Consider the following 61,998-nt stretch of genomic DNA (forward strand, 5'->3'; position numbering starts at 1 on the left):
TCTAGCAGTACGGGAGGCGATTAAAACTGACCTTGTCAATTACTTTAGGGAAAACAGCCCCACAGATACCTCCTCACTTTCGGTGTGGGCAGCTCATAAATGCGTTATCAGAGGCTCATTTATTAAACACGGAGCCAGATTAAAAAAGGAACGGGCTTTGGAGTTTGCCAAACTCATAGCCCTGGTTGAGTCTTTGGAGAGGGCACATAAAAAATCCCATGACCCCGTGGCGCTGGCGGACCTCATCGTGGCTAGAAAGAAACTTAAAGACAAGCAAAAATTATTAAGTTAATTTGTTTTCCCTGAGACCCATTGGCATCACAACAGATGGGGGTTAACTCGCCCCTGCGAGCCCATGGGACGAAGGAATCTTTAATGAACATAATTAGCCTAAGCTTTTAATCCCCTCCTACGGAAGTATAAGTAGGCCCCGCCTCCCCAGTCTCATCAGTCTAATGACAAGAACCCTAAAAAAAGGGAGGGAGCCTTGTGATGCCAATGGGTCTCAGGGAAAACAAATTAACTTAATAATTTTTGCTTCCCTATCGTCCCATTGGCATCACAACAGATGGGGAACTAGCAAGATATCCCCAGGGTGGGTTACTCCAGAGCAGCGGCACTGAGCACAGATCTGGCGAAGGCTGTTCTGGCTTCAAACCTTGTATTCAACCTATAATGCTTGACAAATGTAGATAGAGCCGACCAGGAGGCGGCTTGGCAGATGCTTTCCAAGGGTACGGATGATCTTTCAGCCCAGCTGGAAGCAACCGCTCTTGTGGAATGCGCTCTTGTGAACTCAGGAGGAGTCTGGTCTGCCGACAAATAGCATAATCCAATAACATCGCAAATCCAGCGAGATATGGAGGGCTTTGAGGCTTTCTTCCCCTTGTTTCTACCAGCAAACAAGACTAGCAAATTTTCATCCTTACGGAAATCTGCAACTCTAGACAGATAAATTCTAATTGCTCTAGAGACATCCAGTAGAGATAGATCCACCTCATCTTGAGAATGACTTGTGGGAGAAAAAACTGGAAGGACCACTGGTTCATTCAGGTTCACAAATGATGGTACCTTAGGTAGAAATCCTGGTAAAAATCTGAGGGTTACCTTGTCTTCCGCGAAAATAATGTAAGGAGGGGCTGAGCCAAGGGCTTGAAGCTCCCCTACCCGCTTGGCTGAAGTTACAGCCAACAGCAGAGTAACCTTGAAAGAAAGAAATTTCAAGTCTACCTCCTCTAACGGTTCAAATGGCTGAAGACAAAGGCGCCTCAACACAAATGAGAGGTCCCAAGAATCCACTTGTCTGGTTATTCTTGGCCTTAATCTAGTAACTGCTTTCACGAAGTTCTTTACTTCCGGAAGCTGAAACAGTCTAGAATTTAAGTGCGCTGATAAAGCCGCGATTTGGACCTTGATGGAGCTCGGCGTCAAGCCTCTGTCAAATCCTTGTTGAAAAAACTCTAACAGGTGTCCAGTAGAAGGCTTCAGAGTATCAATCTGCCTTGCAGAACCCCATGCTTGGAAAATATTCCATATACGATTATAGGATTTGTTAGTAGCAGTACTTCTGGCGTGAGATAGTGTACGTAATACACTAGCAGAAAATTGCTCTGATCCTAATACGGTCCCCTCAGCCTCCATGCTGTGAGACTGAGACTGGCTAGGTCCTGGCAAAGGTGATGTCCCTGCGAAATTAGGTCTGGATTCAAAGGAAGTTTCCAGAATTCCCCCCTGCTCATATTCATGAGGAGAGTGAACCAGGCTCTCTTCGGCCAGAAAGGTGTGATGATGATCACCGATGCCTGGTCCAACCTGATCTTCATGAGAACCCTCGGAATCATGGAGATTGGGGGAAAGATGTATGCTAGTCTGAAATTCCATTGAATTGACATTGCATCCACGATTGACGGTCTGTCTGCTGTGTACAGGGAACAAAAATTCCTCAGTTTGGCATTCTCTGCTGATGCCATAAGATCTATCTGAGGAAGTCCCCATCTCCGGGTTAACTGAATGAATACTGTTCTCGACAGAGACCATTCTCCCGGAACCGTCAATCCTCGACTCAGCCGATCTGCCAGAGTGTTGTGAATGCCCCTGATGTGCATGGCAGTTAATTTGGACACTCTGGGCTCTGCCCATCTGAAGATACCTTCCACTTCTCTGAGAAGTAGAGATGATCTGGTACCTCCCTGCTTGTTGATGTAAGCTACACAAGCAGTGTTGTCCGTCTTGACTCTTACCACTTTCTGGAATAGTATTGGAGAAAAATGTAGAAGAGCTAGATAGATAGCTCTGAGCTCCCGGGCGTTCGACGGGAGCGTCGACTCCTGCAAGCTCCATGTTCCCGAGATCGTCCTCTCCTCCAAAAGAGCACCCCAACCTGTGCCTGAAGCGTCGGTTGTGACAGTAATCCACTGAGGCTCGATTATAGAGACACCATGTCTGACCTGTCTCCACCAGGTTAGAGACTGCCTTGTTTCCGTGGACAGTACATGGAGGGCATCTAGATCTTCCAAACTGCGATTCCACTTGTTTAGAACTTCTTGCTGCAGGTATCTCATATGCCATAGGGCCCATGGCACCGCATCTGCAGCTGAGGAGAGAAGACCCAGGAACCTCATGAGTGTCCGGAGAGACACCTGGCGAGGTGGAATGAGAAATTGGGCCCCTCTCTGTATGCGAATTACCCTTGGCGTTGACAAGAATATCTTCATCTGGATGGAGTCTATGACGAATCCCAGGAAGGTTTTCGTTGTGGACGGAACGAGATCTGATTTTTCCTGGTTGATTAGCCATCCCAATTGATGAAGAATGTCCAGGACATAATTCAATTGAGACATCAGAAGAGTCTGAGTCTGGGCCATAATCAACCAGTCGTCTAGGTAGGGAACAACTTTTATTCCCTGCAACCTGAAGAGTACCATGACGGCTGAGATTATCTTTGTAAATACAAAGGGGGCTGAAGTTATTCCAAAGGGAAGGACCTTGAACTGAAGGTGCCTTACCACCCCCTGTAACTGAGTAGCTATGCGTAGATACCTTCTGTGAGCTGGCAGGATAGGAACATGGAGATACGCATCTTGAAGATCTATAGTTACCATAAAGTCCCCCTCCTGAAGGAGGGTCTTTACCGACTTTATGTTCTCCATGCGAAATTTTTTCTTTGTCATAAACTGATTTAGATATCTTAGATCTAAGATAAGCCTCCACTTTCCGGATGGCTTCGGAACTAGAAAAATTGGAGAATAGACTCCTAGACCGATCTCCGACCGAGGTACTTCTTCCAGAGCTTCTATGGATATTAGATGCAGGATCTCTTCTTCCAGTACAGGATGTTTTACCTGACCTAGGTACCGAGATACCAGAAACCTGGGTGGAGGAAGAGGAGATAAAGGAAGCACGTAACCCGAGCGGATAATGCTTACTATCCAGACGTCTTTTATTAATCTTTCCCAATTTTGGAGAAAGTAACACAGTCGACCCCCCACAGGTATACCTCTGGCGTCAAAAATCAGGCTTCTTGGCTGAATCCTTGTTCTGCCTTCCTCCTCCTCTCTTGTTGTAGTATCTTCCTTTATTTCTGACCTGGTATCTGCTTTTTCCTCTCTGAGGGGATCTTCCCCTACGAAAGGAATTCCGGGGTCTATACGATCCACTACTGGAGGTTAATGGAAGGGATTTTCCCTTCTTATCTGACATTTCTTCCATTAACTTGTCAAGTTCTGAACCGAAGAGCCTACCAGGTTGATACTCCAAATTACATAACTGAAATTTGGAGTTGGAGTCACCCACCCAAGGTTTCAACCAAAGGGCTCGGCGACCCGCTGTAGATAGAGCCATAGTCTTTGAGGCAAGCCTAGTCCCTTGTGATGCAGCATCACAGAGAAAATCAATTGCCATATTCACCTTTTTAAAAGAACGTAGGACCTTGTCCCTGTTCACACCAAATTCTAGGTCCTCCTGGACCTTGGCCAGCCATCTCCTAAGGCTTCTGGACACCTCGAAGGAGGAAACAGCAACTGCCCCTTGGGCTGCTGCAGCAGTGTATGACCTTTTAAAAGCCACCTCCACCCTTCTGTCCATAGGATCTTTAAGATTAGATCCATCCTCGGCAGGTAAAACTGTATTCTTGGACAGTTTAGCTATGGCTGTATCAACCTTAGGAGGTTCGTACCAATCCTTAGTTTGATCCTCCTTGAGGACGTATAAGGTTTTAAACTTTTTGCTTAGAACCGGAGCTTTCTCCGTTTTTTTCCATTCAGCTTTTATCATGGACATCGATGTTTCCCCTACAGAGAAAGCCCTCGGCTTTTTTGCAGGAGAAGCACCCTCTGATTCTTCAGGGTGAATTTCTGCCTGGACGGCCCTACGCAATTTGTAGATGCTGTCCATAGGGAAATAGCTTCTAAACGAATCCTTCTCGTCTTCAGAAGGAGAAGATGACTCCGAAGAGGAGGAGGACTTGACCTCATCAATAACCGTAAATGCTGACCCCTAAGGCAGAAAAAATCCTTAGCTCAAAGCAATTATAACCCAGCCCCATATTAATCATAATACTCACAGGCTGGGAAACAGAAGGAGAAATACTACGCTTGGATTTCTTTTTCTGGTGAGAATCTCTATTAGCGAAAGCTTTTTCAACATAATCCTTTACCCAGACTACAACGTCCTGAACATCAGGCTCCTCAGTATTAGGTTTTGGGCGACATGAAGCACAATGAACTGCAACATATGAAATCTATATAAGCACATTATATAGAAAAAAGAACCTTATCTTGCTAGTAGGATCAGGCGTACGGTATTCATATCCATCGGGTAAAGGTGTTTCGCATTCAGCGCAAGTGAAATGCTTGCGTTTAGTTGGTCTTTTCCCAGACGGACTGGTCTCCATAGCTGACATCTATATAAATATGTGTATATAAGTCTCACTTATAATAATAAGAGCACAATGCAGGCATAATCACAGCAGCAACAGGCCTAGCCTGTATCATCAAGTGTAATACACCCAAAAAACCACAAGATGTCAGCAGAGCACAGTATAAAGACACACTTACAATGCAATTGAAGAGCCTGGCAAGCTGTATACGAGCGTTAGGAACTGTGAGCTTCAAAGCAGCCGCGAACAGTGGGCAATCCTGAACTCCAAAGGAGATCCACATACCTGATCCGGACGCCAGAAATACTCGAGCGCGGTCCGAGTCGCCGGCAGGTGACGTCATCACGCGGCGCCGCTAGCGTGATGGCGCGATGACGCAATGACGCTAGAGCGTGATGACGCGAATCCCGGATTCCCGGAAGTCGTCCGGTCCAGCGGCATGCAAGGCCTAAGCCCCGCACGTCGCTAAAGAAAGACACCGGCGCCGAAAACATCCGGCGCCACTATAATAATGCAAAGACTGGAGCGCGATGCTCCTATAACCTAAGAAGAAGGGAGATAAGGTAGGAGGGGGCAACGTCCCCTAGGGCTTAGAGAGCGAAGCAAAAAAAGACTGATGAGACTGGGGAGGCGGGGCCTACTTATACTTCCGTAGGAGGGGATTAAAAGCTTAGGCTAATTATGTTCATTAAAGATTCCTTCGTCCCATGGGCTCGCAGGGGCGAGTTAACCCCCATCTGTTGTGATGCCAATGGGACGATAGGGAAACTGAACTTTAAAACTAAATTTCTCCTTCTTAAAGGACGACGTCACTTCTACGAATTTGGCAATAAAAGCAGTAGGTGCTTGGCGAGATCGCTGAGGGAGCAGAAACTGAGAGCCTTTGTCCCGGTCGTAGCCAACGGTAACGGCTCTAAGACCACTGACCCCATTGGTATAGCCGCTGAATTCGCGACTTTCAACCGAAAATTTTACAACCTCCCTAAGTCCTCAACGGACTTATCCTCGGCGATCCGCCAATACATCACTGAATCGGGACTGCCTAGCTTGACAACAGATGTTATTGAGGCCTTGGATGATCCCATCACGAAGGAGGAATTAGCCCTGGCCCTACAAACGATGCAATCCTCCAAGGCCCCAGGTCCGGATGGGTTTCCGGCCTCATATTACAAAAAATTCGCTGACCAGCTCCTTGACCCCTTAGTGTCGGCACTTAATTCGGTCTCTTCGGGAGATCTGCTACCTTCAGACATGTCCTTTGCCCATATAGCGGTAATACATAAGGAAGGGAAGGACCCGGCGATATGTTCTAGCTACCGCCCGATCTCTCTACTAAACGTAGATTTAAAATTGTTTGCAAAGGTCCGAGCCTCCAGACTGGCCCCCTCCCTCCCAGACATAATACAGGATGATCAAGTTGGTTTTATTCAGGCCCGTGAAGCCAGGGATAACACCACTAAGGTTATCAATGCTATCCACTTCGCACAATCTAATAGCGTCCATCTGTGCCTGCTTTCTACAGACGCAGAGAAGGCGTTTGATAGAATCAACTGGCAGTTCCTATTTTCAGTTCTAAAACATATAGGTCTGGGGCCTTCTATGCTTGCTTGGATCACCTCCCTGTACTCTGCTCCCACGGCGATGACAAGGGTCAATGGGGTGTTCTCGCAACCTTTTTCGATTAATAATGGCACGCGTCAAGGCTGTCCTCTGTCCCCATTGATCTTTGTCCTTACCCTGGAGCCGTTGCTGAGGAGGATCAGAGCCAATCCGGACATAAAGGGCCTCTCTATGGGACCTCACTCGGTGAAACTGGCCGCGTATGCGGACGTTCTCCTGTTCTTCATAACCTCCCCCCTGACTTCTTTTCCCAACCTACTGGAGGAATTGGGGTTGTTCTCCAGCCTCGCTAATTTCAAGATTAATTACCAGAAGTCATTGGCTCTTAATGTTTCCCTCCCATCCTCCTTACAATCGTCCCTGGCGGACTCCTTCTCTTTCCGATGGTCCTCCTCCTCTATTAGATATCTGGGTGTGTGGATCACCAGGAACCTATCTGATTTGTATACCCGTAACTTCCTTCCCTTATACAAGACACTCCATGATGACTTGACCAGGTGGTCCAAAGGTCTATACACCTGGTTTGGTAGATGTTCCATATATAAAATGAACGTACTGCCCAGACTCCTATACCTCTTGCAGACCCTCCCGATTAAAATCCCTAACCAATTTTTCCGCCTTCTTTCCAAGGACTTAACCAGGTTTATTATGGCAGGGAGGTTGCCTAGAATCTCCCGTACGCTCCTGTTCGTACCGAAACACAGGGGGGGCATTGGTCTGCCGAATATCAGAGCTTATTATGAGGCCTCTGTGTTGCAAAGAGTCCTAGACTGGCACAGACATGCTGACCTCAAACAATGGGTCAGATTGGAACAAACCTTTACCTCAGTGCCTCTAACGTCTCTTCCCTGGATCCACCCTGCGCACCTGGGGAACCTATCTCGCCATCCCTCTATAGGCCCGACGCTGGTCACCTGTCAAAGTGTGCTCCCTAGAGAAGACGTTTCCCCTAAACCTTCCCCGCTCTTTCCAGTTCTGGGGAACCCGCAGTTTGACCCTGGTCTCTCCGGACCATTTAGGTCATGGCGGACGGCAGGGAAATACAGAGCGCAGGATTTTCTTTACAATGGCAGGTGGCTTACCGCCCAGGAACTGTTGGAGGTGAAGGAACCGGTTGGTCTTGGTTTCTGGCGAGTGAGACAATTATCACACTTCCTGAGGTCTCTCCCAACTCCATCTGGGTTTGCTCGTTCTCTTACATCTTTTGAAACAATATGCATGGGGTCTGACCCACTGCGACACTCCCTCTCTGTATTCTACTCTCTCCTTGTCTCGCCTCCTGACGACTTTCGCCCTCCCTTTGTGGCTCAATGGGAAGAGGATCTAAATATTTCAATTACGGACAAACAGTTGGACAGGGTGTTGCAATTTACGCATAAATCCTCGATTGCAAGCAAATTTCAGGAGGCGGGTTATAAACTGTTAGCTAGGTGGTACTACGTCCCTGTGAGACTGCATAGGATCTTCCCGAGGGTACCCCCGGTTTGCTGGCGATGTGAAGTGGGGAAGGGTACGTTGCTTCATGTATTCTGGTCCTGCCCGGTACTAAGGCCCTTCTGGGAGGGGGTTCATAATATCATTAGCAACACCTTACATTATGAAATTCCTAACACTCCCGCTTTCTTTCTACTGCACCTGTCAGACATCCCCATTAAACGATACAAAAAATCCATCCTTAAATTCCTGGTTAATGCTGCTAGAGCCTGCGTTCCAGCTCATTGGAAGTCAACTGTCCCGCCTACTGTGGGTCATTGGATTCGCAAGGTGGAGGACATACAGAGACTGGAGGAATTGACGGCCTCTTTACAGGAGCGTTCTGAGAAATTTGCTTCATCGTGGATGACCTGGACCATCTTTGAGGGGTCCCCCGAGTATAAGCAGTGCCTAACAATCTAAGGATGATGGTGGCTGGTCCGGGTGTCCTGACCCCTCCCTTCCCCTCCCCTACCCCTTCCCGCCCTTCTCCCCTCCCCCCCCTCCCCTTTTTTTTTTTTTTTTTTTTTTTTATGTTTTATTGGTTCTTGTCCCTCTTCCCCCCCTCTTTTCTTTATCTTTAAAAAGTTTGAAGGCTACAAGGGTTTCGTGGCCTTTTCTATTCAAATGTTGGTGCCCATTGACTGTGGGCGGTTATTGTACCTATGTGTTACGCTGTTCTCCAAGTGTCGATCTTTCTGATAGTCTGTAACCACCCTTATTTTCTTTATGATAAACTCTGATAAATAAAGAATTAAAAAAAAAAACAATGCATAGTGCTATGTAGCGTTACTTGTATGAAAGTGGTTAGAGGTGCACTGTCTTGTGTCCTTCCCATACGGGGTTCTGACGAAGACTGATTTAAAGTACGAGGACCTGTCAGAGGGCCAGGGCCCAGATAGGACTACTGTGGAGAGCTATCTGGCTTGTGTCCTTCCTCCACAGTGTCCAACACGAAAGACATTTGCTCCCCCTCCACCCATGTGACTTACTTCCACAGTGTGACTAGCGTGAAAAGTGCAACAGAAATAATAAGGAGAGAAGTGATAGGAGAGAAGGAAACAAGACTCCTACTGGTCTACATATTCTGGTGACACATAGAGAAATAATAACCCTCTACATCCTTAACCCCTTAAGGACAAAGCCTGAAATGGCCTTAAGGACAGAGACAAATTTTATGAATATGACCAGTGTCACTTTATTCATTAATAACTTCGGGATGCTTTTACCTATCCGGCTGATTCTGAGACTGTTTTCTCGTGACATATTGTACTTAACATTTCTGGTAAAATGGAGTCGATACTCATAACGAATCTTTATGAAAAACACCAAAATAACGTGAAAAATTGTGAAAAATGCATTTTTCAAACTTTGAAACCTTTCTGCTTATACAGAAAATGGTTATGCCACATAAATTATATATTAAATAGCATTAGCAACATGTCTACTTTATGTTGGTGGCATTTATTAAACTATATCTCATTTTTTTTTGACAATAGGAAGCTTAAAACATTAGCAGCAATTTTCCAAATTTTCTGTAAAATTTCAAAATCAGATATTTTTAGGGACCTGTTCAGGTTCAAAGTGTATTTGAGGGGCCTGTATGTTAGAAAGCCCCACAAAGCACCCCATTTCAGAAACTGCACCCCCCAAACTCTGCAAAAGCACATCCAGAAAGTTTTTTAACCCTTTAGGGGAGTCACAGAAATAAAAGCGAAGTGTGTAAGAAATTTGAAAATTTTTATTTTCTGTGCAGAGATTTTATTGTAATCCAATATCTTTCATAATGATAAACCTATTAGCAGAGAAATGCACCCCAATATTGATTGTCCCGTTTCTGCAGTTTATAGAAATACCCCATATGTGGCCCTATTGCGCTATTTGACGCAACCACAAGCCTCAGATATAAGGGAGCGCCTAGTGATTTTCAACGCCTCCGTTATATTTGGTCATTTTTGACTGTACCACTTCAGGTTGGTAGAGGCTCTGGGGTGCCAAAACCTGAAAAAACACCCCTAAAGGGACACCATTTAGAAAATTACATTCCTCAAGGAATGTAACAAGGAGTGCGGTGAGCATCTGGACCCCACAGGTGCTTCACAGATTTTCAGAACAATGTGATGTAAAAAAGGAAAAATTCTATTTTTTACACTAAAATGTTGTTCTAGCCTTCATTTTTCATTTTTACAAGGGGATAAAAGGAAAAAAAAACACCAAACATGTAGCGCAGTTTCTCCCGAGTACGGAAATACCCCACATGTGGACACAAAGTGCCAAGCGGGCGCAGGACGAGCCTCCAAAGGGAAGGAGCGCCAATTGGCCTTTGCAAGCTGGATTTTACTGGAATGGATTTCAAGGGCCACGTCGCATTCACAGAGCCCTCGTGCTGCCAAAACACTGGAAACCCCCCACAAGTGACCCCATTCTGGAAACTACACCCCTTAAGGAATCTAACAAGGGGCACAGTGAGCATATGGACCCCACTGGTAACGGGCACAAATGTGGAACAATGTGACGTGAAAGGGAAAAATTCATTGTTTCACTTTCACGGCACAAATGTGGGCGTCATCAAGGGGTCCATATCCTCGTTGCACCCCTTGTTAGATTCCTTGAGGGGTGTAGTTTCCAGAATGGGGTCACTTTTGGGGGGTTTCCAGTGTCTTGGCAGCACGAGGGCTCTGTAAATGCGTCATGGCGTTCATCATCCATTCTGGCCAAATCCAGCCTTCAAAATCCAAATGGCGCTCCTTCCCTTCGGAGGCTTGCCCTGCGCCCACATGGCGCTTTATGTCCACATGTGGGGTATTTACGGACTCAGGGGGAATTGCTCTACACATTTTGTGTGTTTTTTTCTCTTTTAACCCCTTGTGAAAATGAAAAAATCAAGACAAGATCAATGATTTAGTGTAAAAATTAAACATTTTTTACACTAAATGTTGGTCTAGCCTTGATTTTTTCCTTTTCCACAAGGGGTTAAAAAAGAAAGTGAACACAAAACGTGTAGGGTAATTTCCCCTGAGTACGAAAATACCCCACATGTGGACATAATGTGCCATATGGGCAGAGGGCAAGCCACCAAAGGGACAGAGCGCCATTTAGAGGCTTAAATGGAGGATGGAGGCCATGTCGCAATTAAAAAGCTCCTGTGCTGCCAGGACAGTAGAAACCCCCCACAAGTGACCCCATTCTGGAAACTACACCCAATAAGGAATCCAACAAGGGGTACAGTGAGCATATTGACCCCAGTGGTGACGGGCACATAAGTGGAACATGTGCCATGAAAATAAAAAATACAATTTTTTCATTTTCACGACCCAAATGTGCCCGTCACCAGGGGGCCATATCCCCACTACCCCCCTTGTTAGATTCCTTATGGGGTGTAGTTTCCAGAATGGGGTCACTTGTGGGGGGTTTCTACTGCCCTGGCATCACAGAGGGTTTATAATTGCATCATGGCATCCTCTAATGGGAATGGTGGCCGTATCTATTTAGCTGGGGAAAAGGGACCATTCTAATTTATTTGGGGGTATTAGGCCAATTATTAGTTTATAAGGTTGGAAATGACAGGTGTCCATCAAACTCAACCTGTGTTGATCCAGGGGAAGGCAAAAAAAAACCCCTCATAAGGCAGACGACAGTAGCCTCATCACAGGGGAAAAATTCCTTCCCGACTCCATAATGGCGATCAGAATAATCCCTGGATCAACGTGACCCCTGAAATAGATATAAGGGACAGAATTTAGAAAATGTAGAACCCCAATGACGTGTGGTACGCCTTGAAGCGATCCAGTATGCAGAGGCCAGGGTGATCAGGACAGGTGTCACACTGGAAAATGGCGTCCTTCCTGATCCCCCTGTTACGCCACACTCTGCACTTCTTCTGGGGTCTCCTGTTTTCCAGTGTGGGGGACGTCACCTGGAAAATGTTGTCCTGGTGCGATACGGGGTCCTTCATATCCAGAAGCGCTGGGTCCGCTCCATGGCTGCTAAATATTAGGGCTCTATTACTGCTTCTGATATTTACGGATCGTGCCGCAAGCTATAGTAGCTCGGGCAGCGAGGGACCGGAAGAGGGGGTGCTGGTATAAGAGTTATCCCCGTACAGGTGGTGACCTTTATCCAGCAGTGGGAAGATCAGTTCCCGGACAATCTCCGTACTAACTCGGAGGATGGGGGGGGGCATCTGGGGGCTGGATTTGGGTGTCCCTTCCTTCATACACTCTAAAGGTACGTGCACACTGCGGAATGGCGAAGGATAACCCTTTGTGCATTCCGCAGCTGGCACCTGCCGGCGGACTGATGGAGGCACGCGTCTCCGCTCGTGTCACACTCCATTATATGCACGGGCGGATTCTGCCCTGTGTCCAATGTGTTCATTCTTTGGACGGACGACGGAATCCGCCCATGCATAGAATGGAGTCTATGACACGGGTGGAGACGCTCGCCTCCATCAGTCCGCCGGCGGGTGCCAGCTGCGGAATGCACAAAGGGTTATCCTTCGCCATTCCGCAGTGTGCACGTACCCTGGATCTGTAAGTGTACCTTGAGGTACGCTCACAGAGTTTGTAGAATTTCACCCCATACCGTGATCTCTTATTGGGACGGTACTGGCGGAAAAGACGTGTCTGGGGGGCAGCGTACGCTACGCTACCCCCAGACACGTCACTGGATGATGAGGATGATGAGGATGAATGGAGGAAAGAAGGATCCCCCCATTCATCCTCACTGGCTGTTTCGGTGTTGGAGGCAATAATAATGTATACATCCAACACCGAAAACACCTTGGGGGCCATCTTTATACGGGGATTGGTATATGGGGTATGTAAATGTGTAGTGGTGTAGTGTAAAACTTTATTCCATGTAGTGTGGTGTAGTGTAGTGTTTTTTACGTGTTTTTTTGACAGTAAGAAAAAATATCCCTACGCCAAGAAAGAAGCTGCTGATAAATGCCGCACTTATGTGCAGCACTTATCAGCAGACAGTGGCGGTAGGATATAGGGGGAAAAAACGCCCCTACGCCAAAAAGGAGGAGTTGCTGATCAGCGGCGCACTTACGGGCGATGCTGATCAGCACTCAGCGGCGTTAGGGCGCAAAAAAAGAAAAAAAAATGGGAAAAAAATAAAATAAAATCTTTTTAACCCAAAGCAACTGATCAGTGAATGATATTCACTGATCAGCCGCTAGGGAGCGGTAGAGCGACGCTGCCGGAGATTACTGAGGCCCGCCAAACACGAGGACCCGAGCGATTACGAAGATTTCCGACGCTGGACGACCAAACCCGGAAGTGACCCGAAGAAGACGCGAGGACGGCGCGGACCGCAGATCGTCGCTCCGGACGCCCAGATCAGGTGAGTATGGTACACCTGCACCACACACACCTGTTCTGCACCCCTCAGCTACCTAGCTGAGGGGTGCAGAACGCGACAAAACTGTTTTTTTACAGTTTGATCGCCATGGTGGGCCGGCCGGCCGGCCTATCACGGCCATCGTGGGGGTGGCATCGGCGCCATCTTTGGTGGGGACACTAATGGCGATTAGTGCTGTCTCGGACAGCACCATTCGCCATTGCTTTCCGGGTCACCGGGTCACCGATGACCCGGAAAGCTGTTTTCAGCTGCTATATGCTGATCTGTATAGATCAGCATATAGCAGCGATCGTCGGCACGGGAGGGGTTAATCACCCCCCGTGCCGACGAGCAGAGATGGCCTGATATACATTATAGCAGGCCATCTTCCCCGACCGCTGTGTGTGAACACACAGCGATCGGGGAAACATCGGGCGTAAGTATACGCCCGTTTGCGTTAAAGCCCACCCTGCGGGGGCGTATACTTACGACCGATGTCGTTAAGGGGTTAAGCTGTGCGGTTTCCAAATACATATACATAACACAGTGACATCTAGTGGCGAACTTTAGTACTACCTTCATCACCACACAAGTACAATAAGTATGGACTTTTGGGAAGGGTGTATACAACTGCAACACCCGTGGTAGGACACCACAATGGAAGTTGTAGTTTTGCTGAAGCTGGATAACACTGCAGTATGCTGCTGTTCATCAATGTTATATTGATATAGTAATAAACTGGACAGAAGTGAATTCTAAAGCAATTTATACATAAAAACCTTCAATCTTCACACATCAAACTAGAAAGGAACTTGGATGATGGATAGAACGATATAACAATCTCATGTGAGTGTCCAGAGAAAACGATATTCACCCTGAGAGACTGATGGGTAATTCTGCCTGAAGACAGATGTATCATGGGGACAAGAAGAGAAGGAATAGAAGCTTTATGTGTTTAGATCCACACATTTCATGATGTATCTTTATAAGGGCCAGTGTTCTGGTCTTCTGATACAGAGTAGAGATAGTGAAATATTCGACTTTCGAGAATTCGAATTGAGTAGGCACTGAGATTCGACTATTCGAACGAATACTCGATCCCATTATAGTCTATGGGAAAAAAATGCTCGCCACTTGGAAATCCAAATTCGACCACTTGGAGGTCACCAAGTCCCCCATGAAACCTCCCTAAATGATGCCAACACCTCCGGAATGACACTGTGACATAGGGGAGCATGCCTGGGTGCACCCAACACCCCAAAATCGCAGTATAATGCCACTCTCTGCAGTTGCGAAGGAAAAATATTTGCAAACGCTTTACGAACATTTATGGCAATGTTCACACATTTCCTTCGTATTTCTTGCGCAGCGTCACATACATGATTCCAATGTGCGTCCGTAGAGTGTCATGTGATTCACGCGTATCACGCATTACGCTGTAAGAACGCTAGGCCACAGCAGAGCAGAGATTGGCACACTGGGTATCATGTGCCTTTTACTGGGCAACTGGCACACTGGGTATCACGTGCCTTTTACTGGGTAACTAGCACACTGGGTATCACATGCTTTTTACTGGGCAACTGGCACACTGGGTATCATGTGCCTTTTACTGGGTAACTGGCACACTAGGTATCACGTGCCTTTAACTGGGCAACTGGCACATTGAGTATCACGTGCCTTTTACTGGGTAACTGGCACACTAGTGGGTATCACATGCCTTTTACTGGGTAACTGGCACACTAGGTATCACATGCCTTTTACTGGGTAACTGGCACACTAGTGGGTATCACATGCCTTTTACTGGGTAACTGGCACACTAGTGGGTATCACATGCCTTTTACTGGGTAATTGGCACACTAGGTATCACATGCCTTTTACTGGGTAACTGGCACACTGGGTATCACGTGCCTTTTACTGGGTAACTGGCACACTGGGTATCACGTGCCTTTTACTGGGTAACTGGCACACTAGGTATCACGTGCCTTTTACTGGGTAACTGGCACACTGGGTATCACATGCCTTTTACTGGGTAACTGGCACACTAGTGGGTATCACATGCCTTTTACTGGGTAATTTGCACACTAGGTATCACATGCCTTTTACTGGGTAACTGGCACACTGGGTATCACGTGCCTTTTACTGGGTAACTGGCACACTAGGTATCACGTGCCTTTAACTGGGTAACTGGCACAATAGGTATAACTTTAACGTGCCCTTAGTGGGCTAAACCAGGGACACTATAAGTCAATTGTACAAACAGGATACTGGAATGAATACAGCTGCTGCTGATGCTGCTGCTGCTGCAATCTATGTCCTAACACTGAGAAGTGCTTTGGATGCAGAGATGACTTTTTCGCTGCGTGCGTTTTCGCGCTGTGTGCGTTCTCCCAGGGTCCCTCACAGCCTCCCTGCATGGTGATTGGATTAAAAAAAGCAGCAAGTGCGATGGGAGGGCTTTCGAATGTTTGCCGCGTATTCTACACACTACTCGATTGTATTCGAATCTTTTGAATACCGCAATATTCGATCAAATGCCTACTCGATCGAATCGTATTCGCTCAAGGTTCTCTTCCCCTGATCTATTGTGTATGGAGGAGTCTTTATTCCCCATTGACAGATCATATTGGGGGAAAGAATGGATGAGCATCAAGAATTTCAGCACACCCAATCACTTTGTTCTCAGGGAGATAAACAGAGTCTGGCAGCATATTTCTCCCTTCTCTTCTCTTTCAGAGTACAATGCATGCTCGGCCTGGCTGGGACTGCATATGTATGGATCAGGGGCGTAACTAGAAATGGCTGGGCCCCATAGCAAACTTTTAATTGCCCCCCCTCCCCCCCCCCCTCAACCGACCACTACGCCGTCAACATACCCAGCTCTACACAGGGTCTGTACTACATATAAATTACAGTGCAAATATATTTAGTGACTCACAGGGGACTTCTCCTCTGATCGGAGTTCTTCCCTTTTCATCTTCTCCATCTGCCCTGGGCCATTATGAGAACTTCTCTGAGCGACGAATCCACAGAATCTGCCAGACAGACATATTAGGCTCCTCACACTGGCACCATCCTCATCTCTATACACACTGCACATCTGTTTTGGCCCCTTTAAGCCCTCTTTCAGTGGGTAGCCCTGGCTCCTTATAGATAATCCCTTGTTCAGTCTTCCACATAGATGGCCCTGTGTGCATCTAATATAGTAGAGAGCCCCTCTGTGTTTATAGTAGATGACAACCTCTGTGCATCCCCTATACCAGGGGTAGGGAACCTCGGCTCTCCAGCTGTTGCAAAACTACAAGTCCCATCATGTGTAGACAGTCAAAGCTAAAGCTGTAGTTTTTAAACAGCTGGAGAGCCAAGGTTCCCTATCCCTGCCCTGCAGTATATGGCCCCCTCTGTGTAGTCCCCTTATAGATGACCCCTCTGTTTAGTCCACTAAAATAAATACCCCCCCCTCTGCGCATGCCCTATTATATACATCCCGTAGTGTAGTTACCCTTATAGATGCCTCCTCTGTGATGTCCTCCTTATAGATTGCCCCTGTGTTGTTCCCCTTACAAATGGCCCCCAGTGTTGTCCCTCACCATATATATAGCCCCCAGTGTTTTCCCTCCTCCATATATATAGCCCCAAGTGTTGTCCCTCCCCCATATATATATAGCCCCAAGTGTTGTGCCTCCCCCATATATATATAGCCCCAAGTGTTGTGCCTCCCCATATATATATAGCCCCCAGTGTTGTCCCTCCCCCATATATGCAGCCCCCAGTGTTGAGCCTCCCCCATATAGCCCCCAGTGTTGTCCCTCCCCCATATATATAACCCTCAGTGCTGTGCCTCCCCCATATATATTGCCCCCAGTGCTGTGCCTCCCCCATATATATAGTCCCCAGTGCTGTGCCTCCCCCATATATATAGCCCCCAGTGCTGTGCCTCCCCATATATATACAGCCCCCAGTATTGTGCATCCCCCATATATAGCCCGCAGTGCTGTGCCTACCCCATATATAGCCCCCCAGTGCTGTCCCTCCCCTATATATACAGCCCCTAGTGCAGTGCATCCCCCATATATATATATATATATATATATATATATATATATATATATATATACAGCCCCTAGTGCTGGGCATCCCCTATATATATATATATATATATACAGCCCCTAGTGCTGTGCATCCCCCATATATATACAGCCCCGAGTGTTCCCCTCTGATAAAAATAAAAAAACTCACAACTCACCTAACCACACGATCCCCCGTCGGTCGCAGGCCTCTTCTTCTATCTTCATCTGCACCCGACAGATCAGCAGCTTCCAGGCAAAGTCCCGGGCAGCGCCACCGCTGAGCTCAGTGTGCGCCGCGGCGGCTGGGACTTTCGGTACAGGGTGCGCGTCACTTCCTGTACCGGAAGTCCCAGCCGCTGCGACGCACACTGACCTGAGTGATGTCGCTGCCCGGGACTTCGCCTGGAAGCTGCTGATCTGTCGGGGGCGGGGGCAACACTCTTGTGATCGCAAGCAAATGCTGCTTGCGGTCACAAGAGTGATTGACAGGGCGGGAAGCCTATGGCTTCTCGCGCTGTCAATCAGAACACTGAACACCCGGGAGGCCCGCTCGGCCACCGGGTGTTGTAGGCAGTAAGCTCCGGGGGCCCAGGCCATGGGCCCCCCGATGCTAGGTAGTTGCGGTAGTTCCGCCCCTGGTATGGATCCATTTCGAACAGGTGGGATCTTGTAGTTATACATCTAAATATAATGTTACTGATTATAGACACTCAGCTTTCCTGGATACAGATATACATATAAGGTGGCTTAATAGTATTTTTAACAATTTAACAGCGAGGACACCTTAAGGCCTAATGTCCTCCAGGCCACACCACTAGGTTATTATCAGTGTGGGTGTGAAGGCTACAGACACTAACCAGGGCTCCCAGCGCTCTCATAGCATTGTACATGGGACGTGATGAGAATATAACTGGCTGCAGAATAGACTTTCCTATTGATCATTAACTGCCTGGCCATGTATTTTATTGTGCATGAAGGTGCGAGGAGAGAGCGGAATATGCGAAAAGTTTATGAGAAACTTTCCCAACAAATGAGATGGAGTCTCCGCCAAGCCTCACTACGGGCGACCGGTGACCTCCACCAGACTCCTACACCAATAAAACCAGTCAGGCGTTCAGAGAGCCGAGTGCGCTTACCTGGCATGTTGTGCCCCTCAATGTGGTCATTGTCTGTCTGTATCATGAATATTCATGCCAACTGTTATTATGGGGTCAGAGCAATATTTCCATGGATAAATGGGATATATTGGAAAATAAACAGTAAGTACAGTGGTGCCTTGGATTACGAGCATAATTTGTTCCGGGGCCGTGCTTGTAATCCAAATCTACTCTTAAACCAAAGCAAATTTTCCCATAAGAAATCACTAAAAAGCAGACAATTGGTTCCACACTACAAAAATAATGTTTTTTTTTATTCTGAATAAGATGTTGAACAGATGAAACAGCAGAATATGTGATATTATAAGTTACTGTACAGTATATCCATCAGCATTTGATGTATAATGTATAGTAAGGGCATAAACCTAAAAAACAGCAGCAGTTTGTAGATACAGGAAAGAACTGCAGATCCCCCATAATGAAGTGCATGGGAAACACAAGGGCTGACAGAGACTGCAGGGAGCATGAAGGAATGAGCAGGACAGATGTGGGCACAGTATAGCAGCACTCTCTGTCCGGGGAGAGAGGGGTTACAGCTATGAAGAGATTACCTCCACAGTCCTGTCCCCAGATGTAAGCCCCAGCCTGAAATGGATCTGCTATGATTTGGAAGGTGAGGGAGAAGGTCAGAGTACAGTGCTGTAGATCCCGCTATGCAGACCATGCCCCTCCCCCACTCCCCCTCCCACCCAGTACAGGGAGCTCTTAAACCAAAGCAATGCTCCTAAACCAAGTCACAATTTTGAAAAACTGTGATCTCTTAAACAAAAACGCTCTAAAACCAAGTTACTCTTAAACCAAGGTACCACTGTATATTTTATGTGATTTTACATTTATTTATTCCAACATTGTTGTCGTGCTGTACTTATCAGCTGCTGTATGTTCTGCAGGAAGTAATGTATTCTTTCCAGTCAGATACAGGTTGCCACCTCTGTTCATGTCAGGAACTGTCCAGAGCTGTAGCAAATCCCCATACAAAATCTTTCCTTCTGTCTATTTTTTTTTTATAGAAGTAATTTACAAATCTGTATGACTTTCTGATACTACTTAATTTGAAAAACATTTTTCTCTGGAGTACCTCTTTAAAAAAAACCTGTAAACCAGACAACCCCTTTAAGGAGTCATTGATTTATTTGATACGAGTAGAACATACCTTGACTTTTATCGCCCACTTGAAGTCAGTCACATAGGTAAAGAACGTGAACTTTGGATTTTGAACAAAATTGTACTTTTTATAGGAGAAAGTGCATTTGTACTCCTTTATGTTTGTGAAGGACACAATGGGGGTTTGCTCCTTAAGTTACAAACGAGAAAGAGATTAGTTATTACTCGTTCAGGAATAGGCTGTATATGATGTCATCAGAAACTGTATATCATGTAATCCTGGCAGGATCCTGGCAATCCTCCCATCCTTCTTGACTACTAGGTATGTATCATGGGCCCGAGGCATGTTATGTACATATCCTGCACTGCATCTTATTTTTTTCCTATCTGTTTCAATCTTCAGACTGTAATTTTTTATTAAACTTTTTTTTACATAATTATTGGGGACGGCCATCTTGTATGTGCTGTTTTTAAAGGGGTCATCCAGGCGGTCTCTGTACTCATTTTGGGTATGGGTTTTTACAGCTCAGTTCCCTTAAAGTGAATGGAGCTCAATTGTAAAGCCACTCACAGCCTGAGGACAGGGGCGGCGCTGTTTTTGCAGGGAAGTAGCTTTGCTTTTTCTAATTGACATGAATGGGAAACATTACTGGGCGTACTTTGGAATAAGGAATAAGGAATAAGGAATCTTCTGGTAATATAACATGAAGGACTTTACACAGTATAATGTACAGGACGTTGTTATTTTGTTTTATTTAGAATGTATTTTCTATATATTTATTGCAGAAATTTGAGCATTAGTTTATATTCCCATTCCCTTCTTTTTCTTTGTGTCTTTGTCTAGTGTGTATATAAGTCTGTGATTTTTTTCAGTTTTGTATAACATTATGTCTGAAAAAGGGAGCTAGACTCTTGAAAGCTTACACTCAAATATACTCAGTTAGCCTCCAAAAGGTATCGCCTGATTTCTTCTCTATTCTACTGATTTCTATGGCTAACACGGTACAACAATACTCTATTGATAAAAACAAAGCATGGTTCTGCTAAGTTCTTTTTAGGAGATTTTTATTCCTTACAGTATATGTCTATGTGTATATGTGGCCATCCGGTGGTTGGGATAGGGATTGCAGCTTGTGGAGATTATGCCGGTACCTTGCGATACTGTACTGAATGTACAATGTGATAAACAGGAATCCTTAATAAGTGACAGAATAATAAAAGTTGAAAGATCTATATGATGAATTTAAACTCAACATGGAATGTTAAAGGGGAAGTCTGGGCAAAATAATTTTAAGATATGTTATAGCCCAAGAAAAGTTATGAAAATAATAGATACTTATTATAGGAAATGCACCTATAGTGCATTTTCCCTGCAGTTACTACAGCATAGCGTGTTCAGGTCTCTTTAAAGTTGGTGATGTCACGTCACATAACTTGCCAACTCCTGCTGGAGCGGTGGGACAGGCTGGAGCAGCAGGAGTTGGCAGTTTATGTGACGTGACATCACCAACTTTACAGAGACCTGAACATGCCATGCTGTAGTAAGTGCAGGGAAAATGCACTATAGGTGCGTTTCCTATAATAAGTGTCTATTAGTAATTTTCATAACTTTTGTTGGGCAATAACATATCTTAAAAATTTTTTTGCCCAGACTTCTTCTTTAAGGACAGAGCAGGGAGGAAAAGCTGCATGATCTGGACCACCCTCAAGAGAAAAGTGGCAGAATGCCGAAACAGCTCAACTCTGAGGATACACTTATATGGTGGGTGTTGTATAAATAGGAATGATAGGGATTGGAAGGAAAGGGCAAAGAGGACGACACTAATAGATCATGTGTAATAAACCTCTAGGACCCAGAGGGGGATTTTATAACCCCCAGCCACAGGAAAACAGACAACAACCTTTACAGACTCTGCTACTGCCCATTAGTATAACCGTTAAAATAAGTGATCAGTGTTACTATAGCGAGTTTATATTCCGTCTCATGTATATTCAGGAGACTATGATTATAGTTGATTTAATGCGGATCAAACATATTTCCTACATATTTGTTTTCCAATGTAAAAGGATGCCTTCTCTCTGCCATGGAGTTAAATGATAAGGTTCTGGTTTCCTGCAAACACCACAGATGGGAAACCTACTGAAATGGATTTTATTCTGTTCCCAGTGAGCTCAATTTCAAAGATTTTTTTTATAGTCTAAAAGGGGTTTTCAAGGGAAAACCAATCGATGACCACAGAATAGAACTGAGCTGGAGGGTGTCATAATAAATACAGTGTACAGAGCCAGAAGCCTTTGCTTTGCACACAGGGGCAGATTAACTTTACTATGGGCCCCGGGGCTGTTCACCAAGCTTGCCCCCCCCCCCCCCCCAACCCACTGTAACTATGGCGGGACTAGCTTTAATCTTTTTCTTCCATCATGCAGCCTGTAAAGGACCTGTGGTGACATCATTGTCACATGATAAGGTCCTTCAGTATGTTCTCTAATGTTACTGCATTGTCTCCTGGCTGCAGTTTTGCCCTGATTTGTGCAAAATTGCAGTAAAAAGCATTGATTTTTATGCAAATCATGGCAGAACTGTAGCCTGGAGACAGTACACCACTGAAAGTACAAGTCTGTTTGGGTGGCCATGGACCCCCCAGGAGCTCAGGGCCCCGGGCTACCGCCCAAAACGGACCTATTATAGTCCGTTACTGTTTGTAAATTGTGTAGTGGTGACACTGGGTTACTAAGTGCGAATGCCATTCACTTCTATACCCAGTAGCCTGCACCATCACTACACAATATGTAAAGCCCAGTCTATTGACTCTTTAAATGGTTTATAGCCAGGCCAACAGCTGAATGGCTGTTTGGATGCTATCAGCTATTGGTGACCTATCCTGGCCATCAAATAGTTTTTCCTGGAAAACCTCACTATGCTCCCTTAAAGTGCAGTCAGTATGTTATAAAAAAAAAAATACTCTCCTGTCTGATTCCCTAGTACTGCCGATCTGATGGTTCCCACGTAACCAATGTTGACCTCTTCCTGGTGACATATTGCCCACCTCAATGATTGGCTGAGATGACATTTTGCTGTCTGTAACAGGGATCCAGGCATTGTAGGAATGGCAGTGTCTGGGAATCAGACAGGTGAGTATCCAGGCACCTTGACCCAGTCTGTGAAAACCCTGGTACGTGGGTTTACCTCATGGTGGGAACCAGCACTGTACATACCAGGAGATCTGTCTATTTCTTCTAGCTATTGCTCCTCCCCCCTGGACGTGGAGGCTTGTATGTATCATGTAGCTGTATGGCTGGGTGAAGGGAAAGAGAATTTGTAGAGCTGTAGAGAACTCCTATAATGATAGTATATGCACATGATTGTAAACCTATATAGATTAAACCTGAGTTAAACCTTAACTTTCCATCACCTTGCGGGCAACAACAAAAGCTTTTAGTACATGGTCTAAGCGGTCAGTGCAAGCTTCTCTTTCCAGATTCTCATAATGTACAATGGCAAACCCCTCATCGATTAAAGTCTGTCTTAAGAAGCCATCGTCCAGGTTTAGCAGATGGTACTTACAGTCTCCAACCATAAAATAGGAAGCGTTGATATCTGCATAGACCAGGAGGTGTCCGCCTAGTTTTATCAGGTTAGATAACTTTCTCAGATTTATCCTGAATTCATCATGATCCCTGCTGAGCATTTCCAGCCCCCATATACACGTAACACAGTCGGCTCTTGGCAGCGCAAAAGGATTTGTCGGGTTATTTTTGCTGAAGTCACACTTCACTACACGTTTAACTTTTCTTCTCAGCATCTCTTCTGCGTCTTCCCAGCCATCCCTGAAAAAGAGACATTTATTATACAGTGGTACCTTGGTTATAGAGTAACTTGGATTGAAAGCGTTTTACAAAATTGTTACTTGGTTGCATTGGTTTAAAAGCATTGCTTTGGTTTAAGAGCTCCCTGTACTGGGTGGGAGCACGAGTGAAGGAGGGGCATGGTCTGCATAGCGGGGTCTACAGCACTGTACTCTGACCCAGGAAGTCTCCCTCACCTTCCAAATCATGGCAGATCCACTTCAGACTGAGGCTTGCCTCAGGGGACAGGACTGTGGAGGTAATATTTTCATAACTGTAACCCCTTTATGTGCCCACATGTGTCCTGCTCATTCCTTCATGCTCTCTGCAGTCTCTGTCAGCCCTTGTGTTTCCCATCCTCTCCCTTCCTGCTATAATGTGCCTGCACTTACACTCAGCTAATACACACTGCTGCTATGATGTGCCTGCACTTACACTCAGCCATTAACACTGCTGTATAGAAAGGATATGCTTATCACCGGCATACAAAGACCACTTAGGGACTAATTAATACTTAACTTTTAATAATTCTTTAAAAACATGGTCACACAGACAAAAATAGACACCCGGTAGTGTACTCTATGTACAGTGTAGTTTCCTGATGGGCATTTATGATTAGGGGGATAATTAATCTCACATAACTCAGAGGATACTGATGGACGGGACTGCAGGTAAGACACTTGGGGAGAGGAAAAGAAGTAGGGGGGAGGAGGGGTTAAGGTGCACCCTGCTCTCAACCCAGATATCCTCTTACCCTGCCTTTTGGGGAACCCACCTCCTTAACAGGGTGGCCCCAACCACGATGACAGTCCCTATCCTGTTGTAAGTGCCCAGGAGAAAACAAAAAAAGAGAAGAAACAGAAGACAGAAAAGAGTGCAAAAACGTGACAACTCAAACCACCTGTAATACAAATAATTGCATCAGCAAGATATGCAATTATATATATATATATATATATATATATATATATACAGTATATATACAGTACGTGTTCCATGCACAGTACTTGTTCCGATGCCTTTCTACCTTCCCAGTAGTAGACGGATTCATCAGGGAACACACAACAGGGATGTGCCTTAAACAGATTCCTGCTGTAAAGATCTCCTCTTATCAAAATAATGGACCTCTTTGGATAAGATAAAAGACTCAATAATGCAAGGCACCACTGTTCATGTATCTACATGGTTCCTCTTATTCTTATATAGTTTAGTATTTATCAGATGAACTATTTATATATTAATACACATCAAAGGTGACACAGTACTTCAGCCCCCAGGCATGGCACCTCAGGCTAAGGGATAATGGGATAAGAATAAGGGAGCCCCACCTCCGGAAACATTGTGGCTGTATTAAGTGCAGAAAATCAGGAAGGTACCAAGAAAAAGTAGAAGAAGTAGAAACCAGTAATACTCCATACTGGACCTGCTTATTCCTTTCAGCTCCATGAGCAGCTTGGAGGTGTGAGTCCAGTGAAAGGCGTCTGGGTCTTTGCTTCTCCACAGTTCGAGCTCTCTGATGGAGGAGTCACTGACTTCTAGAATTGATATTTCTTCAAAGAACTCAGAAAGTGAGAGAAGATGGACTATAATGGGGCCGACACTGATGTCGATCAAGGTTTCTCCGCTGATCAGACCTGTGAACAGAGAAAATCCAAGAATCTTGTATATTATCCTACATGGGTCAGTTGTCTTGTAGAAAATTTGCTACATATTTGCACCAAAAATTGAAGGTGGAAAAACTGCAGAAATTGAAGTCAATTAAAATATATACTATAGAGTCAATGATATGGACAAAACCATGTCTGCTACATTGTGTACCTTCCTGTATACTTTGCATACACACTAGCCTTCCACCATGTGGTCATGATCCCCAGTCTCTGGTTCAGGTGGGCCAGCCCATCCCTCTGTTACATATAATGGTGCCGTGTAATGCTATGTGTCCCCTGCAGCAGCCATGTGGCCGGATGTGACTTCCCTGGCTGATCTCTCGGAGGTTTTAGACATATTTCGGACATTAGTGATAGGTCACTTTACATACCTGAGTTAAACACCTTGTAGAAGCATTTCATCATGTTCATTGTAGTCTCCTTAAATATTGAGTATGGGACATGTTGAGAGTAGTAGTCTAGCAGTAGTATCCTGGCGTTGACCTCGTGATTAGGATAGTACAGGTTCAGGCAGGGATCCATTGTGTCTTTCTTCTTTGCAGATTTTCTAGGATAAGTATGATAAGTAAAGATAGTAAAGATCAGCTCCTCTGCTGTGTGAAGAGCACATAAGTCTTGTAGATCATGATGAAGAACACATTATCTGAAACACGTTGACTACGAAGCACTTCTCCTGAGTATGCGTTGGGTTAAAGGGGTACTCCAGTGAAAATCTTTTTTTTTTTTTTCAAATCAAGCGGTTTTAGAAAGTTATACAGATTTGTAATTTACTTCTATTTAGAAATCTCAAACCTTCTCATACTTATCAGCTGCTGTATGTCCTGCAGGAAATGTTGTTTTCTGTTGTTTTCTGCTGCCACCTCTGTCCATGTCAGGAACTGTCCAGAGCAGTGTCAAATCCCCATAGAGAACCTCTCCTGCGCTGGACAGTTCCTGACATGGACAGAGGTGGCAGTAGAGAGCGCTGTGTCAGACTGGAAAGAATACACTACTTCCTGCAGGACACACAGCAACTGATAAGTACTGATAAGACTTGAGAATTTTAAATAGATGTAAATTACAAATCTATATAACTTTCTGAAGCTAATTGATCTGATAGAAAAAAGATTTTTGGAGGAGTACTCCAGATATGGTTGGAAAGACAAAAAACAGGTGAGATGGCTGTCTTACAAAATCTGCATAACTTTCATTGACATCGATATGAAGAGCATAGCTTAATCAAGTAAAGTAAATACATATTTTTAAAAGATGCAACATTTTACAGTATACCGTATACAGCTTCATGGCAGCCCTGTTATTGCTCATTGCATAGCAGAATTGTAAATCAGCTGCATACAGTTTTACTTAGAATTTTTTTTATTGCCTTTATATCAGCACAATATTAAAACAAGACTGAATCTAATGAACTTGTAGGCATGTTTGCACATTTGTACCGCTTACTACCCTGTTTCTCCAAAAATGAGTATCTACAAGTAGTTGATGTTTTCCATAATAAACTCTGTTGCAATTTCAATATTGGCCACTAGATGTCAGTGTAATCCATCAGAAAATGAAGCAAGTCCAAGAGCTGACATCACAGGAATAAATATTCACCTGTTTCCTGTTCTTTTCACATAAAATATGGGCTGAAACTTTCTTGGTGAGTATATGGCAATCATCACCGTCACGGAGAATTACATCATACCCCGTTTCTTTACCAGGGGAGACATGAGCATTGACAGCCAACTGAATGCCCCCCAAGCCAGTGGTATATAATTAGGTTTATTGATGTATAGAGAAGGGAGGGGTGAAACATGACGCCAGAGCATTTGCTATAGTTATACAAGTATAGACAGAAGAGAACCCACAGGTAAAATCCTGCCTAAAGCGATGGCTCACCTACAGCTGACACATCAGAACCTGAAACAACGTAATAATAAACTTATAAAGTAATTCCTGAATGCGAAAATAGACAATTTATCACAAAGACAGTCATTAATACATAGCGATCTATACCTGTGCTGCTGTCACAAAGCCAGAGCCTTGATACCGGACAAACAAACAATATGGAGTCCTCCTTGAAGACTTCCTGAGATTCTATAAGTAATAATAGTATGTCATTTGTCATCCTAAACTAAGGGCGTTAACAATGCAATTTATTATAAAAATAGATCATAAACATATGCAGAGACATGACGCTGCCTGCCTGCCACCTATCATAGGCCGTGCTGGGAACACTGGGAACCTGTCCGGTAATAGGGAAAGATTCCATTGACATAGCAGATCCTGGCTTCAGATATATGATTCCCTTACGTCCCATTGGCATCACAACGATAGGGGTATTTTCGCCCCTGCGAGCCCCTGGGACGAAGGAATTTTTAAAGAAAACAATAGCAAAGCTTTTATTAACCCCTCCTACAGGAAGTATAAATAAGCCCCTCCCCATAGATACATCAGTCTTTTTTCTTCGTCCTAGTGACTAGCCCCAAGGGACCTTGCTCCCTCCTTCTATTGTGGATATATTACTATTCTATTCCTTTTATTAGGTTACCTTAGGTTGCAGGACCTGTGTGCAAGATCCTGCATAGCTATTCCGGGTCTCTGATGTCCGTACCTGTGGTTTCAGGTAAGCTGGATCCTTCTCCCGGGATTGCGGGCGCCATCTTGGTCGCGTCATCATTCTGAGGCGTGTAGGCGTCTGCGCATGCGCATGCGTTCCACATGCGTTCCAGCGCCGCCATTTTTTTGGGCGAGTGTTAGTGACGTCATCAGAGCGCCGGGAGTGCGCGCGGCACGTACGGCAGCGGCGTCGGCCTCGCTGTCAGCCTCCTGCTTATTTAAAAGAGCGCCTCTCTACAGGTAGGACTAGGTCTGACTTCCTGAAGTCCTACCTAAGAGCTGTATAGAATCTTCATCTGTACTCAGCACGCTGTGTCATATACCAAGCTTCTGCTGTATACTTAAATGTAAGTAAGACTCTGCTGCCATCTAGTGGTCTGTTTTCAGTATGACACTGTATAATTCAGGCTAGGCCTGTGCATATATTGGAGACTTGTTATGTTCATGGAACTTTTTTATTAGATGTCTGCCATGGAAACCAGCCCATCGGGGAAGAGAACTGCCAAGCGTAAACATCTAGCTTGTGTGGATTGCGAGAATCCGTTACCGGATGGATATGAATATCGTACGAACCATCTAGCAATTATAAGGTTCAATTTTCTTGATAAATTTCATATATTTATTAGCATTATATATATTATTACAGTACGTTGTACTTCATGCCGCCCTAAAAATTCCGGAGAACCGGATACTCAGGATGTTGTCATATGGGTGAAGGATTATGTTGAGAAATCCCTTGCCAATAGAGATTGCCGTCATAAGAAGAAATCTAAACGTAGCATTTCTCCTTCTGCCTCCCATCCTGTGAGTATATATTATTTGGGTACATAGCAGACAGATAGTACCCTAGCTAAGTTTATGTTTTTCTACCCTAGGGGTCAGAATTTAAGGTGATAGATGAGGTTGGTTCTTCCTCCTCGTCTGACTCATCTTCACCATCTGAGGATGAAAAAGAGAGCTTCAAGGGTTATTTCCCTATGGACAGCATTTATAAACTTAGAAGAGCTGTTCAGGCTGAAATTCACCCTGAAGAAATGGAGGATGGACCCTCCGCTTCGAGGAAGCCTAGGGCTTTTTCAATCGGAGAAACATCCATGTCCATGCTGTATACTGAGTGGAAGAAACCGGAAAAAGCTCCGGTTTTAAGCAAAAAATTCAAGACCTTGTATGTCCTCAAGGAGGAGCAATGCAAGGATTGGGCTGATCCTCCCAAGGTAGATACTGCCATAGCCAAACTATCCAAGAATACGGTCTTGCCGGCTGAGGATGGGTCTAATCTCAAGGACCCAATGGATAGGAGAATTGAGGTAGCTTTTAAAAGATCATACATGGCTGCAGCTGCCCAAGGGGCAGTTGCTATATCTGCCTTTGAGGTGTCCAGGAGTCTTAGAAGATGGTTGGCTAAAGTGCAGGAGGATCTCGAGTCCGGAGTGAACCGGGACAAGGTCCTCCGTTCATTCAAAAAAGTCAATATGGGGGTTGATTTTTTGTGTGATGCAGCCTCACAGGAGACTCGGTTAGCAGCCAAGACTATGGCTCTCTCTACGGCTGGTCGCCGGGCCTTATGGTTAAGACCATGGGCTGGTGACTCTAACTCTAAGTTCCAGCTATGTAATTTAGAGTATCAACCGGGACGGCTGTTTGGCTCAGAATTGGATAAGATCATGGAGGAGATGTCGGACAAGAAGGGTAAGTCCTTACCCTTTTCTTATGTGAGTGGAACCTACAAGAAACCTCGGGGATCCTTTCGTAGAGGCAGATCACCTCAACGAGGAAAGAGCCGTTATCAGTTCCGAGGAAGAGGAAAATATTATAACAGAAGAGGTGCAGGCAAGCAGCAGAGGGATGCTACTAAGAAGCCGGACTTCTGACGCCAGAAGCGTACCTGTGGGGGGCCGTCTTACTCTGTTTCTTCCTGCCTGGAAAAAACTAATAAAGGATGTGTGGGTGATAAGCATTATTCAAAGTGGTTATGCGCTTCCTTTGTTTCTCCTTCCCCCCCCAAGGTTTCTGGTGTCTCATTATTTAGGTCCGGTAAAACATCCCATTATAGAAGAAGAAATTCTTCACCTGTTGAAAATCGAAGCTCTAGAAGAGGTTCCTCTGCCAGACGTCGGTCTGGGAGTATACTCTCCGACTTTTCTCGTGCCAAAGCCGTCCGGAAAGTGGAGACTTATTATCGATCTGCGATACTTGAACGGATTCATGGTAAGAAAGAAATTTCATATGGAAAATATCAAATCCGTAAAGACCGTCCTCCAGGAGGGCGACTTTATGGTATCCATAGACCTCCAGGACGCATATCTGCACATTCCCATTCTGCCAGAGCACAGGAAATATCTGTGGATTGCCATTCAGCTGCACGGGAAGGTAAGACATCTTCAATTCAAGGTTCTTCCCTTCGGCATAACTTCGGCCCCCTTTGTGTTCACAAAGGTGGTGTCGGCCATGATGGTTGTCTTCAGACTTCAGGGAATAAAGATCATTCCCTATCTAGACGACTGGTTGATTATGGCTCAGACTCAGACTCTTCTGAGCTCTCAGCTGAATTATGTCTTGGACATTCTTCAGCAGTTAGGGTGGCTAATCAACCAGGAGAAGTCGGAATTGGTACCATCCACAACAAGGACCTTTTTGGGTTTCGTCATAGATTCCACGCGGATGAAACTGTTCCTCTCAACACCCAGGCTGTTACGTATACAGAGGGGAGCCCAGTTTCTCATTCCTCCTCGTCAAGTGTGTCTTCGGACACTAATGAGATTCCTGGGACTCCTTTCATCAGCCGCAGAAGCAGTCCCGTGGGCACTATGGCACATGAGGTACCTCCAGAGAGAAGTCCTGATGACTTGGAACCGGAGTCTAGAGGATCTAGAAACATTACATATCTTGTCGACAGAAACCCGACAGTCCCTAACTTGGTGGAGACAGGTGAAGCATGGAGCCTTCATAGCCGAACCCCAGTGGATCACAATCACCACAGACGCTTTAGGTTCGGGATGGGGTGCGCATCTAGAAGAGAGCATTGTGTCAGGGACATGGAACACTCAAGAATCGTCTCTTCCATCAAATGCACGGGAACTCAGGGCTATTTACCTAGCCCTTCTACACTTCGGTCCGAGATTATTACAGGAAGCGGTAAAGATCAGGACGGACAATATTGCTTGTGTTGCTTACATCAACAAGCAGGGAGGTACCAGGTCGCCTCTACTTCTCAGAGAGGTGGAACACATCTTCAAATGGGCGGAACCCCAGATAACCAGACTATCTGCTCTTCATATCAGAGGTATTCACAATACTCTGGCGGATCGTTTGAGCCGGGGTCTAACAGTGCCAGGGGAATGGTCGCTTTCAAGGAAAGTGTTCCTACAGTTAACCAAAAGGTGGGGAAATCCTCAGATAGATCTTATGGCATCAGCAAGCAATGCCAAACTGAGGAGGTTTTGTTCCCTATATGCAGCCGACAATCCGACGATGGTGGATGCAATGTCAATTCCATGGAATTTTCAGATGGCTTACATATTTCCGCCCATCTCGATGATCCCGAGAGTTCTGGTGAAGATCAGATTGGATCAGGCATCGGTAGTTATAATTACACCGTTTTGGCCGAAGAGGTCCTGGTTCACCCTGCTCATGAACATGAGCAGGGGCGAGTTCTGGAAACTACCACTACAAGCCGACCTGATATCTCAGGGACAACATCTGTGCCAGGATCTAACCAGCCTCAATCTTACAGCCTGGAGATTGAGGGGACCCTATTAGGTCCCGAAACCTACTCTGAAAATGTCCCCCGAACTTTGTCTCATGCACGTAGTGACTCAACAAATGCTTCATACGCGCGAGTTTGGAGAATATTTCAAGCTTGGTGTACCGATAGAGGGTTAAACCCTATTAAACCCTCTACTCCTCAACTTTTGGAGTTTTTTCAAGACGGATTTGACAAGGGCCTTACGCCTGGATCCATCAAGGTCCAAATAGCAGCCCTTTCTGCACATCTGAATTACAGACTATTCCAGATCATTGAAGTAAAGAATTTCGTCAAGGCTATTACGAGATTGAGGCCTAGGGTAGACAGGCATGTCGACTCCTGGGATCTCTCCTTTGTGCTCAGATGTTTATGTTTACAACCATTTGAACCCTTAGAGGAAGTAGAATTGAAATTCCTAACCTTAAAGTGTACACTATTTTTGGCTCTTACTTCTGCCAAGCGCGTCGGAGAGCTTCAGGCCCTAGGATCGACTGCTCCATACATCATCTTTTCTGAGGATAAAGTGATTTTAAGATTTTTGCCGGGGTTTCTTCCCAAGGTTGCCTCATTTGTAAATATTAATGAGCCTATTGTGTTGCCAGTATTTTCTCCTTCAGATTCGTCTCATCAGGATGTTGATTTTTCTCTTCTAGATATACCTAGAACTTTAAGAATCTATCTAAATAGAACAAGTTCTTTGAGGAAGGAGGAAAATTTGTTGATCCTTTTCTCAGGGAAGAACAAAGGCAAAAAAGCTTCTAAGCCTTCCATATCAAGATGGATATGTGAAGCCATTGAATTATGTTACTCTGCGGCGGGGAAATCACCTCCTTTATTTACCAGGGCACATTCCACTAGAGCGGTCACTTCTAGTTGGGCGGAACGGTCCTCGGTATCCCTGGAGAATATATGTCAGGCTGCATCTTGGTCATCTTTATCTACTTTTGTTAAGCACTACAGAATAGATGCTAACCTCTCTGCTAGAACGGCCTTTGCTAGGTCAGTTCTCAATGCAGCTGTATCAGAAAACCCACCCTCTGGGGATATTACTTGCTAGTTCCCCTATCGTTGTGATGCCAATGGGACGTAAGGGAAGCGAAAATTATTGTGTTAATTTGTTTTCCCTAAGTACCATTGGCATCACAAGTCTCCCTCCCTGTTGTTTTCTTGTAAATGACTGATGTATCTATGGGGAGGGGCTTATTTATACTTCCTGTAGGAGGGGTTAATAAAAGCTTTGCTATTGTTTTCATTAAAAATTCCTTCGTCCCAGGGGCTCGCAGGGGCGAAAATACCCCTATCGTTGTGATGCCAATGGTACTTAGGGAAAACAAATTAACACAATAATTTTCGCATCTTTCTACTATTTCTTCATAGATTTAAAAGCTTTATAATAGAGGTAACCATCTGGTTGTTCAAAAGAAGTGGGAAGTGTAGAGACCTCCTGCATCCCTTGTTGTACTATCTGCAACCTTCCAACCAATTATAGATATTGTACTGAGAACTAACACTGATATGTACTTTGGTGACATCTACTGGTTAAACTGTGTAATGGCAGAACAAATATTCAGGGCTACAGTCCTGAATGTTCAACAGAAAAGACAGTAGAGTGGAGAAAGTAAAGTGCTGAGGTAGGGTGGGTTCACACTACGGAATCCTTGCAGAGAGTTCCGGCGGATTCTGTCACTCGTACCCGCTCGCTGCGGCGCACATCTCCGCCCGTTCCATAGACTCAATTCTATGGGCGGGCAAATTCCGGCATCCACTGAAAAAATTGACATGTCAGTTCTTTCTGTGGAATCCGCCCGGCCATAGAATGATGTCTATGGAGTATGAGCGACGAAATCCGCTGGAACTTCTCCGTGTGGATTCCATAGTGTGAACCGACCCGTAAAGTGGAAGCCTGCACAGATAATTGGGTTGCATGAGGCCACAGTCCAGGGAATAGTGCCAGATGCCCAGGTTTCCAGTCATGTTCAAGGGGTTTCTAAATCAAGAATTGTTTGGAATATATTATAAAATTGCCAGTCAAGAAAATCAAGGATCTACTAGACAGCAAAGATAAAAAAAAGCTTTGTTGCAATCCAGGACCTGAAAGCTTCTCGCAAGACCTGGTCATCAGGGACGATTCTAGGTTTCCTTCTGCTTGAGGCAAGAAATGAAATGGCGCCCCCCACCCAAAATTAATAATTAGTAGTTAAGAAGCCAACTGCATAAACAGATATATACATATATACTAGAAGCAATATACAGCATATACAGTATATACCAACAGTGAATATATTGCACAAATATAGGGGGAGATTTATCAAACATGGTGTAAAGTGAAACTGGCTCAGTTGCCCCTAGCAACCAATCAGATTCCACCTTTCATTCCTCACAGACTCTTTGGAAAATGAAAGGTGGAATCTGATTAGTTGCTAGGGGCAACTGAGCCAGTTTCACTTTACAACATGTTTGATAATTCTCCCCATATTCTTTTTACGGCGTTCACCATGCAGGAAAAGTAATGTCGTTTTTGTTTAGTTCGGATATTTCTATAGATATACTGTATATAGTTTCTATAGTCTCAGGGTATGTTCACACTATGGAATACGCTTAAAAATGTCAAGTTTAGGCCGTGTGGCGGACTCTGCCTGAAGTTCCATCTGTCCCATTGACTCAATGATATTCTCAAGCTCAATCCGCCGTCCGCCCAAAGAATTGAGCTGGAGAATATCATTAAAGGGGTGGTGCGGCGCTAAACAGTTATTCACTAAATAAAACACATTACAAAGTTATACAACTTAGTAATGTATGTTATGTCAGTGAATCGCCCCCTTCCCCGTGTTTCCCACCACCCGGAAGTGTAATACTCTATACATACCTGCTTCTTGCCAACCCCCGTCCGCCATCTTGTGCCAATGATGTCATCTTCGGACGGCCGAACCGCTCCGACCGTCCCTAGTGCCGGCCGCGCTCTGCCGCGTCATCAGCTGCTCAGCCGCGATTGGCTGAGCATAACTGTGAACATACACTCATAGTTATATATATTCTTGTTTACATTTTTGAAAAATAGGGAAAGTAGTGATTTTCATTTTTTATACAGAGGATTAATTATTATTATTTTTTTTTACTTCTTTTTACAGTACATTGCACTAATAATGTAAGTAGTGTATACTAATCCTTATGGTATTATTACAGTGTGCGGCTATAACTATGGCATCTAGGGATTTTCTATTGTTCCCCCAGCAAGGTGAATGTGTGTACAGGCTGTAGGGGTGCTAATAACATAACAGTATGCCAGTCACTGGTGACAGATAGCAGCTGGCAACACTGGGCATAGACCAGACTCAGCTCCATACTTACACAGGGCACATTTGTTGTACATACAGGGCAGATTTTATATATATATATATATATATATATATATATATATATATATATATATATATATACACTCACCGGCCACTTTATTAGGTACACCTGTGCAACTGCACGTTACCACTTAATTTCTAATCAGCCAATCACATGGCGGCAACTCGGTGCATTTAGGCATGTAGACATGGTCAAGACAATCTTCTGCAGTTCAAACCGAGCATCAGTATGGGGAAGAAAGGTGATTTGAGTGCCTTTGAACGTGGCATGGTTGTTGGTGCCAGAAGGGCTGGTCTGAGTATTTCAGAAACTGCTTATCTACAGGGATTTTCACGCACAACCATCTCTAGGGTTTACAGAGAATGGTCCGAAAAAGAAAAAACATCCAGTGAGCGGCAGTTCTGTGGGCGGAAATGCCTTGTTGATGCCAGAGGTCAGAGGAGAATGGGAAGACTGGTTCGAGCTGATAGAAAGGCAACAGTGACTCAAATAGCCAACCGTTACAACCAAGGTAGGCAGAAGAGCATCTCTGAACGCACAGTACGTCGAACTTTGAGGCAGATGGGCTACAGCAGCAGAAGACCACACCGGGTGCTACTCCTTTCAGCTAAGAACAGGAAACTGAGGCTACAATTTGCACAAGCTCATCGTAATTGGACAGTAGAAGATTGGAAAAATGTTGCCTGGTCTGATGAGTCTCGATTTCTGCTGCGACATTCGGATGATAGGGTCAGAATTTGGCGTCAACAACATGAAAGCATGGATCCATCCTGCTTTGTATCAACGGTTCAGGCGGGTGGTGGTGGTGTCATGGTGTGGGGAATATTTTCTTGGCACTCTTTGGGCCCCTTGGTACCAATTGAGCATCGTTGCAACGCCACAGCCTACCTGAGTATTGTTGCTGACCATGTCCATCCCTTTATGACCACAATGTACCCAACATCTGATGGCTACTTTCAGCAGGATAATGCGCCATGTCCTAAAGCTAGAATCATCTCAGACTGGTTTCTTGAACATGACAATGAGTTCACTGTACTCCAATGGCCTCCACAGTCACCAGATCTCAATCCAATAGAGCATCTTTGGGATGTGGTGGAACGGGAGATTCGCATCATGGATGTGCAGCCGACAAATCTGCGGCAACTGTGTGATGCCATCATGTCAATATGGACCAAAATCTCTGATGAAGCTTCCAGCACCTTGTTGTATCTATGCCACCAAGAATTGAGGCAGTTCTGAAGGCAAAAGGGGGTCCAACCCGTTACTAGCATGGTGTACCTAATAAAGTGGCCGGTGAGTGTATATACACATACACACACACACACACATATACACATGCACACATACTTACATATATACACACACACATATACACACACACACACATACATACTGTACATGCTAACCTCCTGTGTCTGTCTCCTCTCTAGCAGATGTCACATCTTAGGCCAGCAGTGGAGGGGTCAGGAGATCAGGCTGTATGGGAGGGACAAGACACACACAGCTTCCAGTCATACCTGCTGTGTCGGCTCTGCTTCTGTGGTGCTGGGCCTCCGTCTCCCTTCCTCTCTGCTCCCACAAACACAGACAGCAGCTAGGAGACAGCCGCCCCCAGTGACAGGGCTGTCCATCCAGCTAGGGAGGGGGGCCTGAGGAGGAGGCAGAGGGGTCTGAAGAGGCAGGGGGGCCTGGTGCTGTGCCTGCAGACCGGATGCAAGTGGAAAGATAACCAGAGTAAAAGTAAGGGAATCTGCCACCTGAGGCAGAAAGCTCATTCTGCCTCATGGCAGAAGCAGCCCTGCTGGTCATGTAAGAATATGGCCAATGAGACTATGAAAGTTGGTCTACCTGCTGCATTTGGAAACTGTAGGAACTACAAGTAACAGGAGTATTCTGGCAATATCTTATTGGTTGAAGCAGCCTATGTCCCTTTAAAATAGATTTGTTTGTGGCATTGTAACGTAACTTCCAACTTTTTGAGGATCGGGGGACGAAAAGTTCATACATCCCCTAACATGGCCCTGTGCTTTAGCCAGCTACATTGAGTGCTGTTAAAAATGTTAACCAATTGATTTTTTTCCCTAAATCGACTCTGTACCCACAATCTGTCCCCCCCAAACCACTTGTACCTTCGGATAGCTGCTTTTAATACAAGATCTGTCCTTGGGGTCTGTTTGGCAGGTGATGCAGTTATTGTGCTAAAAAACAACTTTTAAACTTGCAGCCCTGTGCCAAACTGCCATGACCTAGAGTATATGTGCCCCAAACCTTGCACCACCCATCTGTTCCTCCTCCCCACCCTTTTCACCATTATGAATGCCCCTGGCAGAATGCCTTAACGATCCAGCCCATGTGCCATGTTGACACAGGTGATGAATAGGAGAAAATGTGCCTGGAGCATTCCTAATGATGAGGAGGGACAGAGAGGTTGTGCCAGCCTAATGCATAGTCACTCTGGGCCACGCCTCTTTTGCACAGGGCTGCAAGTTTAAAAGTTGTTTTTTAGGACAATAACTACCTCACCTGCCGAACGGACCCCAGGACAGATCTTGGATTAAAAGCAGCTGAAGGTACAAGTGGTTTGGGGGCAGCAGATTGTTGGTACAGAGTCACTTTAAAGGGGTTATCCAGCGCTACAAAAACATGGCCACTTTTCCCCCTACTGTTGTCTCCAGTTCAGGTGCGGTTTGCAATTAAGCTGCATTTACCTCAATGGAACTGAGTTTCAAAACCACACCCAAACTGGAGACAACAGCAGGGGGAAAGTGGCCATGTTTTTGTAGCGCTGGATAACCCCTTTAAGTATGTCTGTTGCAAACTCCAATTCACCCACTAGAGGTCAGCAGAGCATTACATAAAATGCAGCAAGGTCTCTCATGGGCGCAAAACCACAAAATTGACAGATAGCTAGATCCATACGTACATCCTGTCATGGACACCGGGGACACCTAAGGAACCTCATTTTTTTCTGACAAATATGATAGAATCTGCAACAAAGAGTTTTTAAAGCAGATGTGAGCTGAACCAATGATGGCCATAGCCACGAGGCAGCAGAACCTAAAGAAAACTTTATAGAAACAATAATATCTTAATGCAAAGATAGAGACGTTATCAGATAGACAATATCACATGTCTCTTTATACCTGAGCTGCTGTCACAAAGCCAGAGCTCAGAAGACGGCTGCCGATATTGTAAAAGAATCACCCTTGAAGTATTCCTGGTAGGTGAAGAAGTCTTATATATGTGTTATCTGGCAAGAAATCAAAGGGTGGAAACAATGCAAGTTATAGCAAAAACAGAGCATAAAGGTATACAGAAGATATAGCATGATGTCTCTAACCCTAGCCCTAAGAATACAAGCAGCAAGCCAGATGAAGTAATATAAAAATATTCCAATGATACAGCAAGTCTCAGGTCTACCATTTTTAGAATTGACATTTGTGGTACCATAGGGGGAGGAAAACCACAATGCTTGGAAAGCAGAAGCAGCACTTAAAGGGGTACTCCACTGAAAAAAAAAATTAAAATCAACTGGTGACAGAAAGTTATATATATTTGTAATTTACTCCTATTTAAAAAATCTCAAGCCAGTACTTATCAGCTGCGGTATGTCCTGCAGGAAGTGGTATATTCTTTCCAGTCTGACACAGTGCTCTCTGCTGCCACCTCTGTCCATGTCACGAACTGTCCAGAGCAGAAGAGGTTTTTTATGGGGACTTGCTATTACTCGACACAGTTCCTGACATGGACAGAGGTGGCAGAATACACTACTTCCTGCAGGGCATACAGCAACTGATAAATATGAGATTTTTAAATAGGTTTGTAGAATTACTTGGACTATGATGGATTCGGTGGACTACATTGATGGCCATTAATAAAATTGGCAACAAGATGTGCAAGGGTGTTTCTATTTTAATAATTATTTATTTTCTTTTGGTATTTTTTTTTATATTTCTCAGGCGAAGATTCTGTGAAGTAATCAGGTAGATAACATCCATTACTAAGCAGGGGCTCCCACCAACCCCCTTATTATTATCATCACTGTACCCACTGTCACCAGGGATACTGAAGAAAACCGGGTACAATCAGGCCCAATGTATCTAAAAGGACACTCCATGGATGGTTACATGTAGGTATTATCAGGCTGGGGGCATGGCATGGACTTGTAACAGGTCGGACACACCATGTAAGAGCTCCAGTCCAGAGCATTAGAGGGGACGGTGGTGCAATACATTAGAGGGGACAGTGGTACAGTACATTAGAGAGGACAGTGGAGCAGTATGCGATGCCCTGGCCCCTGGGGGCCACTTCCGCAGTGCTGGTGTTATGAGCGGGCAATGACCGGGGCAGCTGCAGGGGTTATACTTGTCACGGTATAGGCCTGAGGGCAGCACAGCTGTAGGGCCGGTCTGTGGAATCTGCGGGTGATGATGGGCATGCGATTCCTCGCTGCACTTAGTCAGGGCACCAGTTAGTGGACACCAATGCCAGGGTTCAGTAACAGCGGTTTTATTATAGATGAGGTAACTAGTAGCAACAGTTCTGTCCGGATGCAACCGGGTATATAGCAGGCTTTGACAAATAAAGCAGGAGTGGTGCTGCATAGGCTGTGAGAATACGTGCCGGATGATGGGAGTAGGAGTATGAGAGGAATAGCGTTGCTGGGTGGATTAGCTTGAGAGTAATACTTGCTGTGAATCCTTGCAGCGATGAGGAGAGATATCGGAATGACACCCAGATGAGAGAGAAGACTCGGGACACTTGAGCAGGCAGATACAGCCGAAGACTTGAATACTGCAGAGCACCTGATCCACACTTCTAGTGGTGAAGTGGGAGCTGCAGAGAAGAAGCCCAACTCCTCTGAGGCAGGAGAGGGACGACACACATCCTCCTTGCTTGGAAGCAGGGGGAAGACTCACTTGTTAGGAGGAAGTGGAGGAAGAAGACACCGTGGTACAGAACATTAGAGGACAGTGGTTACAGTACATTAGAGGGGACAGTGGCACAGTACATTAGAGGGGACAGTGGCACAGTACATTAGAGGGGAAAGTGGTACAGTTCATTAGAGGGGACAGTGGTACAGTACATTAGAGGGGACAGTGGAGCAGTATAATAGAGGGACAGTGGTACAGTACATTAGAGGGGACATGTTGGCACATATGGATGGGCAAGGGTAAAGCAATAAGGGGATGTTGGCACAGTTCAGTACAGGGAATTAGCATAATTATAGTCAATGTACCACTCAGTGAGAGAAGAAGATATCAGTGCTCTGGGGTCTGGGGCTGCCTCTAGTGCAACAGCCAAGACATTTGAATAAGTACAAACCGAAGGAGATCTCACAAACTGGGCAGCGATTACAGGATTCTCAGGAACAGGCAGCACGATTACAATGTGTGCACAGATCCGGCTATATGGAAATCTTTTTTGGGTTTTAGTGGTAAATTTGCTTGAAATTACTTCAAAGGGAATATTCAGTAAGGGAAAAGTTTTATAAATTTTTGCTAGTGTATAGAAAACAATAACATGTTTTTGCGCCTCCTATAGAGACCACGTCCCGGCCTCTCACAGGCTGCAGCCTATGACAATGAATAGTAGAGCAGGATGATAACAGCTCCTGCTCCTCTATTTTGTTCCTCACTACAATAAGCGGGCTGAACATTACAGTGGAGGGACATCCCTACTGCTTTTAAACAAAATTATTTTATTAATTTTAATTTCATTATTTAAATTAACCCTTTGAGGACCAGGCCCAAAATGACCCAGTGGACCGCTCAAATTTTGATCTTAGTGTTTCCGTTTTTCCCTCCTCCCCTTCTAAGAGCTCTAGCAATTTCATTTTTTTATCTACAGGGCCATGTAAGGGCTTATTTGTTACAGGAATAGTTGTACTTTGTAATGGCGTCATTCATTTTACCATAACACGTATGATGGAACCCCAAATATATTATTTATGAAGATATAAATTGGTGAAATGGCAAAAAAGAATGCAATATGGTAACGTTTGGGGGGTTCCTGTGTCTACGTAATGCACTATATGGAAAAAGCGACATGATACTATTATTCTATAGGTCAGTCCGAACACAACCATATGCAGGTTACACAGATTCTCTAATGTTATAAATTTTTTTAAATGAAATCCTTTTTTTTGGCAATTAATTATAAATAAAATGGGCCTATTGTGACACTTATAACGGTTTTATTTTTTCACCTACGGGGCTGTATGTGGTGTCATTTTTTCCGCCATGATCTCTAGTTTTTAGTAATACCATATTTGTGAAGATCGGACATTTTGATCACTTTTTATTATTTTTTTTTATATGTAATGTAACATAAAATCGGTAATCCGCGCACTTTTTTCCCTCTTTTCGTGTACGCCGTTTACCGTTCGCAATGACGCTTGTTATATTTTAATAGATCGGACAATTACGCACGCTACGGTATATTATATGTTTATTTGTTTATTTATTTTTATATGTTTTATTTATATAATGGGAAAGGGGGGTGATTTCAACTTTTATTGGGGGAGGGGTTTTGGGGTAGTGTATTGGTGTTTTTAACTTTTTTTTTTTTTACACATTTGAAGTCCCTTTGGGGGACTTGTACATACATTAGTTTGATTTCTACACTGATGAATGCTATGCCATAGGCATAGCATTGATCAGTGTTATCGGCGATCTGCTCATTGAGCCTGCCTGTGCAGGCTTAGAGTAGCAGAGCGCCGATCGGACCGCACGGAGGCAGGTGAGAGACCTCCGGCAGTCCGTTTTACCGATCGGGACCCCCGCAGTCACACTGCGGGGGTCCCGATCGGTAAGTGACAGGGGACTCCCCCTGTCACTTACACTTAAACGCCGCGGTCGCGCCGCGATTGCAGCGTTTAAGGAGTTAATGACACGCGGCAGCGCGATCGCTGCAGCGTGTCATTACCGGTGAGGTCCCGGCTGCTGATTGCAGCCGGCCCCCACCTGCTATGAAGCGCGCTCCGCTCCGGAGCACGCTTCATAGCGGGAGAAAAACCCAGGGCGTACAGTTACGCCCTAGGTCGTCTGGCGACAGACTTCCATGGCGTAACTATACGCCCTGGGTCGTCTAGGATTTAAAAAAAAAAACTTACAAAAAAATCTTAAAATTGCTCTATTCTAACCCTTATAACGCTTTTATTTTTTGTTCTATGGGGCTATTTCAGGGCTTATGTTTTTCACCATGATCTGTAGTTTTTACAGTAGCACACTTGCATGTATGTGACTTTTTAATCACATTTTAGGATTTTTTGGGGGATGTGATGTGACCAAAATCTAAATTTTGGTGGCATTTTTTTGCGAGCCATTTTGTTTGGGCCATTCCACATGTGACAGTACTAAATATGTTTATATATTTTTTTTACATTCTCTTATTTAAAAAAATAGGAAAAGGGGGTGACTTAAACTTTTATTAGGGATAAAATACCTATGTATTGAATTGATCCATGATCTTGGCACTCTATTGCTAAAAGCTGTTAAAGGCAGTTTTCAGCAATCATCCAGCTACAGCAGTATCTGTGGTTAAAGGCAACCTGTCACCCCTGTGATGGGGCAGAGCCAGGCCGACCCCCCGCTAGAGACCCTTATACTTACTCTGTGCACGAAGTCCCACTCCTGGACTCGCTCCCATTGTCGAGATATCACCGTCCCGATGAGTTCTGATGAGAGATGAGTCTGATGCCCATAGAGAATGAATGGAGCCGTCATTCTCTATGAGCGTCGGACTCATCTCTGATGCGTGCGGGCCAGGCTTCCAAAAGCGATATCTCGGCAACGGGAGCGGGTCCAGGAGCGGAACTTTGTGCACGGGGTAAGTATAAGAGTCTCTAGAGGGGGGGTCGGCCGGGCTCTGCCCCAGCACAGGGGTGACAGGTTCCCTTGAAAGCGCCTTTGTACCCACAATCTGACCCCCCCAAACCACTTGTACCTTTGGATAGCTGCTTTTAATCCAAGATCTGTCCTGGGGTTTATTCGGCAGGTGATACAGTTATTGTTCTAAAAAACAACTTTTAAACTTGCAGCCCTGGCCCAAAGGGAGTATCTGTACCCTAACTTTGCACCACCCCTCTGTCCCTCCTCCCCACCCTCTTCATCCTTAGGAATGCCACTGGAACATTTTCTCCTCTCTGAACAATGCACAGGTGCCTTAACGATCCAGCCCATGTGCCGTGCTAACACAGCTGATGAATAGGAGACAATCTGCCTGAAGCATTACTAATGATGAGGAGGACTGGGAGAAGGGACAGAGAGGTTGTGCCTGCCTAATGCAAACACAATCTAAGCCCCGGCCGTTGGGCACGGGGCTGCCAGACTGCCAGATTAAAAGTAGTTTTTTAGGACAATAACTGCATCACCTGACGAACGGACCCCAGGACAGATCTTGGATTAAAAGCAGCTATCTGAAGGTACAAGCGGTTTGGGGGGGGGGGTCAGATTGTGCGTACAGAGTCGCTTTAAGCAGAGGGTCCTGTGGTGTCCCACCACGGGTGTTTCTTGTCTCTACACCCCTCGCAAAAGCCTGTCCCTTCAAAGTAGTAGTGGTGATGAAGTAGTACCTAAGTTTTACCACTAGATATCGATAGTATGTATATTGTATGCTTAAGTATTGCACAGCTGTAGTTAACTAAAGGGTTATTGTTTCTGTGATTTGTGCACCAATGAGAGCTCTTTCTCTTCTCTACCTATACCCTCTCTCCTTTCTTCTCTTGCACTCTTTTCTCACCCACTCACAGCACATATTACATATGCTATAGGAAATTGTCACATGGGTAGAGGAAGTGTAGCCACACTTAGTGAGTCTTACTCTGGATTCTGTAGAGGAAGGATGCAAGCCAGAATGGTCCCTACAGCAGTCAAGTTCGGCCCTGGCTTATGCCAGGTCCCCTGTTAAAGGACAAGTCCAGTGTAGTCTGAGGTGTGGTAGTGGATTCACATACATGGGGCGCAAGAACACTTTTCTTGAACGCATTACTTCCACGCACTATGCAGTGTTAAGTACTCTTAGAGAGGACAAGTCAGGGTACAAGTCTAAAGGTGCAGGACAGTATCCTGAAAAAAGAGGAACTGATCTGGAAAGAGCAAAGTTGCTAGAAGCCTACGTACTCTATCTCGCAGCACAGGTGTAACCAGAAAATTATGACCACTCGTCTCATCCCAGGTAGCAAGGTCTGGGGCTTGTGTCACCCTCTAGGACGGGTAACCCGACACTTGTGGGCATTAGTTGGTGCAAATACCAAGGAGTCAAAACACGGGCACAAGTATTCTCTCTACTCTCAAGTATTTTACTTATTCCACTTCTAAAGTTAGGTAGCCACAAGTCTCTCCTCTCCCTCCTTGTTTGGTGATATGTATTTCTATTGATGGTTGCCATTTTTTGATTGCACTAATTTACTGTTAGTTATTTTGCAATTGAGTTACCATTCACATGACATACATATTTGGGTTTCTGATTAGGACATTTTTATATAATTTTTTATCTTGTCTTCTGTTCTTTAATCACTGTTGAGGGATTGTTGAACTGTATTTTGTGACCGTTTGCTGACCTGGGGGACCCTGGATTTGTTTGGGTCTCACCTTGTCTTACCCTTCTTGGGAATTTTAATTGTTTTTAGTGTGTCTATTGTGTATCACTGTATCAAGTATTCCTACAGTAAAGAAGAGTTTATTTATTGTAATGGAACTCTGTGATTCTTATATAAGCACCTACACAGCCATTGTATTTTCCTTGGGTCATCTTCCCTTTCTGTGGGTGACGGTACCAATAGTCCGGGTGGGTCACAACTCCACTCTGGACCACCGTGATAAGCGCCCAAGGGACCCCCAAATAGCCTGGCAGGTTACTGACCACAGGGGAAAGGGTATAGCTAGCCTCACTAAAATAAAAGCAGGTGTGCCTCCATACCTGAGTGCCCTACCGGCACTGGCGTCACAACAGCATAACACCTGGCTGAGCTATATCTCGACCACCCATTACACTAGTGGAATCACACAGCACCATCTAGCAAGTGACCGGTCGCGCTTTACAGTAGTGCACCACAGTCCTCTACAACGGATTGGCTCCCCTAGATCACATCACAGGGAGCCCCTCCCCCCCCAGTGCAATGTCCCAGAACAGGTGTGCCATTGCTGCTCTGTTATTATGTAGGTCAATCAATACTAAATATATGTATTCTGGGCTGAAGGTGTCTTAATGTATTCCCACCACTAGATGTCGCACAGTGAGTTTATTGATTGCGTGGCACAGCTGAAGGGAAGCATGGGAGGGTTACCAAAGTCATTGGCTGAGCGGCCTGTCACTGCACAGATGGCTTCAGATTTTCCAGCGACAGCTGCGGTGAACGAGAAGAATCTAGAAGAAAACCAGGGAGCATGGGGAGGTAAGTATAAAGTTTATTATTTTATCTACACATTCCTCACCAGTCGGCCATTCACGGGCTGGGGTGCGCCCGGCACTGCGGCCGGTATCAGGGACACACAGGCAGTTTCCGGGGGGTGGGGCTGGGCCTGGCACTGTGTCTGGTATCGGGGACACACAGGCACCTTCCGGTGGGGGGGGGGGCGGGGGGGGGGGGGGGGGGTTGCGGTGTATGGGCTCACAGACAGACTCACCTACAGATGACCCACTATACGGATGGGCAGCGAGGAGGACAACAGTGCCCAGGAGGGGGGAGAGCTTCTCGCACTGCTGTGGTACGCTGTCCAGTGAAGGGGGAGGGATGTGGGCGGGACTGGGGCAGACGATCTGAGACTCCGTACAAAGCTGCAGAGTACGGATTCTCAGGAATATAGGACAGTTTTGAACAAGTAGCTCAGAGCCAAACACAGCTCTGAGGGGACATTCATCTGCATGTATTTTGAAAACAGTTGAGTTTTCATTATTGCTATAAATTACAAATATTCTTATTATGGCCTAGGCTAGCTAGAAATAAATTTAAAAAATATTTTATAGTTGCGCTTTAAATACAACTGAGCCGACATGTGCGCCCCAGGGGGCAAGCGTGCTGGCGGCGGAGGACAGGGCAGGAGCTGTCATCAGTTGAGGTGCCTCGCGGGGCCAAAGAGATGGGGACCGGTGTCCGCCAGCAGTGAACAGGGAGGAGAGCAGCAGCGACGGGGCCCTGAGCACAGGACACTGCCACAGCCGTGACACATTTGGATGTTTGCCTAATTATTTCATTCCCATGATCTTAATCAATGGCATCTATATCCCATTGATGTGTAAACGGAGCATGGGCCTCATGATTGCTTTATTGCTCTTTTTCTTAGTATCACTCTGTTTCATGCTGCGTTTACACGTAACGATTATTGTGCGAATTCGCACAATAACGATTGAATTCGAACGATAATCGTACGTGTAAACGCTGCGAATGATCAAACGACGAACGGGAAATCGTTTATTTTGATCTTCCAACATGTTCCAAAATCGTCGTTCGCAAAAAATTCGCAGATCGTTCCGTGTAAACAGTCGTTCGCCGATTTAACCAATGTGTGAGATAGGCTTAAGCGATCGCAAAACAATCGCAAAACGATCGCAGAGCAAATTTCCATACGATATATCGTTCCATCTAAACGATGACCGTTGTGAAAAAAAAATCTTTACTCCGACATCGTTAATCGTACGATCGGGCCAATTATCGTTTCGGGTAAACGCAGCATCATTTAAAACAATTGAGTAATATTTGTAGGATAAAGCCTATGTTGCATACATAATGTTAATGGATTGATCCTGGTTATAGATGAGCAAATTTACAGTAAATAGTAGGGAAACACTTTGTTATCTCTGCAATCCACTCATCAGCTGGCTGCCTTCTAACTCAGTGCCACTTGTGCTGCTCCTCCCTGGGTGCTGGAAAAAGCTGGATCCAGTCCTGGTAAACTGGGAGAAGTTTCCCAGGACTGGATCCAGCTTTTCCCAGCACCCATGAGGAGCGGCTGATAAGCTGAATGCCGAGATAACATAGCAATTGTCAGGACAGGGGAGGCAGGGACAAGACACCACAGTGAGCCCTGATGCTGAACCCATCAACTGTCCCTACCTACTTACCTCAAACAGCCCTAGGCGGCCGTGGACAACCACAAAGACGTTCCCTGTACTAGATACACAGTGCACACAGAACAAGACAGACAAACAAACACAATAGTGGATAGTCAAACAAGCAAGGTCAGAACCAAACTGGCAGCGCAGTACAAAATCAGGTAACAATCGGATAGTCAAAAAGTCAAGCAAGAGGTCAGTTAACAAAGTCAAGCAAGCAGAGGGATTAGGTACAGGGATCGCAGGAATAGACAAGGGGAGCAGGGATCAGGGTATCAACCTAAATAGCCAGCAGGGAAAAACTGGCTTCAGCTTTTATGCTGACCAAGAGCCCTGTCTGAATCCTCATTGAACCAGTGCTCTGATCTCCCAGCCCCAGACAGGCAGAGAAACCAGTCCTTCACACAGACTAATCAGCTGCAATAATCAAGCCCAATAGCTTCTCAGCTTAACTCCTACATTGCCAGGAAGCTGAGAAGCAAGTGGGCGTGTCACACAAAAGCAACAACAGGCCCAGTTCACACCAGGTTGCTGCACATTCCTGAAAGCAATCCACTTAATTTTTACTGTAAATGTGCTCATCTTTAATCCTTGTCAATCACAAAAGCAATAGCAGACAACCTGCACAGGATGCTTTCTTGGCATTCACATTTTAAGCTTCCTTTACCTTGCGGGCAACAATAAACACTATTCCCTCATGGTCAACCAAGTCACAGCCCATTACTTTTTCCAGGTTCTCAAAATGCTCAATTTCTAAACCTTCCTCGCTAAGAACTTTCCTACAGAAATTCTCATCACATGGTAATAGTTGAAACTTGTCTTCTCCAATTTTAAAATATGTGCAATTAATATCCGTGTATAATAAAAGATATCCCCCAAGTTTGATTAATTTGGAGAATTTCCTTAGGTTTCTTTTATATTCCTCATGATCCTTGCTGATCAGTTCCAGAGCCCAGATACTTGTGGCACAGTCAGCCTTTGGCGGTGATACAGAATCTGTAAGGTTATCTTCAGTGAATTCCCATTTCATAATCTTCTTTATTTTTCCCCTTAGGTTTTCTTCTTCCTCCGACCACCTATCACTGTAACATATAAAATATTAAGACATTGGCAATTAATATTTATTGAATCACAGACAATAAAATATACTTTAAACTGCCAAAATACTTGAAAAGTAAAGTAAATAACATGTCTGTCTCCATTGTTTTCTACAGTGGTTTGCAATAAATTAGAATATCAACAACAAATTTTTTTCAGTAATTCAATTGAAAAAATGACCTCATATATTCTATAGAGTCATTACATACAGAGTGAACTTTTTCAAGCGTTTATTTCTGTTAAAGTTAATGATTATGGATTACAGCCAAGAAAAACCCAAAAGTCAGTATTTCCGAAAATTAGAATATTATGTAAAATTAACTGAAAAAAACATGTTTTTAACACAGAAATGTTGACCAAATGAAAAGTCTGTACAGTAAATGCCCCCAATACTTGGTCGGGGCACCTTTTGCATGAATGACGGCATGAATGCGGCAATGTGACATGGAGGCGATCAGCTGATGGCACTGCAGAGGGGTTAGTGAAGCCCAGGTTGCTTTGATAGCGCCTTCAGCTCGTCTGCATTGTTGGCTCTGGTGTCTTTCATCTTCCTCTTGACAATACCCCATAAATTCTCTATGTAGTTAAGGTCTGGCGAGTTCGCTGGCCAATAAAGTACAGTGATACTGTGGTTAGTGAACCAGGTATTGGTACTTTTGGCCGTGTGGACAGGTGCCAAATCCTGATGGAAGATGAAAATTCCATCTTCAAAAATCTTTTCAGCACAGGGAAGCATGAAGGGCTCTAAGATTTCCTGGTAGACGGCAGCGTTGACTTTGGTGTTGATGAAACCCAGTGAACCTACACCAGCAGATGACATGGCTCCCCAAACCATCACTGATTGTGGATACTTCTCACTAGACCTCAAGCAGCTTGGATTGTGCCTCTCCACTCTTCCTCCAGACTCTGGGACCGAGATTTCCAAATGAAATGCAAAATTTACTCTCATCTGAAATCAGCTCCTTGGACCACTGATCAACAGTCCAGTTCTTCTTTTCCTTGGCCCAGATAAGACGCTTCTGGCCTTGTTTATTGGTCAGGAGTGACACATGGGATGCAACACTTGTAGCCCATGTCCTGCAGACGTCTGTATGTGGTGGCTTTTGAAGCACTGACTTCAGCAGCAGTCCACTCTTTGTGAATCTCTCCCAAATTTTTGAATGGCATTTTTGTTACAATCCTGTTAAGACTGCGGTTCTTCCAATTGCTTGTGCACTTTTTTCTACCACACTTTTTCCTTCCACTCAACTTTCCATTAATATGCTTTGACACAGCAATCTGAGAACAGCCAGCTTCTTTAGCAATGAACTTTTGTGGCTTACTCTCCTTGTGGAGTATGTGAATGACTGCCTTCTGGACATCTGTCAAGTCAGCAGTCTTCCTCATGATTGTGTTGCATACTGAACCAGATTAATGCTAAGTTTACACGGAGCGATTATCGGGCGAATTTTCTCGATAACAATCGAATTCGAACGATAATCGTACGTGTAAACGCGGCGAACGATCGATAAAGCATTCATTTTGATCTTTTAACATGTTCTTAAATTGTCGTTCGTCGTTCGCAAAAATTCGCAGATCGTTCCGTGTAAACAGTCTTTCACTGATTTTACCTATGTGTGAGATAGGCTTAAGCGATTGCAAAACGATCGCAAAACGAATTTTCTGTACGATATATCGTTCCATCTAAACGCTGATCGTTATAAAAAAAAAAAATTGTTACTTCGAAATCGTTAATCGATCGGGCCAATTATCGCTCCGTGTAAACTTAGCATAAGGGTCCGTTTACACACACAGATTATCTGACAGATATCTGACAGATTTTTGCAGCCCAAACCAGAAATGGATTTGAAAAAAAGAGAAATCTCAGTCTTTCCTTTAAGACCTGTTCCCTGTTTATAGTCCATTCCTGGCTTTGGCTGCAAAAATCTGTCAGATATCTGTCAGATAATCTGTGTGTGTAAACGGACCCTAAGGGACCTCTTATAACACTTAGGAAGCCACTGCAGGTGTTTTGGGTTAATTATTCTGATTTTCTGAAATACTGACTTTTGGGTTTTTTTTGGCTGTAATCCATAATCATCAACTTTAACAGAAATAAAGCTTGAAAAAGTTCACTCTGTATGTAATGTCTCTATAGAATATATGAGGTCACTTTTTGAATTGAATTACTGACAGGAGTCCCCACTCTGTGTTCCCCGCAGCAGAGAGAGAAAGGCAGAAGCGAGTGGCTGTTTAAACTTGCAGCACGCTTCTGCTTCTCTCAGTTGCGGGGAACACCCTGTAAAGAAGCAGGGATTCCCCTCATAATGACGGAATCCTTGCTCTAAACGAGTGTTACCCACACATGTTTAGAGCGGGGATGATTCCCATCATAATAATGCTTCTTTACAGTAAGAAGTGGTGCAAGATGCTACGCTACTTGCTCTGCACCTGACCTATGGAGTGTAAAAACCAGATAAAGAAATTTACATTGTTCCCTATGGGAACACACAGCTCGGTTCTCAAACTACTCAGTTTTGGAAAAGCCTTCCAGAACCAATTATGTTCAAGAACTGAGGTATTTTACTTATTGAATAACATTAGAAAGCAAAGCTTTGTTAACAGTGATGAGGGAACATTATACCGGACCTGCTCATGCCTTTGAACTCCCTGAAGAGTTTTAAGATTGGAGTCCAGTCAAAGGCATCGGGATCTTTGTTTCTCCACAGTTCAAGTTCTCTGATGTCGGCGTCATAAAATTTTACAATGGAAATTTCTTGAAAGAACTCACATATTGAAAGAAGGTTAACTATAATGGAGCCAAAACTGATGTCAATCAGGGTTTTACCACTGACCAGTCCTGTGAATGGAGAAAATTTCTGTATTATATTCCTATAAATTTCAACATTATTCTACAAACAAACAGAAAAAAAAAAAAAACTGTTCACAATTGTCCAGTTTAGGGGCTATTCATATGTCCACAAAATACAGTTTGTGCACAGACAGTATTCTGGGGACAGGACCTTGGTGCTCCCGGCATCAGCAGTCATTATGGTGAATGGAGCTCCATCAGAACAGTAGCGAAGTATGCTAATGCCGGGAGCACCAAGGTCCAGTCCACTGAATACTGTTTGGGCATGGACAGCATTTTGCAGAAGTGTGAATAGCCCCTAAAGCTTACAAAAAATTATGCAAATCCCAGTAAATAACATGTAAAAGTGTCAGAGTGGGTCACTAGCCTAATAGAAGATTTTGGACTGTTACTTTACTCTCGAGCAGAGTATTTTGGTCACTATTTGTAACTTATTCATTTATTTTCAGCAAAACCAGGAGTGGATTCGACCAAAAGAGGAAAGATTTATATATTTTTGTGTGTTTTGGATCCACTCCTGGTTTTGGTAACAATCCCGACCGAAACGAAGACCAAAAAGGGTTTTCAGTGCTCCAAAGCGAAAAACCCTACACTTTAAGGCCGGGTTCACACAGTATGACACCGGCAGTTCCGTGACACGGCCGTGTCACAGAACGGCCAGTGTCGGTGAAGTTCATCAAAGAATTGGGATGCGGGCGCATTTCGGTGTGCCCAAACTCCAATTACCCATAGCCTGCTCTGTCAGTTTTTCCTGTAGCCGGAATGTATACAGAGTGTATACACTCCGGCCGGGATTCCATTAAAATCAATGCAATGTATTTTTTTCATTTATTAACGTCCGGTGTTATTAATTTAAAAAATACGTTGTGCGAACTTAGCCTTAAAATTCACCATTGTCTTTAAATGTACATATGAAGCCATTGTTAACTTGATCACAATGACGTATTTAACTCAACTTTCTAATATACTTAACATACTGTACAGTACTGTACTGTACAACAATCATGTTAACCGTGGCTAGATCTGTACCTTCTTGTCTTTAAAGAGGATGTACCAACAGGTACATCCTCTTTAACCTGACACAGGGATAGAAGGGCGCCGTCACGGGGAAGCCTGTGCCGCCGTCCGTTTTTCGAACCGCGGCCCGGTTCCCATGTTTGCCACCGTTCTAGCCATGGTTAACGGCCGGTGCTCAAGCACTGGTGGACGGCCGGCCCACCCCCAGTGGGAGGGAATTTCCTCCCCTCTATGACGCGGCTCCATTGATTCTAACAGAGCCGCGTCTTAGAGAGGAGGGAATTCCTTCCCACTTGGGAAGAGCCGGACGGCCTCCAGTGCTTGAGCACCGGCCGGTAACTGTGGATAGAACGGTGCCGAAAGTGGGAACCGGGCCGCGGTACAAAAACCGGCCGGCAACAGCGGCTTCCCCGTGACGGCGCCCTTCTATCCCTGTGTCAGGTTAAAGAGGATGTACTTGGTGGTACATCCTCTTTAACTACCCTTGACCATACTATTACTACTATTATGTATTATGGGGGAGATTTATGGGACATCATAGGGGGTGGAGGCCACTTTACAAACCTGAGTTCAAAGCATTATAAAAGCATCTCATCATGTTAATTGTAGACTCCTTAAAAACGGAGTATGGGACATGTTGTGAATAGTAGTCTTGCAGATACTTCTTGGCGTCAACCTCATGATTGGGATAGTACAGGTTCACATGGGGATCCATTGTTTCTTTTCTTTTCTAGAATTGAAGAGGGTTCATTACTACGAATTTAGATGTTTTTTTTTTGTTTTTTTGTTTTTTTTACAGCTACACATTATTATTTATATGGGTATGCTCATGTGTACTACATCCACATATTACTTCTCCTTACCAAAAACATCTATGATGAGTATAGGACAGTCATGATTTCAATGTAAATGATGTGTGCGTGTGTATTACACATACTGTCCACCAAAAGTAGGTGGACAGTATGTGTAATAGGGTAAGGAAAGGGAAGATTTATCAAACATGGTGTAAAGTGAAACTGGCTCAGTTACCCCTAGCAACCAATCAGATTCCACCTTTCATTCCTCACAGACTCTTTAAAAATTAAAGGTGGAATCTGATTGGAGCCAGTTTCAAAGATAAATCTCCCCCAAATCTGTTTTCTTTTGAGATAATTCAGATAACCCATAATGGCAACTAATTTAAATACGGATTAAAGAAAATGGATTTTAAAAGAGTATTGAAAATCTCAAAATGCTGAAACTGCTGAACAAATTGGGTTGAAACATTTGGTACTCAAGCCCCAAAGAGACAAACCATTTGAATCCACTTGTTCCCCAGTTACAGCAGCAGCCTAATTCAAATGACCTTTATTTCCAACAAGATGGGGCCCCTCCACATTATTCTAGAGTAGTCCGCGAGTATCTTGATTAAAAAAACATTTCCTAATAAATGGATTGGCCAAAGAGGCCCACTTGATTAGCCGGCACATTCACCAGACTTGACCCCAATGGTTTTTTTTCTTTTGAAGAGTACTCAAGGACAAACCTTGTAGTCAAAAACCAAAAAGTGTTGGTGGTATGAAAAATTACATAAGAGAAATTAATACCCAAAAAGACTTGTAGAAGCGTAAGAGGCAGATTTCAAAGCTGAGCAAATGGTGACGGAAAACAGTTTGAGCACCTGTGCTCTTAAAATTTAAGGGCTTGTGTTAGTAAATATAATTGAATGTATAAATCAAAATAAATGTTATTATTTTCTGTCCACCTATTTTTGGACCACTATCTATCTATCTATCTATCTATCTATCTATCTATCTATCTATCTATCTATCTATCTATCTATCTATCTATCTATCTCCTATATCTATCTATCTATCTATCTATCTATCTATCTATCTATCTATCTATCTATCTATCTATCTCCTATCTATCTATCTATCTATCTATCTATCTATCTATCTATCTATCTATCTATCTCCTACCTACAGAATCTATCTATCTATCTATCTATCTATCTATCTATCTATCTATCTATCTATCTATCTATCTATCTATCTCCTATCTATATCTATCTATCTATCTATCTATCTATCTATCTATCTATCTATCTATCTATCTCCTATCTATCTATCTATCTATCTATCTATCTATCTATCTTAAAATCAATAATATGTTAATGCTAAATAAAAACAAAAAACCACAAGTTATCCCATAGAGTATTTTTAAAACGTAGATATCCATACCAGAGCCGGAGCCTAGAAGACGCTGCAGATGGATCCTGCTGGACAGACAGTATTACCACTGATTCCTCCTGGAAGAATTCTTCTTTACAGGACAAGGTGGAGGCGATGCTGTATGACTTATATATTAAGTCATTTGGCAAACAATCAAAGAATACAAGTTACAGCAAAAGTAGAGGTATGCAGAAAAAATGATGCTGTCTGTCAGCTACATGTAACATTATTTATGTGACTATAAAGATCATGCCACATAATATGTGGTTATAATTAGAGATGAGTGGACCGCCGGACTTTTGGTCCGACGGCATTGGCTTGATTCAAAGATAGTCAGTATCGACTGCTAGGTTTTTAGATATTGAGCTTAGTTTGAGTACTGCAGTTATTCTACTACCATGTTTCTCAGAAAATAAAATCTACCCCACTAATAAGACCTAGCTTCATTTTGCAGGCTTTGTGGCAGTGGCGTAGCTAGGGACCCTGGGGACACTCTGCTCCCTGGGGGAGTCCCGGGGATTCCCGGGCAGCACACACACCAGGGAGCTCACTGTGGCCTGGAACTTCCACTACAGGGAGCGCTATGTGTGCCCGAAGTAACAGGCCCGGCGCACAGTGAGCTCCCTGGTGCGTGTGCTGCCCAGGAATCCTGGGACATCCCAAGGGAGTGTCAGCCGGGGAAGAAGCGGAGTAGACAGCCGCGACAGGGGAGCGAGTTGTAAGGTGAGTTGTGTTTTTGTCCCCCCCCCCCCCCCTCTTATACTGTATTTTTTGCACAGAGGGGCCATCTATAAGTGAGGGGGGGGGGGGAACACAGGGGGAACCATCTATAGGGGGGATGACACGGGGGGCAATGTACTAGAGGTGGGGCAACACGGGAGGGGGAACATCTATAAGGGGCATAATACAGGGGGGCCATCTACAAGAGGGGGGCAACAGGGGTGCCATCTATAGGAAGGACAACATAGGGGGACCATCTACAAGGGGGGTAACATAGGGGGGGCAAACACAGGGGGCATCTATAAGGGGACAACATGAGGGGGGGAGTATCTGAAATATAAGCCCTACTCAAAAATTAGTCCTTAGTTACAGTCAGCTGACCAGATCCCTGACACTGGGTGCTGAGCATCAGCCAATCAGCTCCGCCCCTACCTGCTCAACACAAACTGCAGGGGAGATAGGAGGGGTAAAAATATGCACAGTGAGGGGGGCATTGAATATGGGTGGACAGAGAATACATGACCAACTACAGAGGGGGGAGGGGGGTATACAGTATGGGGACTATCTTCGGAGGGTACATGAGCCAACTACAGAGGGGGGAGGGAGGTGTACAGTATAGAGGCCTAACTACAGGGGAACTTACAGTATAGGAGCCGAACAACAGTGGGACATACAGTATAGTGGCTAACTACCATATACAGTGGGGGTACAGTGTAGGGGGGAAAAGTGTTTCTTTAAAAGTAAGACCTACCCCGAAAATAGGCAGCACTGTTGGCTGTATACACTCACACTGCAGTAAATATCACTGCCATATGAATTACGTCCTCAGTACGACCAGACAGACATGCCAGCGGCAGGATTTTAACAGTGTATCCTGCTGTCAGCAAGAAATGATAGGTAGACTTTAACTACTGATTAAAAAAGTAATGCAGAGTAATGCAAATGGCATGTCAGGTCTGTCCCTTATTCAGAAAAAAGCTAGTAATGAGCGAGCATTAGAGATTAACGAACTTCAAAAGTTCGTTCCGACTGGACTTCCGGATTTTTTTGGAGACTTTGGTTTGATCGAATTTTGGATTTCTTTGGATTTAATAGTTTAAAACATCTATATGATACGGGGGTAGTGTATTTGGTTGAATTTAGGGCTCTACATGTCAGTAACATATTTTTTTTCGACTTCAATATTCACCATTACAGGGTCTATGCAGGAAATTCACCATTACTGGGTCTTTGCAGGAAAAAGGTCACAAATGCAGTGAAGGAGCAGCAGTAGTCATTGGAGGCCAGTGGAGGTCCAGCAATAGTCATTTGAGGCCAGTACAGGAGCAGCAGTAGTTAACATGGAGGTCAGGGATCAGCAACAGTATTCAACATGGAGGCCAGGCATCAGCAACAGTAGTCAACATGGGGGCCAGGCATCAGCAACAGTAGTCAACATGGAGGCCAGGCAGGAGCAGCAGTAGCCAACATGGAGGCCAGGCAGGTAGCAGCAGTAGCCAACATGGAGGCCAGGCAGGAGCAGCAATAGTCAACATGGAGGCCAGGCAGGAGCAGCAGCAGCCAACATGGAGGCTAGGCAGGAGCAACAGTAGCCAACATGGAGGCCAGGCAGGATCAGCAGTAGCCAACATGGAGGCCAGGCAGGAGCAGCAGTAGCCAACATGGAGGCCAGGCAGGAGCTGCAATAGTCAACATGGAGGCCAAGCAGGAGCAACAGTAGTCAACATGGAGGTCAGACGGGAGCAGCAGTAGCCAACATGGAGGCCAGGCAGGAGCAGCAGTAGCCAATATGGAGGCAAGGGCAGGCACACCAGTAGTCAACATGGATGCCAGTTAAGGCCCAGCATTAGCCAACATGGAGGCAAGGTCAGGCACACCAGTAGTCAACATGGATGCCAGTTAAGGCCCAGCAGTAGTCAACATGGATGCCAGTTAAGGCTCAGTAGTAGCCAACATGGAGGCAAGGGCAGGCACAGCAGTAGTCACCATGGATGCCAGTTAAGGCACAGCAGTAGTGAACATGGATGCCAGTTAAGGCCCAGTAGAAGCCAACATGGAGGCAAGGGCAGGCACCACAGTATTCAACATGGATGCCAGTTAAGGCCCAGCAGTAGCCAACATGAAGGCAAGGGCAGGCATACCAGTAGTCAACATGGATGCCAGTTAAGGCCCAGCAGTAGCCAACATTGAGACAAGGGCAGTCACACCAGTAGTCAACATGGATGCCAGTTAAGGCCCAGCAGTAGTCAACATGAATGCCAGTTAAGGCCCAGCAGTAGCCAACATGGAGGCCAGGGCAGGAGCGGCAGTAGCCAACATAGAGGCCAGGGCAGGAGCAGCAGTAGTCAACATGGAGGCCAGTGAAGGCCCAGCAGTAGCCTATATGGAGGCCAGTGAAGGCCCAGCAGTAGCCTATATGGAGGCCAGGGCAGGAGCAGCAGTAGCCAACATGGATGCCAGGGCAGGAGCGGCAGTAGCCAACATAGAGGCCAGGGCAGGAGTGGCAGTAGTCAACATGGAGGCCAGTGAAGGCTCAGCAGTAGCCTATATGGAGGCCAGGGTAGGAACAGCAGTAGCCAACATGGAGGCCAGGGCAGGAGTAGCAGTTGTAATGGGGTGACATGAGCAGCGGAAGCAGAATAATGAGGTCCATGGACAGGCAAGAGGTAGCAGGGCAGCAGCAGGAATGGTGGAATGACCAGTAAGGTCTAGTTCACATTTAGACCATAATAGAAGCAGAAAAGGTCCTACATCTTGGTGACAACAGGACCAAATCCTACTCTGTGGTATCAGGAGCAGGTGTCACAAAGTCCTTATCTATCCATGTGGCGTTCATTTTGATGAAAGTCAGATGCTCCACACTATCACAGGCAGGCCCGCTTCTGCCATGAGGCGGAATGAGCCTTCCGCCTCAGGCGGCAGATTTTGCGGTCCGGCAGGGGGCGGCATTATGTCCCCCCTGCTGTCATTTTTGTTAAGTATCACGTAACAAAAATGACAGCGGCCGCGGGGGGGGGGGGGGGGGGGGATGCCGCCAGAAACCCCAGAATCGGCCCTGATCACAGGACTATCTGGTTCTCCTGGGACTGACAATATGACCTGCTGCACTGAAAACTCGCTCGGATGACACACTGCTGGCCAGACAGGAGAGTATGTCCAAAGCAAATTCAGAGAGTTGCGGCCAGGCATCTAATTTTCCCACCCAGTAGTCCAGGGGTTCAGGTACGTTAGGTGGCAACGTAGAGTCCAAAAACACCTGCACTTGCTGTTTGAAGTGTGCCGCCATGTCCTGCTGCTTCTGTTACCCCAGCCTGTGGCTGCATGAAAGCGTGCATCATGGACATCAGGCTCAGACTGGTGCCGCTGCTCATGCCACCCAAGCTGCTAGAGGAGGATGTGGAGGAGGCAGCGCTGCTGGTGTGGCCCTCGTGGGAATGGCGTGAATCAGAGCGCCCTGTTCCAAGGGTGAATGAATTCATACAGCTTGTTGCGATACCGTGGGTCCAGTAGTGTCATCAACATGCGCTTAGGCATTTCCACCAGGGAGTGGAAAGGAGATCCCGCCTCCATCTCCACAGCATACTGCCAATGGGTACTGCCTCCATCCTCCTCATCCTCCTCATAGCCCTACATATCCTCCTCTGGCCCCCCTCTGGTCTGGCAGGAAGGCTCATCTCCTTCTCCACCCGTCTCCCCTAAAAGTTGCTGTGCGTACCGGTCCTCCTCCTCCTCAACTTCCTCTGCCTCCTCTACCGCCAAGCCTTCCTCCAGTGACCCAGGCTGCGACAGTGGCAAGACCTGTTCCCCCTCGGCACTGAGTCGCATCAGCATTAGCTCCAGTACATGAAGCATGGGTATGATGGCGCTCAGTCCTGTATCTTGCCCACTGACCAGAAAGGTGGCCTCCTCAAAGGGTCGTAGCAAGCGGCAGGTGTCACGCATGAGCTGCCACTGGCCGAGCTCCAGGTTACACAGGGGAGTCGCCGTGTCTGCCTGCCATCAAGAGGAAATCAGACAAGGCCTTCCTCTGCTCATAGAGCTGGTCCAGCATGTGGAGGGTGAAGTTCCACCACGTGGTTACATCGCAAATGAGACAATGGTTGGGAAGACCATTCCTCAGCTGCAGGTCGAAGAGGATGTGGTGGGAGCGACTTGAATGGCTGAAATGGTTACACAGCTTTCGAGCCATTGAAAGCACAGTCTGTAAATGGGATGAAGACTTTAGAAAGTGTGTAACTATTAGGTTTAAAACATGTGCCATAAACGGAGCATGCCTTATACCTCCTCGACGCAGCGCGGAGAGAATGTTTCCCCTATTGTCACTCACCACCGTCCCAACTTTAAGATGGCGTGGAGTCAGCCACGAGAGGATTTCTGTCTCGAGCAGGCGGTGCAGCTCTTCCCCTGTGTGTCTCCTTTCCCCAGGCAGGCTAGGTGCAGCACAGCGTGACACCTCCGTGCTACACCCAAGTGGTACAACGGAGGAACACTGGTGGTTGAGGAGGCTTTGGACCTACTGGAGGAGGTGGAGGAGGACAGCGACACAGGAACCCTGCTGTGACAATGGGGTGGTGTCATCGCCCTTCCCTGGCCAAGTTGCTGGGGGTCCGCCGGCCATATTACATTTACTCACTGAGCAGTAATGGACATATACTGCCCTTGCCTGTAATTACAGCTCCAGATGTCTGTGGTTAAATGTACATGTCTGCTCACTGAATGGCTCAGCGAGTCAGCAACCTTTTCGCGAACATAGCTATACATGGCCGGTATAGCTGTGTTGGAAAAGTAGTGTCGACTCGGCACCTTCCACCGTGGCTCCGCACACAACATCAGTTCACGGAGAGTTGACAACTTTAAACGGCAGAGCCTGGAGCACCAGCAACTTGACCAGGTGGGCGTTCAGCTTGACAGCTGCGGGATTGCTGGGTGCATATGTCTGCCGCCGGTATAGGGACTCCATGATGACAGGCTGCCTACTGCTAGCAACACAGGGGCCACCAGCCGAAGAAAAGAGTGAAGACACACTCCCTTCCACAGAGGAGGTCTGACTCTGTGAAAGGCCCCCCTGACTACTGCTGCTTCTTGCTGCTGTTGACCGCGGGTCTGCCTGGGCCTGCTGTGACCCACTATCACCCCGTTTCTCCCAGGCAGAAAGGTGGTGGCGCTTTATATGGGCAGCCATGGCGACTCTTGCCTCTTTTAATGCGCCTGTCGCACAGGCGACAGATGACCACATAGGTATCCTCCGGGCACTTTTTAAAAAACTGCCACACAGGCGAGGTGTAGAGTCTAGTACCGACAGGCTGCGAGGATGGGTGGGCGCTGCCAATACTAGGACCTGCAGTGGGGGAGGGTTCCCCAGTGGTCATCTGCTTGTCCCGGCTACGCTTCCGACTTGTTAGTTGACTACTGCTGCCTGTCTGCTTCTTAGTTGTGGCGGCCTGCTGGCGGACGGATTCCCGGTTGATGAATCCGTCAAATAAGCCAACTCCTGCCGTGGATCCCATGTAACATCCGATGTAGCATCATCCTGTTCCAGAATGATGCTATCATCCTCATCAGGCTCCTGCCCAGCCCTCTCTCGTCTACTGCCTACTGCTCTCCTGCCAGGCCTAACATGGGCCTGCTCTGATATCGCCTCCGACACAGCTATGCCCTGCACTTGATTGTCCCCTGTCTCTTCCTCCACGTGCTCATCATCATCAAAGAGCAATTGGCTGCTCATAGACGCCAACAGTTACCTTGCAGGCGGCGGGATGTTGCTGATGATGTCATATGGAGGACGTGGGGGAATTGCTGCATGCCCGGGCCAAGTCAGGGTCATGTCCGAGGTACCCACAGATACCTACCTGTCTGTCTCACTACTCATCCTTTTGGACGTCGAAGTGTGAGCCGGCCACTCCAGGACTGTGGAATTAGACTTGTGGACACGACCCTGGTGTGACAAAGGAAGCTCAGGCCTGCCACTGGACCCTCTTCCTGCGCTACTTCCTCTTCTGCCCCTTGAGCCAGACTCTCTGCCCTGCCCTCTGCCTGAAACGCTTTGTGAGGTTTCCTACTGCCGCTGTGCCATGACTTCATATTCAAATTAGGATTTCTACACTTGGTAGATGAGAACAGTATTTTCTGTAATACAGTCTAGCAGGCGTCCCACTTAAGTACTTGACTATCTGTATAGCAGTTTTTTTTAGAGTTTTATGCTACCCACATGCACCTGGTATATTTGTCAGGATAACTCGTATGTGATAAACAGTATCACAAGGCTCCAAGTATGGGACAAATCTGTCTAGATAGCAGTTTTTTTTTAGAGTTTTATGCTACCCACATGCACCAGGTATATTTGTCTGTCAGGATAACACGTCGCCCTCTCTATATTTCCCTCACAATCACTAGATCTTTCTCATCTCCGCTTTCCTAATCTTTTGGTCTTTGCTTTTATACAATTGCTTCTCAGTAGTCAGTAGTACAGCAGCACCAGCAGCGTTTTGTCAATGACGAGCTGTGTGCACTGCTAACAGTATGCTTTCTCTCTCTCTCTCTCTCTCTCTCTCTCTCTCTCTCTCTCTCTCTCTCTCTCTCTCTCTCTCTCTCTCTCTCTCTCCACACTGCGTGGTGCAGTCATGTGACCGCTCCTCTTAAAGCAATACCGACGTCACACATGGGGTGGGCTAGTGCAAGATCCCTGCTGATTGGATGTGTTCCAGGCATCATGGGAAAGCGCTTTTCCCGCTCTGAACACTTACTGCTTTCTAAAATGGCGGCTGCCATTTTAGAAAGCAAGAAAAAAAATCGGAGCGGACTTCCAAAAATTCGAATCCGATCGGACTCGGACTTTTGGAAAAATCCAAACCGGATCCCATACCGTCCGAAGCGGTTCACTGATCTCTAACAAGAAAATCTCATCATCCGTTTCCTGTAAGTTTGGGCGCTATTTCTCAGCCAATAAACATGCAGGAGACTCTTTCGTACATCCTGCGATCACATACTGGCCCCATACATGTTGATAGCAGCGATTCCTTGGCCAAATTCGATGACCCTGCTACATAAAAATCACGGCCGCCAAGGCTCAGCTCACATGCATGCTGGAAGAGAATAGGGACAGAGCTGCTGCTTGTCAGGGAGAGCGTTAGGGAGGGAATTAGCGTTCCAGTAGGCAGGGAATACTAGCGAAAGAACCAAACAGCCCTTG

The 61,998-nt window shown here is 45.5% G+C and overlaps 2 protein-coding genes across 2 annotated transcripts; both read right to left on the minus strand.

Annotated features, from left to right (window-relative positions):
* Positions 1-22,013: 22,013 nt before the first annotated feature.
* LOC138796705 (indolethylamine N-methyltransferase-like) lies at positions 22,014-33,628 on the minus strand. Its single transcript, XM_069976349.1, has 5 exons — positions 33,591-33,628; positions 27,152-27,232; positions 25,528-25,703; positions 24,913-25,123; positions 22,014-23,471 (listed from the first exon to the last, which is right to left on the minus strand). The coding sequence occupies exons 3-5, from the start codon at positions 25,676-25,678 to the stop codon at positions 23,042-23,044; spliced, it is 792 nt and encodes a 263-aa protein (XP_069832450.1). The 5' UTR covers positions 25,679-25,703; positions 27,152-27,232; positions 33,591-33,628; the 3' UTR covers positions 22,014-23,041.
* An 11,540-nt stretch (positions 33,629-45,168) lies between these two features.
* Positions 45,169-52,591, minus strand: LOC138796537 (nicotinamide N-methyltransferase-like). Its single transcript, XM_069976145.1, has 5 exons — positions 52,441-52,591; positions 50,637-50,847; positions 47,578-47,992; positions 45,485-45,635; positions 45,169-45,224 (listed from the first exon to the last, which is right to left on the minus strand). Exons 1-5 carry the CDS (start codon positions 52,589-52,591, stop codon positions 45,169-45,171), a joined length of 984 nt encoding a protein of 327 aa, XP_069832246.1.
* Positions 52,592-61,998: the final 9,407 nt, after the last annotated feature.

This window comes from Dendropsophus ebraccatus, chromosome 7 (assembly GCF_027789765.1).
Source record: "Dendropsophus ebraccatus isolate aDenEbr1 chromosome 7, aDenEbr1.pat, whole genome shotgun sequence".
Classification (NCBI taxonomy): domain Eukaryota; kingdom Metazoa; phylum Chordata; class Amphibia; order Anura; family Hylidae; genus Dendropsophus; species Dendropsophus ebraccatus.

Coding starts and splice junctions, on each gene's coding strand:
- LOC138796705 (XM_069976349.1), bottom strand. CDS start 25,678: ATGGATCCCTGCCTGAACCTGTACTATCCTAATCACGAGGTCAACGCC. Junction 25,124..25,527: donor CTACAAGGTGTTTAACTCAG/GTATGTAAAGTG, acceptor CTCTGTTCACAG/GTCTGATCAGCGGAGAAACC. Junction 23,472..24,912: donor GAGCTGAAAGGAATAAGCAG/GTCCAGTATGGA, acceptor TCTCTTTTTCAG/GGATGGCTGGGAAGACGCAG.
- LOC138796537 (XM_069976145.1), bottom strand. CDS start 52,591: ATGGATCCCCATGTGAACCTGTACTATCCCAATCATGAGGTTGACGCC. Junction 45,636..47,577: donor TGTTTATTGTTGCCCGCAAG/GTAAAGGAAGCT, acceptor CGTACTCTGCAG/CTTTGTACGGAGTCTCAGAT. Junction 45,225..45,484: donor GTATAGTGGGTCATCTGTAG/GTGAGTCTGTCT, acceptor GTTTTCTTCTAG/ATTCTTCTCGTTCACCGCAG.